At 32.0% G+C, this 72,089-nt stretch overlaps 1 protein-coding gene across 2 annotated transcripts; it reads right to left on the bottom strand.

Moving 5' to 3' along the window:
- Nucleotides 1-14,938: 14,938 nt before the first annotated feature.
- LOC143071073 (vacuole membrane protein 1-like) lies at nt 14,939-67,025 on the bottom strand. 2 transcript variants are annotated; one of them, XM_076245150.1, is made up of 11 exons: nt 66,767-67,025; nt 53,867-53,977; nt 52,350-52,429; nt 49,061-49,148; nt 48,469-48,609; nt 45,715-45,795; nt 44,444-44,560; nt 41,128-41,164; nt 39,218-39,283; nt 26,437-26,572; nt 24,162-24,263 (listed from the first exon to the last, which is right to left on the bottom strand). In XM_076245150.1, exons 1-10 carry the CDS (start codon nt 66,989-66,991, stop codon nt 26,511-26,513), a joined length of 1,008 nt encoding a protein of 335 aa, XP_076101265.1. In that variant the 5' UTR covers nt 66,992-67,025; the 3' UTR covers nt 24,162-24,263; nt 26,437-26,510. The 2 variants fall into 2 exon arrangements, with proteins under 2 accessions (XP_076101266.1, XP_076101265.1); XM_076245151.1 differs by lacking the exons at nt 41,128-41,164; nt 44,444-44,560; nt 45,715-45,795; ... (3 more) ...; nt 53,867-53,977; nt 66,767-67,025 and adding exons at nt 14,939-15,722; nt 19,841-19,953; nt 23,431-23,594; nt 41,072-41,107 and having other exon boundaries at nt 24,067-24,263.
- Between the last annotated feature and the right edge of the window lie 5,064 nt (nt 67,026-72,089).

Here is a 72,089-nt window from a genome sequence, read left to right as displayed (position 1 = left end):
TTTCTACACAATAAAAACCAATCATACCAAGCATATTTCATTAGATAGACCATCTAACATCATAGTACTATTTTTTGTCGCAGTAAAAACCAATTATACCAAGCATGTTTCATTAGATAGACCATCTAACATCATAGTAGTATCTTATGTCGCAATAAAAACCAATTATACCAAGCATGTTTCATTAGATAGACCATCTAACATCATAGTACTATCTTTCTTCACAATAAAAACCAATTATACCAAGCATGTTTCATTAAATAGACCATCTACCATCATAGTACTATCTTTCCACACAATAAAAACCAATTATATCAAGCATGTTTCATTAGATAGACAATCTAACATCATAGTACTATCTTATGTCGCAATAAAAACCAATTATACCAAGCATGTTTCATTAGATAGAACATCTAACATCATAGTACTATCTTTCTACACAATAAAAACCAATTATACCAAGCATGTTTCATAAGATAGACCATCTAACATCATAGTACTATCTTTCTACACAATAAAAACCAATTATACCAAGCATATTTCATTAGATAGACCATCTAACATCATAGTACTATCTTTCTACACAATAAAAACCAATTATACCAAGCATGTTTCATTAGATAGACCATCTAACATCATAGTACTATCTTATGTCGCAATAAAAACCAATTATACCAAGCATGTTTCATTAAATATGCCATCTAACATCATAGTACTATCTTTCTACACACTAAAAACAAATTATACCAAGCATGTTTCATTAGATAGACCATCTAACATCATAGTACTATCTTTCTACACAATAATAACCAATTATACCAAGCATGTTTCATTAGATAGACCATCTAACATCATAGTACTATCTTTCTACACAATAAAAACCAATTATACCAAGCATGTTTCATTAGATAGACTATCTAACATCATAGTACTATCTTATGTCGCAATAAAAACCAATTATACCAAGCATGTTTCATTAGATAGACCATCTAACATCATAGTACTATCTTACTACACAATAAAAACCAATTATACCAAGCATGTTTCATTAGATACACCATCTAACATCATAGTACTATCTTTCTACACAATAAAAACCAATTATACCAAGCATGTTTCATTGGTAGACCATCTAACATCATAGTACTATCTTTCTACACAATAAAAACCAATTATACCAAGCATGTTTCATAAGATAGACCATCTAACATCATAGTACTATCTTTCTACACAATAAAAACCAATTATACCAAGCATATTTCATTAGATAGACCATCTAACATCATAGTACTATCTTTCTACACAATAAAAACCAATTATACCAAGCATGTTTCATTAGATAGACCATCTAACATCATAGTACTATCTTATGTCGCAATAAAAACCAATTATACCAAGCATGTTTCATTAAATATGCCATCTTACATCATAGTACTATCTTTCTACAAACTAAAAACCAATTATACCAAGCATGTTTCATTAGATAGACCATCTAACATCATAGTACTATCTTTCTACACAATAATAACCAATTATACCAAGCATGTTTCATTAGATAGACCATCTAACATCATAGTACTATCTTTCTACACAATAAAAACCAATTATACCAAGCATGTTTCATTAGATAGACTATCTAACATCATAGTACTATCTTATGTCGCAATAAAAACCAATTATACCAAGCATGTTTCATTAGATAGACCATCTAACATCATAGTACTATCTTACTACACAATAAAAACCAATTATACCAAGCATGTTTCATTAGATACACCGTCTAACATCATAGTACTATCTTTCTACACAATAAAAACCAATTATACCAAGCATGTTTCATTAGATAGACCATCTAACATCATAGTACTATCTTTCTACACAATAAAAACCAATTATACCAAGCATGTTTCATTAGATACACCGTCTAACATCATAGTACTATCTTTCTACACAATAAAAACAAATTATACCAAGCATGTTTCATTCGATAGACCATCTAACATCAAAGTACTATCTTTCTACACAAAAAAAAACAATTATACCAAGCATTTTTAAAAAAAATAGACCATCTAACAACATATTACTATCTTTCTACACAATAAAAACCAATTATACCAAGCATGTTTCAAAAGATAGACCATCTAACAACATATTACTATTTTTCTACACAATAAAAACCAACTAAACCAAGCATGTTTCATTAGATAGACCATCTAACATCATAGTACTATCTTTCTACACAATAATAACCAATTATACCAAGCATGTTTCATTAGATAGACCATCTAACATCATAGTACTATCTTTCTACACAATAAAAACCAATTATACCAAGCATGTTTCATTAGATAGACTATCTAACATCAAAGTACTATCTTATGTCGCAATAAAAACCAATTATACCAAGCATGTTTCATTAGATAGACCATCTAACATCATAGTACTATCTTACTACACAATAAAAACCAATTATACCAAGCATGTTTCATTAGATACACCATCTAACATCATAGTACTATCTTTCTACACAATAAAAACCAATTATACCAAGCATGTTTCATTAGATAGACCATCTAACATCATAGTACTATCTTTCTACACAATAAAAACCAATTATACCAAGCATGTTTCATAAGATAGACCATCTAACATCATAGTACTATCTTTCTACACAATAAAAACCAATTATACCAAGCATATTTCATTAGATAGACCATCTAACATCATAGTACTATCTTTCTACACAATAAAAACCAATTATACCAAGCATGTTTCATTAGATAGACCATCTAACATCATAGTACTATCTTATGTCGCAATAAAAACCAATTATACCAAGCATGTTTCATTAAATATGCCATCTAACATCATAGTACTATCTTTCTACAAACTAAAAACCAATTATACCAAGCATGTTTCATTAGATAGACCATCTAACATCATAGTACTATCTTTCTACACAATAATAACCAATTATACCAAGCATGTTTCATTAGATAGACCATCTAACATCATAGTACTATCTTTCTACACAATAAAAACCAATTATACCAAGCATGTTTCATTAGATAGACTATCTAACATCATAGTACTATCTTGTGTCGCAATAAAAACCAATTATACCAAGCATGTTTCATTAGATAGACCATCTAACATCATAGTACTATCTTACTACACAATAAAAACCAATTATACCAAGCATGTTTCATTAGATAGACCATCTAACATCATAGTACTATCTTTCTACACAATAAAAACCAATTATACCAAGCATGTTTCATTAGATAGACCATCTAACATCATAGTACTATCTTTCTACACAATAAAAACCAATTATACCAAGCATGTTTCATTAGATAAACTAACATCATAGTACTATCTTTCTACACAATAAAAAGCAATTATACCAATCAAGTTTCATTAGATAGACCATCTAACATCATAGTACTATCTTTCTACACAATAAAAACCAATTATATCAAGCATGTTTCATTAGATAGACAATCTAACATCATAGTACTATCTTATGTCGCAATAAAAACCAATTATACCAAGCATGTTTCATTAGATAGACCATCTAACATCATAGTACTATCTTTCTACACAATAAAAACCAATTATACCAAGCATTTTTGAAAAAAAATAGACCATCTAACATCATAGTATTTTCTTTCTACACAATAAAAACCAATTATACCAAGTATGTTTCATTAGATAGACCATCTAACATCATAGTACTATCTTTCTACACAATAAAAACCAATTATACCAAGCATGTTTCAAAAGATAGACCATCTAACATCATAGTACTATCTTTCTACACAATAAAAACAAATTATACCAAGCATGTTTGATTAGATAGACCATCTAACATCATAGTACTATCTTTCTACACAATAAAAACCAATTATACCAAGCATGTTTCATAAGATAGACCATCTAACATCATAGAACTATCTTTCTACACAATAAAAACCAATTATACCAAGCATATTTCATTAGATAGACCATCTAACATCATAGTACTATTTTATGTCGCAGTAAAAACCAATTATACCAAGCATGTTTCATTAGATAGACCATCTAACTTCATAGTACTATCTTTTTACAAAATAAAAACCAATTATACCAAGCATGTTTCATTAGATAGACCATCTGACATCATAGTAGTATCTTATGTCGCAATAAAAACCAATTATACCAAGCATGTTTCATTAGATAGACCATCTAACATCATAGTACTATCTTTCTACAAAATAAAAACCAATTATACCAAGCATGTTTCATTAGATAGACCATCTAACATCATATTACTATCTTTCTACACAATAAAAACCAATTATACCAAGCATGTTTCATTAGTGAGACCATCTAACATCATAGTAATATCTTTCTACACAATAAAAACCAATTATACCAAGCATGTTTCATTAGATAGACCATCTAACATCATAGTTCTATCTTTCTTCATAATAAAAACCAATTATACCAAGCATGTTTCATTAAATAGACCATCTACCATCATAGTACTATCTTTCTACACAATAAAAACCAATTATATCAAGCATGTTTCATTAGATAGACAATCTAACATCATAGTACTATCTTATGTCGCAATAAAAACCAATTATACCAAGCATGTTTCATTAGATAGACCATCTAACATCATAGTACTATCTTTCTACACAATAAAAACCAATTATACCAAGCATGTTTCATAAGATAGACCATCTGACATCATAGTACTATCTTTCTACACAATAAAAACCAATTATACCAAGCATATTTCATTAGATAGACCATCTAACATCATAGTACTATCTTTCTACACAATAAAAACCAATTATACTAAGCATGTTTCATTAGATAGACCATCTAACATCATAGTACTATCTTATGTCGCAATAAAAACCAATTATACCAAGCATGTTTCATTAAATATGCCATCTAACATCATAGTACTATCTTTCTACAAACTAAAAACCAATTATACCAAGCATGTTTCATTAGATAGACCATCTAACATCATAGTACTATCTTTCTACACAATAATAACCAATTATACCAATCATGTTTCATTAGATAGACCATCTAACATCATAGTACTATCTTTCTACACAATAAAAACCAATTATACCAAGCATGTTTCATTAGATAGACTATCTAACATCATAGTACTATTTTATGTCGCAATAAAAACCAATTATACCAAGCATGTTTCATTAGATAGACCATCTAACAGCATAGTTCTATCTTACTACACAATAAAAACCAATTATACCAAGCATGTTTCATTAGATAGACCATCTATCATCATAGTACTATCTTTCTACACAATAAAAACCAATTATACCAAGCATGTTTCATTAGATAGACCATCTAACATCATAGTACTATCTTTCTACACAATAAAAACCAATTATACCAAGCATGTTTCAAAAGATAGACCATCTAACATCATAGTACTATCTTTCTACACAATAAAAACCAATTATACCAAGCATGTTTCATTAGATAGACCATCTAACATCATAGTACTATCTTTCTACACAATAAAAACCAATTATACCAAGCATGTTTCATTAGATAGACCATCTAACATCATAGTACTATCTTTTTACAAAATAAAAACCAATTATACCAAGCATGTTTCATTAGATAGACCATCTAACATCATAGTAGTATCTTATGTCGCTATAAAAACCAATTATACCAAGCATGTTTTATTAGATAGACCATCTAACATCATAGTACTATCTTTCTACAAAATAAAAACCAATTATACCAAGCATGTTTCATTAGATAGACCATCTAACATCATATTACTATCTTTCTACATAATAAAAACCAATTATACCAAGCATGTTTCATTAGTGAGACCATCTAACATCATAGTAATATCTTTCTACACAATAAAAACCAATTATACCAAGCATGTTTCATTAGATAGACCATCTAACATCATAGTACTATCTTTCTTCACAATAAAAACCAATTATACCAAGCATGTTTCATTAAATAGACCATCTACCATCATAGTACTATCTTTCTACACAATAAAAACCAATTATATCAAGCATGTTTCATTAGATAGACAATCTAACATCATAGTACTATCTTATGTCGCAATAAAAACCAATTATACCAAGCATGTTTCATTAGATAGACCATCTAACATCATAGTACTATCTTTCTACAAAATAAAAACCAATTATACCAAGCATGTTTCATTAGATAGACCATCTAACATCATAGTACTATCTTTCTACACAATAAAAACCAATTATACCAAGCATGTTTCATTAGATAGACCATCTAACATTATAGTACTATCTTACTACACAATAAAAACCAATTATACCAAGCATGTTTCATTAGATAGACCATCTTACATCATAGTACTATCTTATGTCGCAATAAAAACCAATTATACCAAGCATGTTTCATTAGATAGACCATATAACATCATAGTACTATCTTTTTACACAATACAAACCATCTAACATCATAGTACTATCTTGCTACACAATAAAAACCAATTATACCAAGCATGTTTCATTAGATAGACCATCTTACATCATAGTACTATCTTATGTCGCAATAAAAACCAATTATACCAAGCATGTTTCATTAGATAGACCATATAACATCATAGTACTATCTTTTTACACAATACAAACCAATTATACCAAGCATGTTTCATTAGATAGACCATCTAACATCATAGTACTATCTTTCTACACAATAAAAACCAATTATACCAAGCATGTTTCATTAGATAGACCATCTAACATCATAGTACTATCTTTCTACACAATAAAAACCAATTATACAAAGGATGTTTCAATAGATAGACCATCTAACATCATAGTACTATCTTTCTACACAATAAAAACCAATTATACAAAGGATGTTTCAATAGATAGACCATCTAACATCATAGTACTATCTTTCTACACAATAAAAAACAATTATACCAAGCATTTTAAAAAAAATAGACCATCTAACATCATAGTATTATCTTTCTAAACAATAAAAACCAATTATACCAAGTATGTTTCATTAGATAGACCAACTAACATCATAGTACTATCTTTTTACACAATAAAAACATCATTGTACTATCTTTCTACACAATAAAAAACAATTATACCAAGCATTTTAAAAAAAATAGACCATCTAACATCATAGTATTATCTTTCTACACAATAAAAACCAATTATACCAAGTATGTTTCATTAGATAGACCATCTAACATCATAGTACTATCTTTTTACACAATAAAAACAAATTATACAAAGCATGTTTAATTAGATAGACCATCTAACATCATAGTACTATCTTTCTACACAATAAAAACCAATTATACCAAGCATGTTTCAAACGATAGACCATCTAACATCATAGTACTATCTTTCTACACAATAAAAAACAATTATACCAAGCATGTTTGATTAGATAGACCATGTAACATCATAGTACTATCTTTCTACACAATAAAAACCAATTATACCAAGCATGTTTCATAAGATAGACCATCTAACATCATAGTACTATCTTTCTACACAATAAAAACCCATTATACCAAGCATATTTCATTAGATAGACCATCTAACATCATAGTACTATCTTTCTACACAATAAAACCCAATTATACCAAGCATGTTTCATTAGATAGACATCTAACATCATAGTACTATCTTTTTACAAAATAAAAATCAATTATACCAAGCATGTTTCATTAGATAGACCATCTAACATCATAGTAGTATCTTATGTCCCAATAAAAACCAATTATACCAAGCATGTTTCATTAGATAGACCATCTAACATCATAGTACTATCTTTCTACAAAATAAAAACCAATTATACCAAGCATGTTTCATTAGATAGACCATCTAACATCATATTACTATCTTTCTACACAATAAAAACCAATTATACCAAGCATGTTTCATTAGTGAGACCATCTAACATCATAGTACTATCTTTCTACACAATAAAAACCAATTATACCAAGCATGTTTCATTAGATAGACCATCTAACATCATAGTACTATCTTTTTACACAATAAAAACCAATTAAACCAAGCATGTTTCATTAAATAGACCATCTAACATCATAGTACTATCTTTCTACACAATAAAAACCAATTATACCAAGCATGTTTCATTAGATAGACCATCTAACATCATAGTACTATCTTTCTACACAATAAAAACCAATTATACCAAGCATGTTTCATTAGATAAACCATCTAACATCATAGTACTATCTTTCTACACAATAAAATCCAATTATACCAAGCATGTTTCATTAGATAGACCATCTAACATCATAGTACTATCTTATGTCGCAATAAAAACCAATTATACCAAGCATGTTTCATTAAATAGACCATCTAACATCATAGTACTATCTTTCTACAAACTAAAAACCAATTATACCAAGCATGTTTCATTAGATAGACCATCTAACATCATAGTACTATCTTTCTACACAATAATAACCAATTATACCAAGCATGTTTCATTAGATACACCATCTAACATCATAGTACTATCTTTCTACACAATAAAAACCAATTATACCAAGCATGTTTCATTAAATAGACCATCTAACATTATAGTACTATCTTTTTACACAATAAAAACCAATTATACCAAGCATGTTTCATTAGATAGACCATCTAACATAATAGTACTATCTTTCTACACAATAAAAACCAATTATACCAAGCATGTTTCAAAAGATAGACCAACTAATATCATAGTACTATCTTTCTACACAATAAAAACCAATTATACCAAGTATGTTTCATTAGATAGACCATCTAACATCATAGCACTATCTTTCTACACAATAAAAACCAATTATACCAAGCATGTTTAAATAGATAGACCAACTAACAAATTCAGTAATTTTTTCATTTGTAAAGGGGCATAACTCTAGAAAAGTAATAGTAACACCATCAAAATTTGAATTTCATCTGTATTTTGTTGCAATAAGAATTGTGTATAAGTTTTATAACGTTAGGTTGAGGGAAACTTAAGTTTGAGAAAGAAAACGACGAAAAATTCAGCAATTTTTCAATATGTTAACAAGCATACATTTATTTTTGGCATTGCACAAGTCATGTCTTCTTTGACTGTTCATGACGTTGAAATACTAAATCTCTGGGATCTGTTTTAGTTGATTTTAGTCTCTGATGCATGATTTTTTTTTTAATTAATTGTTTTTGGCTTTTCAGTAACTAAGAGTACTCTCAAATCGTACTTTCTTGTTTATTTGACCTGTTGATACTATTTGTAATGCTCTTTAGTTATTTAATGTTTACTTATTCAGGGATGTAACTGGTCTATATACCAGCTTTGATAAGTGTTTGATAGTACTATACATTTTCTCTAGAAAGGTTAAAGTTATGCCACTAAAATTCAAACTTGATCCGTGTTTTGCGTAATAAGCATTGTGTATAAGTTTCAAACATTTGGTCGAGTCAAACTATAACATCAATAGCTAAGGCTGCGGCATAAAAATGTTGGTTATCCCCATTATTATTCAATCTATTGATAACTTACGTTACTATCCTTATAAATCTATCTATAATCAGCTTGCATGTTAAATAGTCTAGAGCTGTTCCATTGAATTCGTCTTCTTTTTCTGTTTCTTGAGGAAGTTAAATCAACCTGTTCAGTCACTATAAAGTGTTACAATTCATATTTAGACGCAACACATAAATAGTGACCAAAAAGGTACCGCAATCTCAGGATGAACGCTTAAATAAAAAAAAATATGAACACACCTCTTATGTCTCACCCCGCAACATTCTGTATGTATGTTCCTGTCCCTTTGTTTATGTGTTACATATTTGTTTTTTGATAGATTGGACTGTTAGATCTCTCGTTTGAATTGTTTTACAATGTCATTTCGGGGCCTTTTATAGCTGACTATACAGTATGGGCTTTGCTAATTGTTGATGGCCATACTGTGCCCTATAGTTGTTAACTTCTGTGTCATTTGATCTCTTGTGGAGAGTAGTCTCATTGGCAATCATACCACATCTTCTCTTTGACATAAAATATTTTAACCTTCGTTTTAAAAAACACATGTCCAAAACTGGAATATGATTTGATTGCGTTAAAGATCTGAACACAGACAGAACAACTAACATGACTAAATCCATATATTTTTGTTCAAGCATAATTGATTTGAAGTCATACTCTCCTCGTACATACTTGAATTTAACACGAGATGGATTGTATGAATAAATGATATCATTATTTTGAAACTTTCGGATGCACAATTAAATTTCCTAATGGTGCACATGCGCAGAAGCGTAACCAATTTGATTAAGATTAACCCGAATAATCCAGTTGTTTCATTCGGATTATTCCAATTATTAATGTATCAAAGGCAATTATAACAACAATCAGTGAGAATTATTATTATGACCTATTAATGCTCCAAAACAAGCCATTAACTTTTAATTATTTTCATGTGTTTTCGTGAATTTCGAGAATTTATACCATTTAAATATCTGAAAAGGTTTATTTAACTTAAATACCCATAATATTAATATTTTAGTATTATGCGTCCTTGATAAAAGTAAGGAGAACGAACCCAGGGCCTTACTGCTGATTAATGTTGATGTTTGAGTTCTTTTATATACGTTATAATATGAATATACCCAATAATCTAGAAAACTTGCAATAAAAACATAATCAACCTAGTTGTTTTATACTCATCTAAAATAGATATTTTTCAAAGGTCTTTTTTATTTTTTTACCGTACACCTTTTACATTTATTGACATTATAATAACAAGAGTGCACACACTGAAATGTCTCGCCTTCTTTACTAATCATTGATATTATGTTGATAGTCCTAAGTATAAAGCTTTATTACAGCTGTCACATAAACTTAACATTAACCAAGATAGCTAAACAAAGACCAATGAACCATGAAAATGAGGTCAAGGTCAGATGAACCATGACAGGCAGACATGTACAGGTAACAAAGCTTCCATACAACAAATATAGTTGACCTATTACTTATAGTTTAAGAAAAATAGACCAAAACACAAAAACTACATTGTGCAATGAACCGTGCAATTGAGTTCATGGTCAAATAAACCTGCGGGACTGACATATAGATCATAATATATTTCCATACACCAAATATAGCTGACCTTTGGCATATAATACTAGATAAAAAGACCAAAACTTACAAACTTAACTTTGACCACTGAACCATGAAAATGAGGTCAAGGTCAGATGACATCTGCCCGCTAGGCATGTACACCTTACAATCATTCCATACAACAAATATAGTAGACCTATTGCATAAAGTATGAGAAAAACAGACCAAAACACAAAAACTTAACTATAACCACTGAACCATGAAAATGAGGTCAAGGTCAGATGACACCTGCCAGTTGGACATGTACACCTTCCAGTCCTTCCATGCAACAAATATACTAGCCCTATTGCTTATAGAATCTGAGATATGGACTTGACCACCAAAACTTAACCTTGTTCATTGATCCATGAAATGAGGTCGAGGTCAAGTGAAAACTGTCTGACGGGCATGAGGACCTTGCAAGGTACGCACATACCAAATATAGTTATCCTATTACTTATAATAAGAGAGAATTCAACATTACAAAAATTCTGAACTTTTTTTTCAAGTGGTCACTGAACCATGAAAATGAGGTCAAGGACATTGGACATGTGACTGACGGAAACTTCATAACATGAGGCATCTATATACAAAGTATGAAGGCTCCAGGTCTTTCACCTCCTAAAATATAAACCTTTTAAGAAGTTAGCTAACGCCGCCGCCGTAGCCGCCGCCAGATCACTATCCCTATGTCGAGCTTTCTGCAACAAAAGTTGCAGGCTCGACAAAAATCATAAAAATTTATGAATTACAATTAATATATATCTTTATTTTTATTTCTTATATACATGATAAATATATTTTTTATTGGGGCCGGATCGATTTTACATATGGGATGGATCGACATTGGGCCGGATCGACTTGGACCGGATCTACGTGGGGCCAGATCGACCCAAAAGCTTATTCTTGCTGTTACACTTTCCTGTCGCAGAAAGGGATCAAGGCAAGAAATAAAATAGCCTTTCATGACTTCACAAAAATAACATATTTTATATTTTTCCAGCACCAGCAATAATTTTATCCCTCTATACAGGTATAAACACCATATAGAGGGTTTGTTCCCAACCGGATAAATAAAACTTAGATATGATGTCTTCTCCTTGTACATTTTTTGTACTTAGCTACAAAAGGACAGCAGGAGTCTACATGCCAGTTTGTAGAATTTGAAGCGTTTTACGTTTTTGTGGTTTTATCATAGAGTATTGACCCTTTGACTGCCATGGCATTGAAAAACGTTTTACCTTTGACTGCTAAGAATCGGCCTGGTTTCGAACTTTATCAAACAGCGCCATGGCAACCCTGACAACAATTGATAACGTCACGCTATTCTGCATGGTACCTGTATATGATTGCTCGTGTGATGACACCACAGTATGTCTGCTTCGTTCATTTATCACTCTCAAGTGTCGAATGTTTTTACTGTATTTGTGGTTTTTTTATATTTGATCAGTCTTTTAATTGGTGTTAATTGCAATTTATTAGTATTTGTAAAAACTGATAGCCTCATTGACTTTAATGGTATTCAGAAAATCTGTGCCACATGGCCAATATTTTGGCCTTAAAGTTATTTCTCAAAAATGCCACGGCCCATTTTAAATCGTTTGTGTTGTATGAAATAAACCATAATTAGTTATGGTGACAACACCAGTGTTTAGTTTAAAATATTTAACGGTTTTACTTCGATTGACATCAGAAGAAGTGTGACGTCTTTTGCATCACTTTTAAATTCACGACAGGCTCCCGTTCTAGAACAAACTCTATGTGTAATATGCTTTATTAAACTCAAATGTTCAGATTTGTGTATCAAATTCCATTGTCAAACTTTTGAAGAAGAAAAATAAAAACAATAAAAAAACTTTGGGCTTTGGAAAAGTTTTCTGATCTTGTTCTACATGCCTTTAGTTTGTATAATATCAAACATCTTCACAGCAAATAGGTATTTCGTCAATTTCGGTAAATGATAGAGCGAGAATATAAATTTATTTGTGAAAATTGCCACTGTGTAAAATTAAGTTCCTACAATTACAGACAGGCAAATTTTCTTTGTCTTGTTTTACTTTTTAGTTGATGATAAAATTGAAAATGGAAATGGGAAATATGTCAAAGAGACAAGAACCCGACCAAATATGTTAAAGGATGGCTTCTTAAAGTCAAGTGGCAAATAAATATGCATATATTAAGGACGTGAACATGCCACTTCTTTATTTACCAAGACCTAATTCTGATTTTTTGAAAAGAACATTTAAATATTCTGGTCTTATTACCTGGAATAATTTACCAAATAATATTAAAGAAATAGATAACTTAGATACATTTATGACCAACTGTTCAAACTATTTTCTAACTGAACAGAATAAAGATGCATGAAACTAATGTATTTCTTTTTCTTCTTCTACTGAATGCATATGTGCTTATTTAACTGTATTATGTATTTTATATTGTATGTATTTTTGTACGTTTTTTATTTGTATTGATAGTTTTTGAAGATTAACATGTAATTGTTAAATGTGCTACCTTCGTTAAATAAAGAATTTTATTATTATTATGTAAACAATCGCCATATTGCTTTGTGACGTATTGGAATTTCCACAACAATATATATATTTTCGAATAACAGCCACTTTAACTCGCTTTGTAACTACGATGTACACCTTATCTACTTATATATATAAATAACGTCACATAATCTGTATATCTGTGTGGACCTAATCTACCATGTACCTATCTGATCACGTGACATGAATATTAATACACAAATTCTTGTTCAAATGTATAATTCCATAGTATTTAAATAAACACAATTTCTTTTATGGTTGTGAAAATATTGAAGTTTCAAATATTAAACTCATGCAACACACATTATTTATATTTACCACAATTGATATTCTTTACAAAACAAAATCGAATAATACTGCATTCTTTTATACTAAATAAAATATCTGATATATAGATTCACTTACGTTTGCATGCAGTTTATTCACATTCGAGAGATATTTTCCTTTTCGTGTTTCAACACATCATCTCATTGTCAACTCATTGTCAACATTGATGTAAACAATCGCCATATTGCTTTGTGACGTATTGGAATTTCCACAATAATATATATATATATTTCGATTCACAGCCACTTTAACTCGCTTTGTAACTACGATGTACACCTTATCTGCCAATATATTTAAATGACGTCACATAATCTGTATATCTGTGTGCACCTTATCTACTATCGTGCCTATCTTATCACGTGACATGAATATTAATACACAAATTCTTGTTCAGATGTTAGATTCCATAATATTTAATTAAACACAATTTCTTTTATGGTTGTGAAAATATTGAAATTTCAAATATTAAATTCATGCAACACACATTATTTATATTTACCACAATTGATATTCTTTATAAAACAAAATCGAATAATACTGCATTCTTTTATACTAAATAAAATATCTGATATATAGATTCACTTAAGTTTGCATGCATTTTATTCACATTCGAGAGATATTTTCCTTTTCGTGTTTCAACACATCATCTCATTGTCAACTCATTGTCAACATTGATGTAAACAATCGCCATATTGCTTTGTGACGTATTGGAATTTCCACAATAATATATATATATATTTCGATTCACAGCCACTTTAACTCGCTTTGTAACTACGATGTACACCTTATCTACCAATATATTTAAATGACGTCACATAATCTGTATATCTGTGTGCATCTTATCTACTAAATGTATGATAACTTTTTAATTTACAGTAATTTTTGGGCCGAATAAGGGCCTTATTGCTCCTACTCCTTTGATTGGTTAAGTTCCAGTGATGGTTATTTTCTTGTATGCAATCAAATGTTATGTTAAATTTTTTCTATAGTACTGGACAGGATAAAACTTTACTCATGCCAAGTATATCTTTATTTGTAACAAAGATAAATTCTGCACATTTTTTCTAAAAGTGCAAATTTAACAAAGACTATGGGCGAGTTGTTGTCGCTTTGACACCTTCCCCATTTCCTTTTTCAATTTTAATAGGGAAAAATCAATGGTGGTATTACACCTAGAGCAAATCTGACATGTGTGGGTAATCTTCTTTCTATGAAACTACTGAGACACATTTAACCATACTTGACCATAATAATTAATATGTTTTTTCTTTAAAAAATGTATCAGATGACCCCACCTTCCAACCCTCATGGCCCACATGGATAAAAATGGAACATAGGGGTAAAATGCAGATTTTTGTATATATCTCTGAAACTAAACCATTTGGAGCAAATCAGACAGGGGGCAGTTGATGGTTTTCTCAGAGCATGGGTCCTGTGTAATTTCGAGGAGAAGATTTTTTAAAAGTTAACGGACATTTAATATGGACGACAGACAACAAGTGCTGCCCATTGGACCAAGATCGTTTTTAACCCTTAAAGTACACCACTTACCATTTTGTGTACAACATCCCAGGAAATTAATAATGTTTTCATGGCATCCTATTAATTTCATCACTTCCATTTCTTGCATTAAATCTGTCAATTCTCTATCGGTTGCATCCTCTAAAATATTTAAATAATATTGACAATTATTAATGGATAAAACCATTGGTCACATTCAAAGAATACTGTGGATTCATTCATTTTCATGGATTGCTTAAAACTTGCATAATCGTGGATATTTGATTTTGTAATTTTTCCAATCTCTGTATTCAAAGCCTATTCAAAATATGTTATTCAATGAACATTTGAATTCAATGTTCACCTGTACCCACGAAAATTGGTATCAAACTAATGTTAATGAATCAAAAGTAATTTGTCCCAACCCAGGACTATATGTCCCCATTCAAAAACATTGATCAGGAACCCTCCCCTTGCAGTGGCATAGCTTGCATGTATGCTCAGATGCTCAAGCATCCACATCATTTTGACAAAACAAAAATAAAAAAAACAGCAGTTTAACTCGGAAGTATCAAAATGTAACAAGGCTGAGGATATGAGGATAACATCCAGTCATTTTCGAAGCAGTATGCCTGGTCTTTCATTTAGGATAATTTAGTTTGATACATGAATCGCAGAATAGTGTTTCAAGTTAACTTTTCTTCGTATAAATAGTCTATGTCATCAGCTAAGGCAAGCGGAGAGGACTGATACGCAGACCCGTGGACATGTTTCATCTGAAATTGAACCTAGTGGAGGGATGGCTTCTCATTTGACTATAGTAACTAACAACTAAAACACCATATCCTGATATCGTTTCTTGCGACATTGTAAACGACGTGATAAAACAAATCAATTTGTAATAGATCGTGATAAGTCCTAGGCTTATGAATTCCCGTTTCTATTTAGGTTCAAATACTAATTTTATTTTTATTCAGTAAAGAACAAAGATCCAATATTCCCCGCCATGCACATTACATGTCATATTTTATCTATCAAAGGCCAAGGAACAAGGGAATAACTAAAAAAAACTTTTATTTCTTTTTCTTTTTTATTTTTAATATCTAAAAAGAAATAAAAGCTTCACAGCAAATGAAATGGGATTTCCATTACAATTTATATTTCAAAGGGACATTACTAGTTAAAAATATTTGATTACAAATTATTTTCAAAATTGTCAAAGACATTGCTTATGATATGAGTTTCACTTAATCTGACATGAATTGTACACATGAGAGTGCTAACAATACCGGACGATCGGACGCCAGGTATTTTTATGTCTCCTGCATGCGTTTAGCTCAGTAATCAAAAATCCAAGGTTGTAGACTCAAATTCCTGGAAAGAGAAGTCACTTCAGTTCCTATACTCAGAAGTTCCTAAATTATACAGAAGTGCCGCTGTAATGGAGTCCGTTTAAACGGTTTTTGATATGTCAAATAGAAGATTGGGGGGGAAACTTTACATCAAATATTTATGAATTGAATGATGGTAGTTTCAAGAAAACAATAAAATTTGGTTAAAAATATAAATATATGAATTGGTGGGTATTTTGAATTTAAACAAAAATCTAACTAGTGTCGGATTCTGGGGGAGTACATGTGCTTAAATAAAAAATATTTTCTGCACAAAAAGGTCCAAAACATTTTTCGGCTCGCTCGACTCGGCAAAACATCCACATCATTTCAACCCTGGCTACGCCACTGCCTTGGATCCCCAATAGAACAAGCAGAGCTTGAATTGCTCACAAGTTTGTTTTTTTGCTTAAATCTTTCATCAATGACTGTTTTTGCTTTTCAATTTATATTTAATAATAAGAGGCTTACAAATGCCAATACAATGTTCATTGTATCTGTCATATTTTCATTAAAAGCAAATAAATGCATTTTACCCATTTGTTCCATTTTAACCATAGTGTCTTTGTTTCTTGAGGTACAAGGAAATAAAATACAAATTTATACTAAATTCATTTGCGAAGATTTATAAAGTTAAAAAAAAAATAAAACAACTTGTGTAATTTTCCTTAAAGGTCAATAACTCCGTAACGGGTCAATTGACAATTTTTGTCATAAAAAACATTTTTGAAGATGTTACTTTGCTGAACATTTTTTGCTGTTTACAGTTTATCTTTATCTTTAGTTAATTTCATACAAAAACTAAAAAAAATCCTTAAGATAACCAATTTAGTGGCAGGAACCCAACAATGGCAGCCATGTTTGTCGATGGATCAAAACTTCGGATACAATTTATAAGCAAGATACCAGATAATTAAGGAATTTTTTTTTTGTTAAAGTTTGAAATCTTTGGCCCAGTAGTTTCAGAGAAGGTTTTTTGAAATAGTTAACAACAGATGATGATGGACGCCAAGTCATTAGTTATAACATAAGCTCAAATGGTTATAGCTAACAAGAATGTGTCCCCAGTACATGAATAGCCCATCCACACTATCATTTTCTATGTTCAGTGGACCTTGAAAATGGGGGAAAATTTCTAGTTTGGCATAAAAATTACAAAGATTATAAAATAGAAAACATGAACCCTAAGTTTCAAGTTGATTGGACTTCAACTTCATCAAAAACTACCTCTACCAAAAACTTTAACCAATCCTTTAACCTGAAGCGGGACAGACGACGGAAGGACAAACGGACGGAAGAACGAACCAATGGATGGACAGATGAACAAATGGACAGACAAAAGAACGAATGAATGGACGCAAAGAACAGAAAACATAATGCACCAAAATGGGGCATAATAAATGGGACATCAAAATGGGTTTTAATCGATCCTACAAACTATCCATGTTTATGTAATAAGGAGTACTGTCTTTTGGTATGTATAACGAACACATTTACATTTATACCCTGTGTGTTATACATGACTACAAATATTTTCTTATTTTTTTTTCAGGTCCAAAATTGGATCAAAAAATTTCCAATTGAAGTGAAAAGTAAGGATTTTTTTTGCTCAAACCTTGATTGTTTTTTATGTGTTATAATATTAATATTCTTGATTTGTCATGTTTTATTCAAATAAAATACATTTTATATCTTTATTGTTACGTTTTTCGTGTAAATTTGTCAATATGTTTTGCAATCCGGAAATTTGCCAATTGTCTTAATATTGAAGACACAATAAAGCTTTTGTTATTGGTTAAATCAGCCTAGAGTTGTGTTCCTTGTTGTCATAACTTATTGTTTTGTATGTGTTCATCATAAAGAGTTGAAGAAAAGTGTATGAAAATTGAATAAACAACACTCATTTTGAAAAGATAAACCATATAATATATCAGGTGATCACAAGTCATGTTGGTCAGTCATGTGACATAATATTGTAAAGTGATGATTTATTCTATGAGAAGTTTATTTTTATAAATACGTTTTTACTTTGTAACTTTTCAACTTTTAAACAACTGTTTAAAACCTTTCAAGAAATTATGATTGAAAACATGATTATCACATAATTGTAACCTGAACAAATTTAATTAGGAACAAGGTCAACCTGTCACTGATTTGTTTTGACATTCATTAGACCTGGGTTGAAGTCATAAAACTTTGCTCAGTGCTCGGAGCACAAAAATCTTGCTCAAAACATAAAATCCAGCACTTTGATTGGTTTTTATTTGTTTAAGTACAAAAAACTGACTCAAATATTTATTACTTCAAGGCCTGTTGATTGAGGTGGGATAATCCAGATTAACAGCTAGAATCATCAAACAAAAAATAAAAGTATTGAGATTTTAACAATTCATTACAGCACTAATGACATTAATTGATTTGTAATTATTTTATTGTTTGAATCAGAACATTAATTGGATATTTATAATCTTGTCCTTTATACTCAAACAATTCATCCTTTTAACTGTGATTTTCAAAAAATTATCAAAGTTCAAAGCCCATAATTATAGCAAAAATGAGCCAAGCGGAACAAAACTGAAACTTAACAATTCCTAGTTGTGGAATTAGGGAATGACAGAATGATGGAATGACGGAATGACAGAATTACGGAATGACCGAATTACGGACATGGGTAAAACTATATGGCACCGACATCTTTGTTGCGGGCCATATTCGTTGCAGGGCCATAACAATGCAAATTTTTCAATAAAGATAAAAAAGATGGAAAAAATTCAATTCTTATTTCCCAAAATTTTATGCTTGTCTAATAAAAAAAGAAAACCTAAGCATAAATCCAGTTTTCATTAATACTATTTGATTTTTGATCTAAAATATATAAGTAAATTTTACCCTTCAACATCTTGACTGCTATGGCAGTTGTTGGAGCTTTATTTAAACCAACAGTTTCTGCTTTAAAAACTTTACCAAATGCTCCTTCCCCAAGAGGTTCACCAAGTGATAACCTATAACAATAAATAAATTATTTCATCTCATATTCATTTAGATATTGAGATACTGATTGATGTAACCATATATATATATAACTAAATAAAATTCTAATAGTTGTACACATTTTCTTAGATATAAGAAGATATGGTATGAGTGCCAATGAGACAACTCTCTATCCAAATGACAATTTATAAAAGTAAACCATTATATGTCAATGTACGGCCTTAACACAGAGCCTTGGCTCACACTGAACAACAAGCTATAAAGGGCCCCAAAATTACTAGAGTAAAACCATTCAAACGGGAAAACCAACGTTCTAATCTATATAAAACCAGAGGCTCTAAAGAGCCTGTGTCGCTCACTTTTGTCTATGTGAATATTCAAGGACATGACAAAATTGTGTTTTGGTGATAACTAAGATTTATGAAAAATGGTTAAATATTGACTATAAAGGGCAATAACTCCTAAAGGGGTCAACTGACCATTTCGGTTATGTTGACTTATTTGTAAAACTTACTTTGCTGAACATTATTGCTGTTTAGTTTATCTCTATCTATTATAATCATGATAATATTCAAGATAATAACCAAAAACAGCAAAATTCAGGGGTAGCAACCCAACAAAAGGTTGTCCGATTCATCTAAAATTTTTAGGGCAGATAGATCTTGACCTGATAAACAATTTCACTCTATGTCAGATTTGTTCTAAATGCTTTGGTTTTTGAGTTATAAGCCAAAAGCTGCATTTTACCCCTATGTTCTATATTTAGCCCTGGCGGCCATCTTGGTTGGTTGGCCGGGTCACTGGACACAATTTTTAAACTAGATACCCTAATAATGTTTTGGTCATATTTGGTTAAATTTGGCCCAGTAGTTTCAGAGGAGAAGATTTTTATAAAAGTTAACGACGATGGTTGACGGACGCCAAGTGATGAGAAAAGCTCACTTGGACCTTCGGGCCAGGTGAGCTAAAAACAAGAAACGAGAAACACATATAAATTATATAAACAAACTACAACTACTGTACATCAGATTCCTGACTTAGGACAGGTGCAAACATTTGCAGTGATGGATTAAATGTTTTAATGGGTTAAACCATTTATTACTAATGATTTACAATTTTCAGTGTTTTTGAACAATTTTGTACCGAGACACATGTTTTTTTTTTATCTAGGTAATGTGAGAATGTTATATTTGCTCTTTTAAAAAATTACCAGAAAATCAAGTTTCTCACATTGTATTGCATGATCAGGCCTCTACAATAACATTTTTTTCAACTTGTCCAGGAGGACTTTGCATTATAAGTTGATTCAAGGAACAAAAGAAATTTAAAACAATAGAACAGAAGTTAGTTTTATATCTTTTGAAATATTTTTCAAAAATTATGAGTCAAGAAAAACTGAAACTAGTCATGTCACAGAACTTAGGATCTACTTTTTAACAATGCCAAGTCAAATCAGACTTGCATATGAGGCACCGTCTGATAGGCATGTCAATGTAAATTCATTGGATTTGTATCTTGTTTTTATTTTAAAGTCGAATTTTTTGTCAGCTTTTTCCAGTTTTATCCATTTCATACAGTAAGTACAGAGTGAGTCATGGATGATATTACGACACTCATTCCAATTTATAATTGACTGGGGAAGATAATTAGGTCCTTTACTGAGGAATGATTTTAACTCTCCGTCTTGAAATATGTTAAGATCTCCTGTTATAACATGGGAAATTGGTCCATAAATGTATTTGGAATTACTGCAATTACATGAAGTAGGTGTATTTTCACTGATATTAAAATCTTTACACAATTGGCTATAATTTAACACAAATTTCCAGGTAGATTTCTTGTAAATATAACAAATAAGAGGGAGCTCAGTATTATCAAAATATCCAGGAATTTGTTCTTTAACAGAATGGTTGTTAAAAATACCAGCAATATTTACAAAATCAAAACCTTTATTGACATACTTTATTTTAATAAAATGTTTTTTATGATCTTCAGGACGATCAATTTTAGGAAACAGTTTAGAATAACAATATGCCATTATAATTTGAACAATTTCGTACTTAGGACTGCTATATGAAATTGTGTTGCAATCCTCTAAAATTTTATTTAACTTATTAATCGGTAATGAACAGAGCTTTGTTAACAGATAATGTCTGCCGTTGTTTTTTTAAATAGAAATTAGGTCCGAAATATTGGTGTGATTGGTCCGAAATTTTCTTTGATTGTGATTTTTTCTACGACCATGAGAATGTTTTTTTTCGAACAGTTTTAGAAACAATATCCAAAATGTTAACAGTATCGGTTCTTGATATTTTTTAATCTAATTTAATTCAATTATTTTCCGTGATTGTACAAACTTTGAATGAGATTCACCAGGCTGCTTATTTACTTCTTCCAAAGGTTGAACTGCTAAATATTTGATAGGATGACTGTGCTTCTTAAGGTGTTGATAAATGATACTTTTGAATTTATTGGGTTATTTTCTTGAGTGCGTTTAGATAAATATCGACCAGTTTAACCTACGTACTGAATACCGCATCCTGGTTTGTTTCATGTGAGTAAATAAATAAGACTGTTTGTTTTTCAAGTTATATCAGTTTCAAATTTTAAAGAAAATGAGCGACCATCAAGTGTGGACCTTACCGTATTGTTGGTGGAAAGACAGGGACATGTTACTCATTTTTTGGCATGACACTTATCGATAGAAGGGTAACCACGATTTTTATTTTTAAAAATGTTAGCGATGGTAGTATTTTTAGATAGGCGATTTTGAAGATTGAGACGTGTAATTACCCTTTGAACGAGTTAAGTATTTAATATTTTTCCATTTCTAAGCTTCCTATTTGTTTTTTGTTTGTGAATTATATTAGAAAGGAGCAAAGACTGGTGTCCAGAATATGAACCAGCATACAATGAATTAAGTTATGAAAAAATGATAAATCTGTTCAGCTAAAGATGTCAAACGGTATCTGTATTAATTACCCAAAAAAGATAGGGTATATCAGGGTAGCGACTGACGTCTGACTAAATATTCTCGCTCGGACACACACTCCATAATCTAGTATATTATAAGAGCATATAAACCTGTTAAATTAAATTAATATTGATATAGCTTTTACTTGTCTGACCTTTTTATCCTCTAGTACAAGACAATCAGACAAGTGTTATTGTTGAGCCTTAATGATTCCAGTATATATATGAGAAAATGTTAAACCTTGGAAAAAAAGAGTTTTTGGAAAAACTTCTTGTTATATTTCATACTACAGTGGTTACAATATCTATTGAATTCATCTGAAAATTGATACAACCAATCAAATATCAGGTCATTATACAGCTTTTAACCAAAGAAACAATCTGGATGTCAGAAACAGTGAGCAATGCTATTTGTGGGTCGACAGATATAAGTTTAAATGTTGTCATGAGTCAATATATATGTCTTTACAGTATGATAACTTTCATGGAATGGTCAATGTTATGCTTTAACTTACTGTTCCCGTCTAAATTCCCAGTGTTTGTCCAGAGGGAGATCATACTCTGACATCATGGTCAAATCAGATGACAAGCGTCTTCTTGGACCAGGTTCAATTCTGATTGTGGGTAAAACAAATGGTTGTGTACCATCATAAGATTTGTATGGATGGTAATTCTCATTCTGGAATTGATGCAAAACATTCTGATATGAAATTAAAATGTATACCTGTTTCAAATTTGTGTGCAGATCCATGTCATTTTTTTTATTATCATGATTTTGTAATAGAAATAAACATCATAAAAGTTTGAAGAGCACACAGACTATCGCTAATAATAAATGAAGCAAGTCCATATGCAAAGCTGTTATAAATATTCAAATCTAAAATTGACAAAAACTTCCTTAAAACTAAATTAGATTCTGTCTAGATTGAATATCTCTATTTTCATAATCTAAACATTACTGATGAACATTTAATGAATCTCAATTATCTTCCTTTCTTAAGACTTACTTTGTAACTTTTACACCATATAAAGACAACTTCCTCATAAAACTTCATTTCCTAATTATAACCGAATAAGTCAAACATATTCTTTTTTGTGCACTTGTATTTGAACTTATCAGTAATAAAATATGTTTGAATATTGAAACTAGCCTGTGTCATGACAATTACTCTCTTGACATTTCTATATTTGCTGGACTGAACCCTCTTGTAACGTCTATAACATATAAATATCAGGAGTAACAGGAAGAGAACAACTACTGATGCGACACCACCGATAATGTAGATTATTATTTGCTCTTTATCGTTTGTTCCTCCTGACCTAATGTCTACTGCTTCTGCTTGTTCATCTGCAATTAAAGTATTTGTAATTAAAAAGTTTTCAAAAGATGAAATAATATGTTTGAAAGGAAATGGTAAATATGTGTCAGCTCAATAGCTGGCTTATCTACAATATTTATAACCAATTCAATCCTTTTTTCCTCCTCATCAAACTTTTAATTGTTAAAAGTCTTTATTTTAGGAATGATTGTAATATTTTTTTCTGTCTATGAAGGAATAATATCATTAAAAAAAATGTGGTGCACACTGAATAACCCACTACATAAGTTACTCTAAAGTGTGTATCAAATTCAACATTTTTAACGATAAACGCCATGATTATTTTTGGTGTTAAAACTGCTTATTCTCCTTTTTTATAAGTGTTCTATACTTTAAGCACCTGCATAGCCATTTTTACTTGATAGAAATATAAGATAAGGGGGTTTCAAATATTTATTTATTACATATATAAAGTTAAGATAAAGTGATCAGCCATCATATATAGTTGGTAAAAAGTATCTCTGCTTAAGCTACATAATGTCAACTTTGGTAACACTATTGAGCAGTAGCTTTCTGGTAGGTAGCTGTCTCAATATGTTTAATAAAGTCATTAGGGTCACCATAGTCAGCTTGGCAAGAAGTGTAGTAAGCATGATCTTGACCCAATGGCACTGGACTTGTACAATTTAAAATCAGATCTCCAGGCAGAGAAAATATGGCTAGATAATTGGTTGTTTTTAATTTGCTGCTAGGGTATTTGGTAATAACAGAGACATACATGTATAATACATTATATGTCTATGGGATAACATAGTTTGCATTTCATCAAATTATAAAAATTTAGAATTTTCAAAGACAAACATACTTATACTTAGGTATTCCATTGGTTTAGATAGAAAACAAGCCATAAATATCGTATTTGATTTCATTAAGACATTTGTCTTTGAGGCTCAGTACTATAACTGTTCAATGTTTTCAACAGCATCAAATTAAAGTCTTTTTTTTTTACATCTTAATCCATTGTCAGTATTTCACTTTTAATCATCCAGACGTGTGTCTTAAACTAGCTAGTTGATGACCAGGTAATTGCCAATAATTTGTTATTGCTGTATATATAGTCTAATAATAAACACCTTCATTGATTACTCGAAGCTATTTACCTTACGACACAAAAACAAGAAAAAGAAATGGTGACCTTCTGTTTTTACAGACTTTTCCGATATCAATTTCGAGTTTCTCAAGAGTTTTACCCTGTCAGTTTTAATTCTATAAACAAAAATGTTTACTGAAACTTTTTCGATGTTGACATTTTCAAAAGTTGTAGATTTCAAATTTTAATGGGAGGGATGGAAGAGGGTCTGAAAAACAAGAGATTTCGACTCCCATCGGAAGAATCACATGTATGACATACAAAATTTAATTATTACACAATACAAACTAGACTAAGTGAAATCCCTGGCCACACTTCACTCTGAAACTGTTTTATAGCAAAGTCAATGTTGGATTTCTTTGACAGACACAAATGATGCCCCTGCAGATGCAAAGTCTTATTTAAAAATAACTGTCTAACACTTTACCTTAAATATGACAAAGGTAAATTATATTATCACCCAAAAGAGCAAATATAAATAAGAATCAAAATCCTGACCCCATGCACAAAAAATGGAAAAACCACCAACTAAGTGAACACTTCCTAGCATAAAACTGTAGGACAATTATCTGTATGCGAGCTCCCCTTATGCAAGTAACTACTACAAAAAATGATTAAGAGCAAATATTAAACAAAATCAAAACCCTGACCACATGCACACCTTCAATACATGTACAAAGACTACAAACAGACATCAGAGTGAAAACTTCCTAGAATTCAAACTGTAGGAGGAGTTAAGTGGAATAACTGTACACCCATAATGGGAAGGACATACAGAGAGACACTGACAGGGGTAAAATAATATGACATTCAGTTGTGGCGGCATTAAAAGAATTAATTTTTTTAGAAAAAAATGTACATTTCCAATTTTCATGATGCCAAACCTTCTATTTTTATGACAGTCTATAAAAAATTTATTGATAATGATGTAATCGAAAATTGATTATTAAATTCTCCAAACGATTAAATCATTTTTATGTGAATATTTTGCTCTAAGACGTATTATTTCTTGGTGAAAAACAAACATTTCTCATTCTTATCTAAGCCTTTACCTAAAACTGTTAGCCAGGCAGTCTGGTAATATCTACCAAGTGGATTAGAAATCAAGCAACCATACCATCCAGCATTATCTTTTGTTACATTCTTTATTGTCAGTATTTCTGGGTGACTTAAATTCACCATGGATTGCTAAAAAATCAAATAAAACAGCATTAGAGGATGAGTATATAAAACATTGAAAAGCAAAATTTTCAAAAAAGTGAACTAAGACAATAAATTATAAAAAAAGTGAAAAAAGAAGAAAATATTTCAATAAACTAGACAATTAGAATCACATTATTTTCTTAAGTCACTTGAGATTTGTCATGCAGTCAGTTTTTTAAATATACACATGTATATATACTATTGTATAACACTTTTTAACAGCAAGATAAACTTATCAACATACAATAAGAAATTAAATTTAAAGAAACATTCACATCAAGATCATTCAGACACACCATATCTGTAAACATTTCATGACTCAGTGAGACATTTTTCAAGCGACATACATTTTGGTGTGAAAATCCCAATGCAACCTTCTACTTGAGGTATTAATAAGTTGAAGTTATGAAATAACTGTTTCACAAATGATATCGGATATGTTCCTTATGTTGTTACTACAATCCCCTTCCCTTTCATGAATGTGACCTACCAAATTAGACTATTTACCGGACTTGTTATTACATAAGCAACATGACAGGTGCCACATGTGGAGCAGAATCTGCTTACCATTCCGGAGCACCTGAGATGACCCCCAATTTTTGATGGGATTCGTGTTGCTTATTCTTCATTTTCCTATGTTGTGTCATGTGTTCTATTGTTTGTCTTTTTTATTTTTAGCCAGGTGCATGTTGTCAATTTATTTTAGTTGATTTATAAGTTTGACTGTTCCTCTGGTATCTTTCGTCACTCTTTTTTTGAAGTCTAGATTGATTATATAGATATAGATAGAAAAATACTGGTCTTGGCCCGTAATTCCTAAACAGTTTGGACCATCACCACCAAAAAAAAATCTGAATCTTCCTTTTGTGGTTTTAATTTAACCAAAAAGTGTGTGAAGATTTATGGAATAATCATAAATAGTTTCTGAGATACGGCACAACATGTATTTTTAATAAACATGATCACTCTAAAATAAGATAAAGAATCATCACAATAAAGTAAACAGATCTTCAGATTAATATAACTTACCACTGAACCATGAAAATGAGGTCAAGTTCAGATGACACCTGCCAGTTGGACATGTACACCTTACAGTCCTTCCATACACCGAATATACTAGCCATATTGCTTGTAGTATCTGAGATATGGACTTGACCACCAAAACTTAACCTTGTTCACTGATCCATGAAATGAGGTCGAGGTCAAGTGAAAACTGTCTGACAGACATGAGGACCTTTCAAGGTACGTACATATCAAATATAGTTATCCTATTACTTATAATAAGAGAGAATTCAACATTACAAAAAATCTGAACTTCTTTTCAAGTGGTCACTGAACCATGAAAATGAGGTCAAGGACATTGGACATGTGACTGACAGAAACTTCGTAACATGAGGCATCTATATACAAAGTATGAAGCATCCAGGTCTTCCACCTTCTAAAATATAAAGCTTTTAAGAAGTTAGCTAACACCGCCGCCGCCGCCGCCGGATCACTATCCCTATGTCGAGCTTTCTGCAACAAAAGTTGCAGGCTCGACAATTAGCATCCACAGATTTTATCAAAACATTATATGATTAGGCGTTGTTAATTAAAGTCTATTTTTGCTAATGAGAGTAATATTAACATGTGGGGATAAATTGAGTTATATTGTGTTTTAGTATAAATATCGTTGCAAAATTTTGGAAGAGCAGTCACCCTTCGGAAACCCAAACTTGCACTGCTAAAGTCTATTATACTGGACCTGTAGGACTGACGATCAGTCTTCCAGTTGACTTTGTAGTGTTTGGACAAAAATGTATTTTTTGACTCCCCTTTTATTTTTGAGAATATTTTAAGATAGCAGTCAGTGTTCTGGAAGCGTAACCTCACACTACTCGTCATGCTCATGTCATTATACTAGACCTAAAAGATTGTTTTACCAGTCTACTAGTTGACTGTGCAGTGTTGAGACAAAATTTATCTCTGAATCATAATTTAATTTTAGAAAATACTTTTAAGACTTTTATATTTTGATTTTGAGATTAAGTTCATTTTATGATTTAGTAAATTTGGCATTTATTTTATATTTTACATTGTAAGGAGAAAATAGTTTTACTTTGGATTTTTTATTTTGAATTGATACTATGTACTTTAATTGGATTATTATTATTATTTGGAATAATCAATTGTTTAATAATTGATTTATTATCATCATACGTCTAAATTATTATAGTAACTAGATATCATTGAGATGGGAGCCATCTCTGTGGGCCCCGCTGTGAATAATGTGCATTAAAAAATTGTATCTTTACCATAGGACATGGGTTTGTCAACTGAAATCAAAGTTTTTGACCTTGACCTTTGACCTATGAAGTTGTAAATAAATTATGACACACCCTTTGGTGTTGGTTTATAAACATGTCAAGTATAAACTTTGAAATGATAAAGGTTCTCAAGATATAGAGCGGACACGATCTTTACCATAGGACATGGGGTTGTCAACTGAAACCAAAGTTTTTGACCTTGACCTTTGACCTAGGAAGTTGCACATAAATTTTGACACACCCTTTGGTGTTGGTTTATATACATGTCAAGTATAAACTTTGAAATGATAACGGTTCTCAAGATATAGAGCGGACACAATCTTTACCATAGGACATGGGGTTGTCAACTGAAACCAAAGTTTTTGACCTTGAACTATGCCCTAGGCAGTCGTTCATAAATTATGACACGCCCTCTGGTGTTGGTTCATATACATGTCAAGTATAAACTTTGAAATCATAACGGTTCTCAAGATATAGAGTGGACACGATCTTCACCACAGGACACAGGGTTGTCAACTGAAACCAAAGTTTTTTTACCTTGACCTTTGACCTAGGAAGTTGTACATACATCATGACACGCCCTCTGGTGGTGGTTAATAAACATGTAAAGTATAAAGTATGAAATCATAATGGTTCTCTAGATATGGAGCGGACACAAAGTGTTACGGACGGACGGACGGACGGACAGACGGACGGACTGACGGACAGACTGATCACTATAGGGGACCGCCTTTGGCGGGACCCTAATTAAAGTATGAAAACCTAGTGATTTTTAGCCTTATGTTACAGTTCTATGTAATATAGGCATTTTCTAGTAATATTACTGTTTTATGTAATATGGAGACTATATTACACATTTCAGTAATATAACAATATTACAGGTTTTAGTAATATAAGAATTATATTACTATTTTTTGTAATATTACTTTTACTTGTAATATTATATAAAAAAGTAATATTACAGTTTTCAGTAATTGCCTGGACTGTGATAACAGCAAAATAAAATTTCATGTAGACAAGAAAAGATACCAAAGAAGACATCATAAGTCTTAGCTTGTGTCTCATTCCCTTTGATGATTACAAATAAAATATGTTTATATTAAGGGGGCTCTCCAGTATAAATCTTTTTTTTCTTTCTAATATATGATTTCTTTATATTTTTCTATAAACATGATAAATGAACTTTATCATATACTTAATAGAACAAGAGGCTCTCAAGAATGCCTTATTGAACATATTGAACCATGCCAGGCAAACATGTACAGCTAACAATTCTTCAATATTAGAAATACAAGTTCTACCATGTTTACACGTTTCCTTCTAATATAATATGCATACAAGAAGAGCGGCAGGACGTTATTTTTATTACATTATAGTTACAATAAAAGAATTTTAACAATAAAATTGTTATTGTTACATTATTAAATTGTTATTCTTTCGAATTTCTTCATTCATGATTTGGATTTATTCCACTGCTGAGAAGGGGCAAGGGGCTCCAATAACAGCAAAACAGTTAAATGATTTCATTAATAACAGTTAGGCATGGACCATTTAACTTGTAGGGGGACATGGTTTTTTTTCTGGTCAGAATATTTTCTATTTTTTGGAAGTAGCACAACAAATTATTTTTTTGGCAAATTGCAAATTGAAAATTTCGGGACAGGTAGACATTGACCTAATAAATATTTTAACTTCTAGTCTTATTTGCTCTAAATGCTGGAGTTTTTTAGATATAAGCCAAAAACTGCATTTTACCCTGTGTTCTATTTTTAGCCATGATGGCCATGTTTTTAGACAAAATAGAAAATAAAACACAAACTTTATTTTATACACCCTACTGATCATTCAGTTGAAGTTTGGTTGAATTTGGTTGAGTAGTTTTAGAGGAGAAGATTTTTTAAAGTTAGCAAATATGATGAACAAATTGTGAAAAAATTGTCATTAAAGGACAATAACCCCTTAAGGGGTCAATTGACAATTTTGGTCATATTTAACTTATTTGTAGATCTTACTTTGCTTATCATTTTTGCTGTTTACAGTTTATCTTTATCTATAATGATATTTAAGATAATGACCAAAAACTGCAAAATTTCCTTAAAATTACCAATTAAGTGGCAGCAACCCAACAATGGTTTGTTTGATTCGTCTGAAAATTTCAGGGCTGATAGATCTTGACCTAATGAACATTTTTACCCCACGTCAGATTTGCTCTAAATGCTTTCGTTTTTGAGATATAAGCCAAAAACTGCATTTGACCCCTATGTTCTATTTAAAGTAAGGGCGGCCATGTTTTTTGACGGATCAAAAATCGAAGCACACACTTTGTGCAGGATAATCTAAGGAACTATCATGCTAAGTTTCATCCAAATCCATTCAGTAGTTTCAGAGGAGAAGATGTTTGAAAAATTGTTAACGACGACAGACGACGACGACGGACGCCAAGTGATGAGAAAAGCTCACATGGCCTTTTAGGCCAGGTGAGCTAAAAATGAAATAAAAAAATTGGGTCACCGTTCATTTACGCTAACAATCTGCCTCTGAAAGAAGCATAATTTTTTGTTAATGTCCTTATTTACTGTTGAACTAATAGGAGAAAAAGAGGTAATATCGAAATAAAAAAAGAACTAAATTACAGAAATCGCTTAAATTTTACAAGTATTTAGTTTATGTACAGCTTTTTGAAAACAATAATAAACTAGAGGCTCTAAAGAGCCTGTGTCGCTCACCTTGGTCTATGTGCATATTAAACAAATGACACAAATGAATTCATGACAAAATTGTATTTTGGTGATGGTGATGTGTTTGAAGTTCTTACTTTACTGAACGATTTTGCTTCTTACAATTATATCTATAATGAACTTTGCCCATTAGTAACAGAGAACTATATTTGGTAAAAATTTACATAAATTTACCAAATTAATGAAAATTGTTAAAAATTGACTATAAAGGGCAATAACTCCTTAAGGGGTCAATTGACCATTTAGGTCATGTTGACTTATTTGTAGATCTTACTTTGCTGAACATTATTGCTGTTTACAGTTTATCGCTATCTATAATAGTATTCAAGATAACCAAAAACGGCAAAATTTCTTTAAAAATTACCAATTGGAGGGCAGCAACCCAACAACCAGTTGTCCAATTCATCTGAAAAATTCAGGGCAGATAGATATTGACTTGATTAACAATTTAACTTCTTGTCAGATTTGCGCTAGATGCTTTGGTTTCATAGTTATAAGCCAAAAACTGCATTTTACCCCTATGTTCTATTTTTAGCCGTGGCGGCCATCTTGGTTGAATAGCCAGGTCATCGGACACATTTTTCAAACTAGATACCCCAAAGATGATTGTGGCCTAGTAGTTTCAGTGGAGATTTTGTAAAAGATTACTTAGATTTATGAAAAATGGTTAAAGATTGACTATAAAGGGCAATAACTCCTAAAGGGGTCAACTGACCATTTTGGTCATGTTGACTTATTTGTAGATCTTACTTTGCTGAACATTATTGATGTTAACAGTTTATCTCTATTTATAATAATATTCAAGATAATAACCAAAAACAGCAAAATTTCCTCAAAATTACCAATTGAGGGGCAGCAACCCAACAACCGATTGACCGATTCATCTGAAAATTTCAGGGCAGATAGATCTTGACCTGATAAACATTTTTATTCCATGTCAGATTTCCTCAAAATGCTTTGGTTTTTGAGTTATAAGCCAAAAACTGCATTTTACCCCTTTGTTCTATTTTTAGCCGTGGCGGCCATCTTGGTTGGTTGACCAAGTCACGCCACACATTTTTTAAACTAGATACCCCAAAGATGATTGTAGCCAAGTTTGGATTAATTTGGCCCAGTAGTTTCAGAGGAGAAGATTTTTGTAAAAGACTACTTTAATTAACGAAAAATGGTTAAAAATTGACTATAAAGGGCAATAACTCCTAAACGGGTCAACTGACCATTTTGGTCATGTTGACTTATTTGTAGATCTTACTTTGCTGAACATTATTGATGTTAACAGTTTATCTCTATTTATAATAATATTCAAGATAATAACCAAAAACAGCAAAATTTCCTCAAAATTACCAATTCAGGGGCAGCAACCCAACAACCGATTGACCGATTCATCTAAAAATTTCAGGGCAGATAGATCTTGACCTGATAAACATTTTTACCCCATGTCAGATTTGCTCTAAATGCTTTGGTTTTTGAGTTATAAGCCAAAAACTGCATTTTACCCCTATGTTCTATTTTTAGCCGTGGCGGCCATCTTGGTTGGTTGACCGGGTCACGCCACACATTTTTTAAACTAGATACCCCAATGATGATTGTGGCCAAGTTTGGTTTGATTTGGCCCAGTAGTTTCAGAGGAGAAGATTTTTGTAAAAGTTAACGACGACGGACGACGGACGACGACGGACGACGATGACGGACGCCGGACGCAAAGTGATGGGAATAGCTCACTTGGCCCTTCGGGCCAGGTGAGCTAAAAATATAGGTCATCGATGATTTAAAAAAGATATTTCAACTTAAATGCCAAAAAAAATGTATTTTTGCATCAAAGGGAGATAATTTGGAGCTTTTTCAATGCTATAAACATATTAAAAGTCACCTGGGGGCAAACAAAATTGATTTTTTTAGTTGATTTTTGTACCATATCATAAAGCAATAACTCATAGTGTGATGAATAAAATTTGTAATGAAAAAATTCGTAAGGGTTCCGCGGAACCCAGTGTCTCACCTACTTTTGCTGTAAATCGCAGGCTGAACAAAAAAAAGGAAAACAAGAGGCTGTCACAACGACAGCAAACCGGATTTATTAACATTTATTTGTGTCCTAGCAATATCACAAGAACCATTACTGATGAATGGTGAAAGGGAAAATCGTCAATATCAAATTTGACCTCCATTTTGTCATCATTATCAACATATTAAAATTAGAAAAGTTTAGATTGAATGGTTCATGAGTAAATGCAATAAAGTGAATGGAAACGCCATTTTACGATCTTTCAAGAACCATAACTCCTGAACGGTAAAAGTCAAAATCGTCATTATTGAACATGTTGAACTTGACCTCTATTTTGTCATCAGTAACAACATATAAAAATTTCAAAAGCTTTGGTTGAATGGTTCATGAGAAAATGCACGGACATGACTGGAAACACCATTTTTCAATCTTTCAAGAACCATAACTCCTGAACGGTAAAAGTCAAAATCGTCATTTTAAACTTGACCTCCATTTTGTCATCAGTAACAACATATTAAAATTTGGGAAGCTTTGGTAGAACAGTTCATGTGTAAATACACGGACACGACTGGAAACTCCATTTTTCAGTCTTTCAAGAACCATAACTCCTGAACGGTAAAAGTCAAAATCGTCATTATTGAACTTGACCTCTATTTTGTCATCAGTAACAACATCTTAAAATTTGGGAAGCTTTGGTAGAACAGTTCATGTGTAAATGCACAGACACGACTGGAAAAACCATTTTTCAATCTTTCAAGAACCATAACTCCTGAACGGTAAAAGTCAAAATCGCCATTATTAAACTTGACCTCCATTTAGTTGTCAGTAACAACATATTAAAATTAGAAAAGCTTAGATTGAATGGTTCATGAGTAAATGCAATAAAGTGAATGGAAACGCCATTTTACGATCTTTCAAGAACCATAACTCCTGAACGGTAAAAGTCAAAATCGTCATTATTGAACATGTTGAACTTGATCTCTATTTTGTCATCAGTTACAACATATAAAAATTTCAAAAGCTTTGGTTGAATGGTTCATGAGAAAATGCACAGACATGACTGGAAACACCATTTTTCAATCTTTCAAGAACCATAACTCCTGAACGGTAAAAGTCAAAATCGTCATTTTGAACTTGACCTCCATTTTGTCATCAGTAACAACATATTAAAATTTGGGAAGCTTTGGTAGAACAGTTCATGTGTAAATACACGGACACGACTGGAAACTGCATTTTTCAGTCTTTCAAGAACCATAACTCCTGAACGGTAAAAGTCAAAATTGTCATTATTGAACTTGACCTCCATTTTGTCATCAGTAACAACATATTAAAATTTGGGAAGCTTTGGTAGAACAGTTCATGCGTAAATGCACGGACACGACTGGAAAAACCATTTTTCAATCTTTCAAGAACCATAACTCCTGAACGGTAAAAGTCAAAATCGCCATTATTGAACTTGACCTTCATTTAGTTGTCAGTAACAACATATTAAAATTTTAAAAGCTTTGGTTGAACGGTTCATGAGTTAATGCACGGACAACATTTGATTGACGCCCGAAAAATACCGAAAAAATGAATTTAATTTTTTACAAAATTAAGTTCTGGATACTATCTTATGATCATAAACAAGCTTCTTTGCATCGGAACTAAACACATTTATTTCTGAAAAAACAGTTGTTGGCATGACACGGGTTATGTTCTTCTCATATATTTTATGATAGTATGATACTAAACCCCTAACGGGAGGGATTGTACCTGATATTCATATGATGAAGACATAATCTTTCAATCAGTTTAATTGAGGTCTGGAGCTGGCTTGTCAGTTAACTGCTAGTAGTCTGTTGTTATTTATGTATTATTGTCATTTTATTTATTTTCTTTTGTTACATCTTTTGACATCAGACTCGGACTTCTCTTGAACTGAATTTTAATGTGCGTATTGTTATTCTTTTACTTTTCTACATTGGCTAGAGGTATAGGGGGAGGGTTGAGATCTCATAAACATGTTTAACCCCGCCGCAATTTTGCGCCTGTCCCAAGTCAGGAGCCTCTGGCCTTTGTTAGTCTTGTATGATTTTAAATTTTAGTTTCTTGTGTATAATTCGGAGTTTAGTATGACGTCCATTATCACTGTACTATTTTGCATATTTTAGAGGCCAGCTGAAGGACACCTACGGGTGCGGGAATCCTCGCTACATTGAAGACCCATTGGTTGCCTTCGGCTGTTGTTTGCTCTATGGTCGGGTGGTTGTCGCTTTGACATATTCACCATTTCCTTTCTCAATTTTATTCTGTCCAAGTTTGGTACAAACCCAGGATAGTTTAAGAAAGTTAAAGTTAAAAAACTACCTTGATCAAAAACTTTAACCTGAACTTTGCTCTATCATTTTCTATGTTCAGTGGACCATGAAACTTGGGTCAAAACTATAATTTGGCATTAAAATTAGAAAGATCATATCATGGGGAACATGTGTACTAAGCTGAATGGACTTCAAATTCTTCAAAAACTACCTTAACCAAAAACTTAAACCTGAAGCGAACGGACACACAGATGGACGAACTAACGAACGAACGAACGGAGGCACAGACCAGAAAACATAATGCCTCTCTACTATCGTAGGTGGGGCAATCGTAGGTGGGGCATAAAAATGAAATCACATTTAAACTTTTTTTTTACACCAGAAATCAGGGACGTTCTCTGAAAGCAGGAAATATATTTCCTGACTTGTGCTCAACCTGTTCAGACGTCTCAGACTATTTTTACTTAAAAGATTTTATCCTTTAAACAGGAACAGAGGTTAAAGACAAATCCAATCAAGGTGCACTCAGTGGGTTGAAAGATGCTTCAGATTTAAGATCACCCTTGCACACAACACAAATCATGTGGCAAGGCATTATGTTTGTTTTCCTTGATTCCAAATCATATAGAAGCTTCAAAGCAAAAAAGCTTTGATTTAAAACGTTTGATGACTGCAGCATCAGAAAGGTATAAAAAACTAGAGGCTCTAAAGAGCCTGTGTCGCTCACCTTGGTCTTGTGCATATTAAATAATGGACACGGATAAATTCATGACATAATTGTGTTTTGGTGATAGTGATGTGTTTGTAGATCTTACTTTACTGAACATTCTTGTTGCTACAATTATCTCTGTCTATAATGAACTTGGCCCAGTAATTACAGTGGAAAATATTTTCTACAAATTTACAAAAATTTATGAAAAATGTTAAAAATTAACTATAAAGGGCAATAACTCATTAAAGGGTCAATTGACCATTTTGGTCATGCTGACTTATTTGTAAATCTTACTTTGCTGAACATTATTGCTGTTTATAGTTTATCTCTATCTATAATAATATTCAAGATAATAACCAAAAACAGCAAAATTTCCTTAAAATTACCAATTCAGGGGCAGTAACCCAACAACAGGTTGTCCGATTCATCTGAAAATTTCAGGACAGATAGATCTTCACCTTAAAAACACTTAATCTGCATGTCAGATTTGCTCTAAATGCTTTTTTTTTAAACTAGATATCCCAAAGATGATTGTGGCCAAGTTTGGATTAATTTGGCCCAGTAGTTTCAGAGGAGAAGATTTTTGTAAAAGATTACTAAGATTTACGAAAAATGGTTAACAATTGACTATAAAGGTCAATAACTCCTAAAGGGGTCAACTGACCATTTTGGTCATGTTGACTTATTTGTAAATCTTACTTTGCTAAACATTATTGCTGTTTACAGTTTATCTCTATCTATAATAATATTCAAGTTAATAGCCAAAAACAGCAAAAATTCCCTAAAATTACCAGTTCAGGGGCAGCAACCCAATAACGGGTTGTCGGATTCATCTGAAAATTTGAGGGCAGATAGATCTTGACCTGATAAACAATTTTACCCCATGTCAGATTTGCTCTAAATGCTTTGGTTTTTGAGTTATAAGCCAAAAACTGCATTTTACCCCTATGTTCTATTTTTAGCCATGGCGGCCATCTTGGTTGGTTGGCCAGGTCACGCCACACATTTTTTAAACTAGATACCCCAATGATGATTGTGGCCAAGTTTGGTTTAATTTGGCTCAGTAGTTTCAGAGGAGAAGATTTTTGTAAAAGTTAACGACGACGGACGACAGACGACGGACGACGACGACGGACGCCGGACGCCAAGTGACGGGAAAAGCTCACTTGGCCCTTTGGGCCAGGTGAGCTAAAAACGGCAAAATTTCTTTAAAATGACCAATTCTGAGGCAGCGACCCAACAACGGGTTGTCTGATTCATCTTAAAATTTAAGAACAGATAGATCTTCACCTGATAAACAAATTTACCCTTTGTCAGATTTGCTCTAAATGCTTTGGTTTCAGAGATATGAGCCAAAATCTACATTTTACCCCTATGTTCTATTTTTAGCCATGGTGGCCATCTTGGATGGTTGGCCGGGTCACCGGACACAATTTTTAAACTAGATACCCTAATGATGATTGTAACCAAGTTTGGTTGAAATTAGCCCAGTAGTTTCAGAGGAGAAGATTTTTGTAAAAGTTAACGACGGACGACGACGACGACGACGACGGACGACGGACGCCGGACAACGGACGCCGGACGCCAAGTGATGAGAAAAGCTCACTTGGCCCTTTGGGCCAGGTGAGCTAAAAAACCAACGCATCGGAAAGATATCACTAAAAACCAACATAGAAAAAAAAAATTTGGACAAGAATGGCCAATAAAATTTTTCGTGTTGCAGTGATTTTACAGAGTTAGTCGTGGAAAGGGAAACAAACAATAATTAATTTTTGGCCTACATAGCTAGTTGACACACAATGAATGTTGTGTTAGAACTTAAAAAAATTAAATTGGACATTTACCTGCTATGGTCCAATATACAAAATCTAAATACATGATTTGATTCAGCATATTTTAAAAAGAACCCCAACAATTCAATTTTTGATGAAATCAAAGAAAGTTCAATTTTGGAACCTCTAGAACTCAATGTGGACCAATTTGATAAAGGGGCCCAGGCATCACAAATCTAAATAAACGATTAGAATCGGCATATCAAAGAACCCCAATAATTCAATTTTTGATGAAATCAAACAAAGTTTAATTTTGGACCCTTTTGGCCCCTCATTCCTAAACTGTTGGAACCAAAACTCTAAAAATCAATCCCAATCTTCCTTTTGTGGTCATAGATTTCTATTTACTTATACATACTAAAGTTATTATCCCGAAATCATTGGTCTTGGATGACGCTCAACAAGGCAGATGACAACAACGTATAACAAATATCAACTAAATTTTTTTTAATTATTTTTGCGGTTGTATCAAACGGACATATAAACCCATAACGTTAAAAGTGAATGTACCCAAATTCATGCTTCATTAAAAATTTGTGTGAATAAGCATTGTGTATACATTTTTTATATTATTTGGTTGATGCAAACTTCAGTTAGAGAATGGAAACAGAAAATTCAGCATTGTTTCCATAATTGTAAAGAAATATTTAACTTAAATGGAAATTAAGACCTCATTTAACACAAAATTAAAAATAAAAGGTTGAAAAATAAAAGGCAAAGCTACAATATTTACAAACCTTTCGGCTCACTAATGCCATGAATTGATAGCCATACCACAGTGGTAACATCCTGTGTTATCTGATCTAGAAAAGAAAAAAAATACAAAAATAAATATGTAGTAAATATATATACTGTCTTAAGTGTTGAGGTACAATATCCAATAAAGAAAAATAAATTTAACATTAAGCATGTTAAGACGAAGTTGCAAGTGTTGAATTAATATTTCTGAATGCAGTTGTTTGCCAGCCCAGAATTGCATCAATTGAGGGCAGTATGTTTATTATACTAAGTGCTTGCAGAAATTAATCCTAACTACATAAGCCAAGGTTGTTTATAATTATTAGGATTTTAAATAGCATGAAACATAACCAGTGCTTAACAATTGTAAAGTATTGTGTAACTTATATTCAGAACTGTTAACGTTGGATTATGTTGCTTGATGAATTTGGTGATTAGATTTTGTCAGTTGTCATGGTTGTTGTAGGATTTTTCTTGGATTTCAGTATTTCTGTTATTCTACTTTTTTTGTTATGTATAACAGCACTTACAAACAGATTTTAATCATTTTAATTAGCCAAACATCATGTAGTCGCCAGAAATATGGTCATTGTATCGAAGCACATGTGAATGGTTCCAGTATGAAAAGAAGATAATTACACTTTTGCGAGATATGAACAAAGAAATGTTTAGCAACATTTTGAAAGCATATATTTCATGCTATTTTCATTGCATGAAGTTTTAGAAGAACAATAATGTATACAAAATCATACATGTACATGTATTATTGGGGAAAAAAATTAAAAGCAAAGGAAGGGTGCTTTGGCTGTTGTCTTTCATCCTAAGGTCATGGTCAAATGGTGAGTACCCTGATTTAACATAAGTGAATTTCTTTGTTAGTGTGAGTAACCCTGCAAAGACGCCATTGGCATTGCAACAATTAATAAAAGTATATTTCAGGTGTAAGTAGGATGACAAAAGTATCTCTTATATTTGGAACTTGTAGCTTAACAGTGGAAAAGGTGTTTTCTAGAATTGATGCCACAGTAAACCAATCTTATTTCTCGGATTTAAACAAATGAGTAAAGGTTCTGTGCTACAAGAAAAAAAAGTATCATAAGTATAATGTGTACATACATTTTGAAGTTATTTTGCATTTTTTACAAAAAATATTTACATGGTAATAATGAGAAGTTCTGTTAATATTCACATGCAAATTTCAAAAACGCACACATGACATAGAGGGAATAAAAAGCCATATCTAGTTGTTACAATGGTCAACAAATATGGTCATAATTTAACTTAGGACTCAATAAAAACCAACGCATCCCAGCTGGAGAAAACTCTGCAAATTTTGTTTGTTTTTGGATTTGCAAATTTTAAATTCTTCTTCTTGTCTTTATCATGTTTATGTGTTTACAGATTTTTTTACATCATTTATTAATCTCCCACATTCATGACATTTGAATCAAATGATTGATGATTTGAAACAATCACATGGTCACAGTGTGCCCATATATAACGCATCCAAAGACGATTGTGTAAGATTTATTTTAATTCATTCAGAAGTTATATTATAACTTGCTTATTTATAAAAATCTGACATTTTTTTTTTTAATATTGCAATGTATTGTAATGAAAGAAAAAACAGTGTATCGTAATTTTCTGTCGATAAACACATCTACATATTTTGTTCTTGTTATCTACAGAGTTTTATAAAATTCTGTTGAGTGGTTTCAGAGGAGTTGGGATGACTAGAACAGGACTGATGGACAAAGTCAAAAACATTATACCCTACAGAACTTTGATCCATGGGTTATAATTAATGTACATGAAATAAAAATCTCAGACATAAGAGATTTTATTTTACTTACACACAATTTTCCATTAGGATCCCCCATGATGCAAACTCTCACATGTCAGTTCTTACCATGCTGACCAAACCAATCACTCTGTTTTTCTCGATACTGTAACAAAAAAGAAAGATACATGTATAACAAAGGTATATGTTCCATACTCCAAGGTATATCTAAAAGTAAATGTCCATAAAAACTGTCAATACAAAATCCCACTATCATATCACTATTAGGTAAAAATACCATTTTTTTTTTAATCATTGTTAATGTTCCATTTTCTGTTCATCGTTCCAGAGTTTTATTTTTTTTACACTATCTACATGTATAGTATATAAATACAAATGGTGTTGTGATGTAAACAAATGACACCATAATGACATTTATGTGGTGAAAACAGATACTTTTGCAGTATAAGCTATTTATTTGTCTAGCAAATATGAATAATTGCATACAATTCACATTTTGTATCATAATCCTTCATGCTTAACAAATAAATTATATACATGTACGTAATCTGGCATATTTGACTGTAAACACTGAATTTGACTGAGAATGTGTATGTATGCATTGAAAGAAGTGAGCTCCTTCTTCATGTGTCATAGATGCCAACCCCCTTTTGTCACAATCAGTAACAAACTATCAAATTTTCCGTATTTTTAAAAAGTTTTCAGTAATCTTTCATAAACGTGCATTTACCAATAAAAATTACTGACTTAGTGGTTGCAAAGTGATGTACACTAAAATTTGTCATTTAACATGTTGTCTGTAGTATGTATTCCATTCATTAATTGTTCAGATGTTCTCGACTCAAACATTTTTGTTTTGTCAAGTTGAAGTAGAGAAAGGGGGAAGGCTACTTAATAAAATGCAAGTTTGCCTCTTCGGAAGTCAGTTAGTTACCCAACAATAGGTTGATAACTCCCGAGAAACCAGAAGCATTACATTGGCGTTTCCTAAATACTGGACCAGGACGGAAAAGTAATGATATAAATCCGCGTTTTACAAAATTGAACGTCGATGATTGGGAATCCGTAACTATTCGACTTTGACCGTAATAGCGTAGTTTTTATCGCAAAATCGGAAAAACTACGGAAAAATCGTAATGGTTGGCATCTATGATGTGTTCATCAGAAAAACCAGATGCTCCGCAGGGCGTAGCTTTATACGACCGCAGAGGTTGAACCCTGAACGGTTGGGGCAAGTATGGACACAACATTCAAGCTGGATTCAGCTCTAAATTTGGATTGTGATTAAATAGTTGACACATCATAGGTTTCTGACACAGAATGAATGTGTTCTAATGAACTTAAAATTTTTGTTTTCTCTTAGAGCAATTCACTATGCTGTTGAATATTAAACCTCTCAAAAAAATGTTTGAAGAAATTTTCTTTTTTATTTATGAAATTTCAAATGAGAAAAATTGAACCCAATTTTTTTAATCACATCCCCCTTTCCCTTATTCCAAAACTAATCTCAATTAAAATTTCTAATGGAGTTTGCAACAATAACTACTCATTTAAATACATCATAAAATATTAAGATGTAAAAAAACTGCTTGTTATCACTGAATGGTAAAGATTATTTTAATTTATCAGTTGGTAGTAAAAAGTGAATATACATTGTATATTGTATATAACAAAGATTTAAGTTGATTCTGGACAAAGAAAGATAACTCCAATTAAAAAAAATCTTGCTATTGCACAATATTTTGCAATTAGATATTTCTTGCTTACTATTCTGGACAAAGAAAGATAACTCTAATTAAAAAAAAATTTGCTATTTCACAATATTGTGCAATTAGATATTTCTTGCCATTGCCCAATACTGTGCAATTGAAAAGACTTGCTATTGCACAATACTTAATATAATAATTTTAGATCCTGATTTGGACCAACTTGAAAACTGGGCCCATAATAAAAAATCTAAGTACATTTTTGGATTCAGCATATCAAAGAACCCCAAGATTTCAATTTTTGTTAAAATCAGACTAAGTTTAATTTTGGACCCTTTGGACTTTAGTGTAGACCAATTTGAAAACAGGACCAAAAATGAAGAATCTACATACACAGTTAGATTTGGTATATCAAAGAACCCCATTTATTCAATTTTTGATGAAATCAAACAAAGTTTAATTTTGGACCCCGATTTGGACCAACTTGAAAACTGGGCCAATAATCAAGAATCTAAGTACATTTTTAGATTCAGCATATCAAAGAACCTAACTGATTCATTTTTTGTCAAAATCAAACTAAGTTTAATTTTGGACCCTTTGGACCTTAATGTAGACCAATTTGAAAACGGGACCAAAAGTTAAGAATCTACATACACAGTCATGACAGTTAGATTCGGCATATCAAAGAACCCCAATTATTCAATTTGGATGAAATCAAACAAAGTTTAATTTTGGACCCTTTGGGCCCCTTATTCTGTTGGGACCAAAACTCCCAAAATCAATACCAACCTTCCTTTTATGGTCATAAACCTTGTGTTTAAATTTCATAGATTTCTATTTACTTATACTAACGTTATGGTGCGAAAACCAAGAAAAATGCTTATTTGGGTCCCTTTTTGGCCCCTAATTCCTAAACTGTTGGGACCTAAACTCCCAAAATCAATACCAACCTTCCTTTTGTAGTCATTAACATTGTGTTTAAATTTCATTGATTTCTATTTACTTAAACTAAAGTTATTGTGTGAAAACCAAGAATAATGCTTATTTGGGCCCTTTTTTGGCCCCTAATTCCTAAACTGTTGAAACCAAAACTCCCAAAATCAATCCCAACCGTTCTTTTGTGGTCATAAACCTTGTGTCAAAATTTCATAGATTTCTATTAACTTAAACTAAAGTTATAGTGCGAAAACCAAGAAAATGCTTATTTGGGCCCTTTTTGGCCCCTAATTCCTAAAATGTTGGGACCAAAACTCCCAAAATCAATACCAACCTTCCTTTTGTGGTCATAAACCTTGTGTTAAAATTTCATAGATTTCCATTCACTTTTACTAAAGTTAGAGTGCGAAAACTAAAAGTATTCGGATGACGACGACGATCCCCTAAGGAGTTATTGCCCTTCATAGTCAATTTTTAACAATTTTCTTAAAATTTGAAGATTTTCAATAACATTTTCCACAGAAAGTACTGTTATAGATAGAGATAATTGTAAGCAGCAAGAATGTTTAGTAAAGTAAGATCTACAAACACATCACCATCACCAAAACACAATTTTGTCATGAATCCATCTGTGTCCATTGTTTAATATTCACATAGACCAAGGTGAGCGACACAGGCTCTTTAGAGCCTCTAGTTCTATAGTACACTGCAAATGTGTATGAATTACAATAAATGAGTATTCATTATGATATAGCTACCCAACAACATAACATAGAACTTACCTGTATATGCATTTTAATAACAGCTTTTCCTATTAATGTTGCACCAAAAAATGTCCAAAATGGAATGAGAAAATGACCACATGTTATTCCTGCCAAATCAAACAGAGGGTTTGGTATCTGTAAAAAAAAGTAAAATTTATAATCAAAACAATCAAAATTGAATTTATACAAATTCAGAGGCAATCCAGTTTCACAATGAAGTAAGCTTAAATAAAATCTATGCTTTTTCAATGTTTAAAAGATTACAATACCAATTTCTAAAATTAGCCTATATTCAATATTTTATCAATAGATATGAACCAACATCTGAGCATCTGCAACTCATATATTTAACTGACAGACTTCTTATACAGATTTAAAAATAGAATTAAAGAACAAAGAGGCACAGATTAAAATAAAGCATGTTTTTTTGTCTGATAATGGACAAATTGACCATGTTTATAGAAAAAATGTTTTGTCGTTTGGAAAAGTTTTTCCAGAAGTGATGTTTTTAAGATTAATACACTGCATACTGTAAACCAACTTATTTTCGCGGATACTTTATTTCGCGTTTATCTCCAGCTAGTCTACTTCACGGCGATTTAATTTCGCGATTTTTTAGTTAACTTGATATAGTTTAATAAGGAAAGATCCAAGTTATACATATTCGCGACGATTTAATTTCGCGTTATTTTTCTTCCCCCAAGAGTCGCGAAAATTAATCGGTCGCGAAATTAAGTTGGTTTACAGTATTCAGAATTTCAGACACAAATTCAAAGTACCATTTATTAAGATTAAACCTTACATAGAAACCCCAGTAATGTTTATCTAGCTTAGTACTTACCGATTGATTGATTGATTGATTGTTGGTTGCTTAACGTCCAGTGGCAAATATTTCATGCATATTCAGGACGAGAACAAGTTCACAATAAATACAATAGGTAGGTCTTGTCACAATAGAGGCCATCTGGGATGATGGTCGGGGAAATTTGGACTGCCACTGGAAAATGAGGGTTTATTGGATAGGGAAAGAAATTTTGCCTTGCAACAGGCCACCTACGGACCCCTCAAAGAGTTGTTGCAAGGGTTCTTTACGTGCAAAGAGCGTGGCACTCTCTCTACACGAGACATCGGATTTAACGTCCCCATTCTGACCGGACTTGACTGCGAACTTGATATATCCCGCACAGCCAAACGGACACCCCACTTCAGCAAGCGTTTTACTGCCAGTCGAGAGAAGACCAAGTGACCATATTTCTATTCCCCAGTCACCCTTGGGGGTCAGTACATACCGATGCACAGGCTAAGATACCAAAGAATCCAACTTTCTGTACAAGGTTATGTACAGCTAATTTAGATTTTTCCATAAATCCCTGAAAATAAAAAATAAAACAATAGACAAGAATATATTAAAAATTCTTTTCCAATTATCATGCTTGAGATAACAGAAATTTCAAATCCTTCTTGTTTGTTTACTATTTAAATGCATTTGGACACATTTAATTCTACTTTTTAACCATTGTTAACTCTAGATCTACTTGAAATATGAACTGATTTAAAATAATGGATAAATTTTTTGTTGCTAATTTGCTTCTAGCTATATTTTCCTCGTTTTAGGTCATATGCTCTTATTTTTTTTTTTTTTTATAAGTTTTGGATTTTCAAATATTTCCACCTAAAGCATTGCTGAAGAGTCATTTCTTGTCAAAATGCACATCTGGTGCAGAAAAATTGGTACCTTTAATGTTATTAATTACAGTAATAACTAACAAACACAGTGAACAAAGCTAACAAAGTCATACCCTCTAAGCACTGTAAAAAGTGTGACAAATCAAGCCAACATAACAAAGAAGCAAAGTCGTGAGTTTTGTTAAGACGTAGCATATGGTTATTTATGCGCTCAATATCATTATGCAAGAAAAATTCTTTAATTTTTTTAAATGAAATCCATTTCAATGCTGGTTCAGAAACAAGATGCCTAAAAACTTCTGAAGATATAGTAGTCCAAATATGAGACATGAGAATGAACAGACAAACAGACCAACAAGTTAAACATACAATTACTATATACAGCTGTTAGTGAATTTTAAAATGGATATCCCCAAAACCATAAATAATATTATCTTCACTCGGACAGTAAGAACAAGATAACGTTTCTTTGTTTACACCGTCAAGTAGTGTTCAACAACTGTATCTATATAGATTCCTACACTGCATCAAGTGTATTACGATATTTCTCCACTCGAGACAGTTAAATTTTATTATTTAAAGCACGAGGCTTAAAATTTAACTGTCTCAAGTGGAGAAATATCGTAATACACAAGTTATAGTGTCGGAATCTGTTTCTCTAATGATTTTTATCCTTCTTTTTCAAAGATTTTCAGAAACTTGTGTTCTTTATATGCGACGTCATCAGGCATTGCCGCCTTTTTTCATGGCGTCACAATAGGACAATTCAGAAGAAAAAAAAAACATTTAGATGTCATAATCAAATTTCGACTAATCATTTGCCGAGAACAGATTTTTCACTAGCGAGGAGAAATATTTTTCTCACACCGGTCAGGAAATGTGAAAATAGCACAAAAATTAGAGAAAGTATCATCAATGTCTGTGCATAGATGTTAAAGAGGAGTTACACTTACAAGAGACAATTACCATAAAAAGCTCAGTATGATAAGTCCCCATTCCCTTTTTGCAACAGGAATTCAGAAAAACCTTTTTGTCACTCAGTGAAATTCTTCAACTTTCAAGATCATGGTCGTTTAAAATGTTTATAGTTCAAAATGTTGAAAAGGATTCTAGAACACTGTTATGACTGTACAGATGCTAAATAAACACAAAATAAAAAAATAAAAAATATTGGAAAGTTTTTGTGTAAATTGTAAACAATTTCATTGTAAGTATGTAAAACATGTAGAAACCTGATCCATAATAAATATTGGGGAAAAAATACAACTTGATATTAGGTGTTAGCTTTTAGTAAATTACTGTTAAATTTATTCATGGCTTGAACGTGTGATGACCGTAGCAAAATTATCCGCCAGCAGCTGTCTGAAACACCAAATCCAATAAATAACTTCTTACGTAAAAATGTAGTTTATACATCATTATGCAATGCTATGAATAGAAATAAGAAATGTCTAATGAATTATATTACATTTTGATATTTATTAGTAAATATTTTTAATTGAATATTAGTATGGAACAGATAATCATTAAAGAATTTGAAAAGAAATAAAGGTGCCCTCTACTCTTTCAGAACATTTCGCAAAGTAAGCAAACATCACAAAATTCTTGCCTTAAGTACTTCAAAATTTGCACTGCTGCCCAGCAATTTGAGATTTGCAGTAAGACTATTGATTTTGCAAGCCCGAGTACGGTGCCACATATTGTAATATTGAAGTAGGTTCAATTATCTCCCCTATCATAATACGACCAAGATTATATTCCTTCATGTACATTGTCAGGTAGAGTTCTACAACTGTGTAAAGTGACCAACAGACAGATAGGTAGTCTGATTCCTAGATTTAAACCTCAAAAGCTTAGGTTGTTGGAAGGGGAGTTTAAAAAAGATAGAATGCCACTTACATTTTAAATCGTGTCAATGGTTTCACAAAAGTTGACACAAAATGCACAAAGGACAAAAGTAAAAATTATAAAATAGACAGAACAAGAATGTGTCCAAAGTACACAGATGCCCCACTCGTACTATCCTTTTCCATGTTCGATGGACTGTGAAATTGGGTAATAATCTAATTTGGCATTAAAATTAGAAAGATTATATTATAAGCAACAAGTGTACTAAGTTTCAAGTTGATTGGACTTCAGCTTCATCAAAAACTACCTTGACCAAAAACTTTAACCTGAATGGATGCACAGACGAACGGACAGACGAACGGAGCCACAGACCAGAAAACATAATGCCCCTCTACTTTCGTAGGTGGGGCATAAAAAACAGAGTGATTACTAGAAGGCACCCACAAAAACATGAAAGGCCAAAAATAACAGTACACACTCTCACTCGGACCATAACCTGTGAGACTTACTAATTCTTCAGGATGCTCTTTTTTCTCATGAATGAGTTCTTCTATTTCTTCAAACTCATCGTCATCAAGATCTGCCCCTGACAGCCTGGCTGCCCTTGCCATAAAATAGGGCGGCAATTCTCCAAGTGCTGTCCCAGCACCCTGAAACATAAAGATATATTTTTTTAATCTCTCACTCTATAATATAAATTATCCAATAATTAGTACTTCTTGTATGGTGTGGTATAAAAAATATTCTTGCATTTTTGTGCCTGTCCCAAGTCAGGAGCCTCTGGCCTGTGTTAGTCTTGTATGATTTTTAATTTTAGTTCATTTATATATTTCGGGTTTAACATCCATTATCACTGAGCTAGTACACATTTTTGTTTAGAGGCCAGCTAAAGCATGCCATGGGTGCGGGATTTTTCTCTTTGTGTTGATGACCCATTGGTGGTCTTTGGTGAATATTGCTCTCTGGTTGGGTTGTTGTCTCTTTAACACATTCCCTATATCCATTCTCAATTTTATCTAAATATATATGATGAGTTTATTTATTTGCTATGATAGTTTAGGAGACAATATCATTTTCATAAAGGTTGAATATATGACATACCCACATAATAGCTTCAAGTCTGACTTTATTCATTATAGTCCATAATGATACTGTGCTGCCATCTGTAACACCTTCCGGACAAACAATTCTAAAAATACAAGATTACTTAAATTTAATCTAGTGTATGAAATAAGGGATCTATATACATTTATTCATATATGACATTATTTGTTAACACAGTTTAAAAATTAAATCTGTTCATCAATATATTTTATAAATTACATAAAATAGGCCGTTAGTTTTCCTCGTTTGAATTGTTTTACATTGTCATTTCGGGCCTTTGCAGTATGGGCATTGCTCATTGTTGAAGGCCGTACGGTGACCTATAGTTGTTAATTTCTGTATCATTTTGGTTTCTTGAGGAGAGTAGTCTTATTGTCAATCATACCACATCTTCTTTTTTATAATAAATATTTAAGAAACTATATGTCATACAAATAATAGGGAAAGAAACACAAGCAAATTAAAGAAAAATGCTATTTCAACATAAGAAATTTATTAAAAAAAATCCAGAAAATTATAAAATTCAGAATTGATTCCTATCATTCACAAAATAAAACAATTCAAACAGGAAAATTAATCTTCAAAATATTACTGAACACAAAACTTTGTTTTTGATGAAGTAGAAAAGTATCAAATGAAAAATAACTTTCCAACTACTTAAAGATACTGTTTATATTGGAAGGTTAAAAATTTAGGAAGATTAACACAATCATACTATTCCGTGAAATTTAAGAGTAAGCAAGTCTTTCAGAAACTTTAAATCAAAATTTTATAAAGCATTCACTGAATCCATTGATACATGTATCTTACTAAATTAAGAAATATGGGAAGTATTAGCAAACAAGAATGTGTCAATAGTACACGGAAACCCTATTAACACTATCATTTTCTATGTTCAGTGGACTGTGAAATTGGGGACAGAACTCTAATTTGGCATTAACATAAAAAAAGATCATATCATAGGGAACATGCTATAAGTTTCAAGTTGATTGGACTTCAACTTCATCAAAAACTACCTTGAACATAAACTTTAACCTGAAGCAGGATAGACAGACAAATAAACGACGCACAGACCTAAAAAGGTACTGCCCCTAGGTGGGGTATAAAAATTTTAAACACAACATTTTTAAATTAAAGAACCTTAGTGAGCGCGCTCACATACCCCACGTCCCCACATTGTCATTGGAGAAATAAAATAAGTATGAGAAAAAAAAATTGTATAAAAAAGAAAATTGAATCATAATTTCCTGTCGATATACACATCTACATAGTATGTCCTTATTATCTGAAAAGGTTTCATGAAATTCTGTTGTGTGGTTTGAGAGGAGTTGCGATGACAAAAGGTTGCAGTAGTATATTGGGCAAATAAGTTCAAAGGGGCATAACTCCTGGGAAAAAAATTGAATCGTAATTTCCTGTTGATATGCACATCTAAGTAGTATGTCCTTATTATCTGAAAAGGTTTCATGAAATTCTGTTGTGCGGTTTCAGAGGAGTTGAGATGAAAAACTGTTGCAGTAGTACATTAAAGTAAATAAGTTCAAAGGGGCGTAACTCCTGGGGAAAAAAATGAATCCTAATTTCCTGCCGATATGCACATCTACGTAGTATGTCCTTATTATCTGAAAAGGTTTCATGAAATTCTGTTGTGTGGTTTGAGAGGAGTTGCGATGACAAAAGCTTGCAGTAGTATATTGATCAAATAATTTCAAAGGGGCGTAACTCCTGGAAAAAAAATTGAATCGTAATTTCCTGTCGATATGCACATCTACGTAGTATGTCCTTATTATCTACAAAGTTTCATGAAATTTTGTTGTGTGGTTTCAGAGGAGTTGAGATGACAAACTGTTGCAGTAGTACATTAAAGTAAATAAGTTCAAAGGGGCGTAACTCCTGGAAAAAAAATGAATCGTAATTTCCTGTCGATATGCACAACTACATAGTATGTCCTTATTATCTAAAAAGGTTTCGTGAAATTCTGTTGTGTGGTTTGAGAGGAGTTGCGATGACAAACTGTTGCAGTGGTACATTAAAGTAAATAAGTTCAAAGGGGCATAACTCCTAGAAAAAAAATTGAATCGCAATTTCCCGTCGATATGCACAACTACATAGTATGTCCTTATTATCTGAAAAGGTTTCATGAAATTCTGTTGTGTGGTTTGAGAGGAGTTGCGATGACAAAAGCTTGCAGTAGTATATTGATCAACTAATTTCAAAGGGGCGTAACTCCTAGAAAAAAAATTGAATCGTAATTTACTGTCGATATGCACATCTACGTAGTATGTCCTTATTATCTACAAAGTTTCATGAAATTTTGTTGTGTGGTTTCAGAGGAGTTGAGATGACAAACTGTTGCAGTAGTACATTAAAGTAAATAAGTTCAAAGGGGCGTAACTCCTGGAAAAAAATGAATCGTAATTTCCTGTCGATATGCACAACTATATAGTATGTCCTTATTATCTAAAAAGATTTCGTGAAATTCTGTTGTGTGGTTTGAGAGGAGTTGCGATGACAAACTGTTGCAGTGGTACATTAAAGTAAATAAGTTCAAAGGGGCATAACTCCTAGAAAAAAAATTGAATCGCAATTTCCCGTCGATATGCACAACTACATAGTATGTCCTTATTATCTGAAAAGGTTTCATGAAATTCTGTTGTGTGGTTTGAGAGGAGTTGCGATGACAAAAGCTTGCAGTAGTATATTGATCAAATAATTTCAAAGGGGCGTAACTCCTAGAAAAAAAATTGAATCGTAATTTACTGTCGATATGCACATCTACGTAGTATGTCCTTATTATCTACAAAGTTTCATGAAATTTTGTTGTGCGGTTTCAGAGGAGTTGCGATGACAAACTGTTGCAGTAGTACATTAAAGTAAATAAGTTCAAAGGGGCGTAACTCCTAGAATAAAAATTGAATCGCAATTTCCCGTCAATATGCACAACTACATAGTATGTCCTTATTATCTGAAAAGGTTTCGTGAAATTCTGTTGTGTGGTTTGAGAGGAGTTGCGATGACAAACTGTTGCAGTAGTACATTAAAGTAAATAAGTTCAAAGGGGCGTAACTCCTAGAATAAAAATTGAATCGCAATTTCCCGTCAATATGCACAACTACATAGTATGTCCTTATTATCTGAAAAGGTTTCGTGAAATTCTGTTGTGTGGTTTGAGAGGAGTTGCGATGACAAGAAACAGGACTGACTGACGGACGGACGGATGGACGGGTCAAAAACATTATACCCTCCGCAACTTCGTTGCGTGGGATATAATAAACTTTATACATACTCTGTTGGATATGGTGGTTCTGGAAAGTTTGTAGATTTACATTCATAAGCTGCTAACGTTACTGCTGCAATATGTGGTCCCTGAAATAATACAAATTAAAGAACCTTAGTGAGCACGCTCACATACCCCAAGTCCCCACATTGTCATTGGAGAAATTAAATAAGTACAAGAAAAAAAAAAATGGTATAAGAAAAAATATTGAATAATAATTTCCTGTCAATATACACATCTACATAGTATGTCCTTATTATCTACAAAATTCCATGAAATTCTGTTGTGTGTTTTCAGAGGAGTTGATATGACAAACTGTTGCAGAAGTACATTGAAGCAAATAAGTTCAAAGGGGCGTAACTCCTAGAAATAAAATTGAATCGTAATTTCCCGTCGATATGCACAACTACATAGTATGTCCTTATTATCTGAAAAGGTTTCATGAAATTCTGTTGTGTAGTTTCAGAGGAGTTGCGATGACAAACTGTTGCAGTAGTACATTAAAGTAAATAAGTTCAAAGGGGCGTAACTCCTAGAAAAAAAATTGAATCGCAATTTCCCGTCGATATGCACAACTACATAGTATGTCCTTATTATCTGAAAAGGTTTCGTGAAATTCTGTTGTGTGGTTTCAGAGGAGTTGCGATGACAAACTGTTGTAGTAGTACATTAAAGTAAATAAGTTCAAAGGGGCGTAATTCCTAGAAAAAAAATTAAATCGCAATTTCCCGTCGATATGCACAACTACATAGTATGTCCTTATTATCTGAAAAGGTTTCGTGAAATTCTGTTGTGTGGTTTGAGAGGAGTTGCGATGACAAGAAACAGGACTGACGGACGGACTGACGGACGGACTGACGGAAGGACGGGTCGAAAACATTATACCCTCCGCAACTTCTTTGCGTGGGGTATAATAACATTTAACATGGGATATTGTGTATATGGAGTTGTAGAGGATGGCATCTAAATTCCTGTAAAAATAAACTCTGAATCTAGAATTTCTGAAAAACACAAAGTAATCTTTTTAACAGACTTAGAGATAAGACAAAATATACAAGTTTACAAAACACAACAGAACTGCATGTAATCCTGGTCAATCACAAGATACTCAAAAAATGTTTGTAATCATGTGTTTCATGACAGACTAATGTTAATACACCTAGATAAAGTGCTCACCAGATATAATAGAAATGTATGTAATCCTGTCCCCAGACCTACAGATGATAGTACACCAAGATATACTCACCAGATATAATAGAAATGTATGTTATCCTGTCCCCAGACCTACAGATGATAGTACACCAAGATATACTCACCAGATATAATAGAAATGTATGTAATCCTGTCCCCAGACCTACAGATGATAGTACACCAAGATATACTCACCAGATATAATAGAAATGTATGTAATCCTGTCCCCAGACCTACAGATGATAGTACACCAAGATATACTCACCAGATATAATAGAAATGTATGTAATCCTGTCCCCAGACCTACAGATGATAGTACACCAAGATATACTCACCAGATATAATAGAAATGTATGTAATCCTGTCCCCAGACCTACAGATGATAGTACACCAAGACCTAACCAATATGCACACCATAATACATATTTCTCTATTTTTGCAACATACTGAAAAATGAGGACATAATATCATGGGTTATAAATTCTTATTGATTTCTTCTTAATAAATCTAATATTTCTTTTAACCCTTTCACCGATTGCTGCCCAGACAGAAGCTACTCTGAGACGATGGCTTCCCTGGCTACTATTGCTCAAGTGGGAGATCTTCATAATTAATGTCAATAAAAACTTGTTTGTAGTTATTTGTGTATTTATTTCATTCACTAACACCATGTTCACAGTTTTATTCATGTTTTGATCATTTTTTCCTCATAAAATATTCAAATTTTCAAATTTTTGGCATTATATCTAGGTGAAATTCTCAAAATTCTGCTATTTGACCCCAAATCGTAATTTTTTAACCCAAAACGGCAAACTTTTGAAAAATTTTATGAGGCTGTACTAATTCCTCACACTGAACGATGTCCATCCCAAGTGTTTTGTACATAAAACGACATTTTATGTCAAACAAGGTGCTCCGCAGGGCGCAGCTTTATACGACCGCAGAGGTCGAACCCTGAACAGTTGGGGCAAGTATGGACAAAACATTCAAGCGTGATACAGCTCTGAATTTGGATTGTGATCAAATTTTTGACATTATATGTTTTTTTTTTTACACAAAACAAATGTCAAGATTTTACAAATCAATTAAATAGTTGACACAGCATAGGTTTCTGACACAGAATGAATGTGGTCTAATGAACTTAAAAGGTTTTTTTTGCCTTTGAGCAATTCACTATGCTGTTGAATATTAATCCTCTCAAAAAAATGTTTGAAGAAATTTTCTTTTTATCTATGAAATCTGAAATGAGAAAAATTTAAACCCCCCCCCCCCCCCCTTTTTTTCACATCCCCGTTTCCCTTTTTCCAAAACTGATATCAATTCAAATTTCTAATGGAGTTTGCAACAATAACTACTCTTTTAAATACATCATAAGATATTAAAATGTAAAATAAAGTGCTTGTTATCACTGAATGGTAAAGATTGGTTGGTAGTAAAAGTGAATATACATTGTTTATTGTATAAAACAATAAAAAAAACTTCATCAGCAACATTTTATATTGGCAAATTTCCAATGAAGTTATTTACATAAAGTTATTGGCAAATAAAAATAGAAAATGACATCATAGTCATGTCTGGCAAATGTCCAACATACATTATCTAAAAACTTTTTTGGATAAGATAAGGAAAAAAAGCTTCATCAACAACATTTTATATTGGCAAATTTCCAATGAAGTTATTTACATAAAGTTATTGGCAAACCAGGTGCTCCGCAGGGCGCAGCTTTATACGACCGCAGAGGTCGAACCCTGAACAGTTGGGGCAAGTATGGACAAAACATTCAAGCATGATACAGCTCTGAATTTGGATTGTGATCAAATTTTTGACATTACATGTTTTTTTTTTACACAAAACAAATGCCAAGATTTTACAAATCAATTAAAGATTTCTTCTTCAAACTTTTTAAATCTAAAATTAAATAGTTGACACAGCATAGGTTTCTGACACAGAATGAATGTGGTCTAATGAACTTAAAAGGTTTTTTTTGCCTTTGAGCAATTCACTATGCTGTTGAATATTAATCCTCTCAAAAAATGTTTGAAGAAATTTTCTTTTTATTTATGAAATCTGAAATGAGAAAAATTTAACCCCCCCCCCTTTTTTTTCACATCCCCGTTTCCCTTTTTCAAAACTGATATCAATTCAAATTTCTAATGGAGTTTGCAACAATAACTACTCATTTAAATACATCATAAAATATTAAGATGTAAAAAAACTGCTTGTTATCACTGAATGGTAAAGATTATTTAAATTTATCAGTTGGTAGTAAAAAGTGTATATACATTGTATATTGTATATAACAAAGATTTAAGTTGATTCTGGACAAAGAAAGATAACTCCAATTAAAAAAAAATCTTGCTATTGCACAATATTGTGCAATAGGATATTTCTTGCTTACTATTCTGGACAAAGAAAGATAACTCTAATTAAAAAAAAATTTGCTATTTCACAATATTGTGCAATTAGATATTTCTTGCCATTGCACAATACTGTGCAATTGAAAAGACTTGCTATTGCACAATACTTAATATAATAATTTTAGATCCTGATTTGGACCAACTAGAAAACTGGGCCCATAATCAAAAATCTAAGTACATGTTTAGATTCAGCATATCAAAGAGGCCCAAGAATTCAATTTTTGTTAAAATCAAACTTAGTTTAATTTTGGACCCTTTGGACTTTAATGTAGAATTTGAAATTTGAAAACAGGACAAAAAATGAAGAATCTACATACACAGTTAGATTTGGCATATCAAAGAACCCCAAGGATTCAATTTTTGATGAAATCAAACAAAGTTTAATTTTGGACCCTTTGGACCTTAATGTAGACCAATTTGAAAACTGGACCAAAAAACTTCAATAATCAAGAATCTAAGTACATTTTTAGATTCAACATATCAAAGAACCCAACCGATTCATTTTTTGTCAAAATCAAACTAAGTTTAATTTTGGACCCTTTGGACCTTAATGTAGACCAATTTGAAAACGGGACCAAAAGTTGAGAATCTACATATACAGTTAGATTCGGCATATCAAAGAACCCCAATTATTCAATTTTGATGAAATCAAACAAAGTTTAATTTTGGACCCTTTGGGCCCCTTTTTCCTAAACTGTTGGGACCAAAACTCCCAAAATCAATACCAACCTTCCTTTTATGGTCATAAGCCTTGTGTTTAAATTTCATAGATTTGTATTTACTTATACTAACGTTATGGTGCGAAAACCAAGAAAAATGCTTATTTGGGTCCCTTTTTGGCCCCTAATTCCTAAACTGTTGGGTCCTAAACTCCCAAAATCAATACCAACCTTCCTTTTGTGGTCATAAACATTGTGTTTAAATTTCATAGATTTCTATTTACTTAACCTAAGGTTATTGTGCAAAAACCAAGAAAAATGCTTATTTGGGCCCTTTATTGGCCCCTTATTCCTAAACTATTGAAACCAAAACTCCCAAAATCAATCCCAATCTTTCTTTTGTGGTCATAAACCTTGTGTCAAAATTTCATAGATTTCTATTAACTTAAACTAAAGTTATGGTGCGAAAACCAAGAAAATGCTTATTTGGGCCCTTTTTGGCCCCTAATTCCTTAAATGTTGTGACCAAAACTCCCAAAATCAATACCAACCTTCCTTTTATGGTCATAAACCTTGTGTTAAAATTTCATAGATTTCTATTCACTTTTACTACAGTTAGAGTGCGAAAACTAAAAGTATTCGGACGCCGGACGACGACGACGACGACGACTACGACGACGACGACGCCAACGTGATAGCAATATACGACGAAAATTTTTTCAAAATTTGCGGTCGTATAATAAAAATAGAAAATGACATCATAGTCAAGTCTGGTAAATTTCCAACATATATTATCAACTACTATTCTATACAAAGAAAGATAACTCCAATTGAAAATTAATTGCTATTGCACAATATTGCGCAATTAGATATTTCTTGCTATTGTGCAATACTGTGCAATTGAAAAGGAGAAGGGGCTATAAGGGGCAAAATTGGCCTCAATTTCGAGAATTTTTCAAATTCTACTTATTCGTATGTGTATGGCTTTCTTTTTCCGTTACACATATTCATTTTATGAAAAAAATGTTTTTTTGTAGTTATGACGTCATAATGCCGTGTTTTGACAACACTTCACGTGCATATTTGTTGGCTTTTCACAATTTTTTACTCATTTTCACTAACTTTTTTTACGAAAAAAGTACCAGCGCATTCTTGCCCCAACGAAATATTTAATCAGAGCAATAATATCAACATAAAGCATCTTATGTTGAAATATTTCAGTGGGGCAAAGCTGCGCTCATACTGAATTTTAATTAAAAACTTGCTCAAAACCGGCATCAAAGTTCCAAAATTTTTCGTCCGTTTTTCATACATACCGTTATCGGAATAAGGTTGACCAGGAACAGTTGTATTTGTTTAACATATTATTAGTCAATGGTTGATAATACAACAGTTTCATTATAGAAAGTAAATTATAAAGTGTTTTTCTTCATATTAAAGTACATAACATAGCCTCTCAAGTACAGCCTAGCCCTTGTCGTCTTATATTTATTGTAAGTGATTATGGAACTGACACACAGAATTTTACTTGTTTCTGTTGTTAAGAAGCTTTTTATAGCGGAATAGAAATCAGTGTATCATTCGTTAAATACTTGATATAAACAGACAGAATTAAAAAAACTTTCAATATTTAAACTTAACACGTAAAAAATTCCACAGCACAGCAGGGGAGTGTTTTTTTTTTGTTCTTTGGTTGTGAGCCAGAAAAGGTCCATTTCTGTTGTTTTTTTTTTTGTTTTTTTTTTTTTTTGCATTGGGAAGATCTTCTGGCTCTCTTCTACCTCTTCCCTTGAAATAGGTGGTTTAGACAGCAGAGGCACAAAACAAAAAATGGCGTTGTTTTGTCGAAATGACAATAATAAATAGAGAGCCTCCCCGTGCTTAAGGTTTATGCTCTTATATTATACTAGATTATGAGCCTTCGGCTGTTGTCTGCTCTATGGTCGGGTTGTTATCGCTTTGACACATTCCCCATTTCCTTTCTCAATGTTATTATGAATGTAGATATATTAGAATGTGAGCTGTGTTATACATGTTTTTATGGTACGACAGCCTTAGTAGGACATCTCTGTAGGATGATAAGCTAGATGAATATAAGAACTACACGGACAATAACAGTTAAGGGCCAACTATTTAATATTCTAGGGAAGGAATTTTAAATTTATTGTTGTTAAACTCTACTTTCATCACTCATGATTTGGCTAGTGGTTAGTTGAAATCATTAGATGAGGAATGAAGAAGGAAAGAGGGTATTATTGATCATTTTAATATGTCGCTAAACATGCCTTTTTTCAACTCTTAGCAGGCAACCATATTTATATACGAAATACTCCTGTCCCCACCCCAACCGAAGTTATTAAATATCAGATGGTTTTCTCTTATTTAACACAACTTTAAATTGATGCTAATTTTTAACGCACAGTGACACATATTTCATGCAATTGCATATTCAGGAAAAACGAGATTAAACATCAGATATATATAATATAAAAACTAAGAGATGTGTTATTATTGATAATATGGCAACTATCCACCGGAGTTCAAGTAAGCAATTACAGGCAACCGTAAGGCCTTCAATAATGACAAAATCCGATACTGTTAAGCCGTGAAGTCCATGAAAAGTGTGAAACAATTTAAACGAATAAACTAACGGTTTAATTATACATAACAAATCAATTTAAAAAATATCTAAAATGAGTTGAGACATGAACCAACGACAACCACTAAACTGCAGGCTGCTGACTTGGGACAGGTTCATAAAGAATATGGCAGGGGTTGATATTAAAATGAAGATGTGGTATGATTGCCAATGAGACAATTTCTCACAAGAGACTAAATGACGCAGAAATTAACAGCCATATATCACCATACGCTCTTCAACATAAGCATAATAAAATTGAGAAAGGACATGGGGAATGTGTCAAAGAGACAACATTTCACATATTCAGCTATAAAAGGCCCCGAAATCACTAGAAGAAAACGAACAGCCTAATTAATGTACAAAATAATGAACGAAAAACAAGTAAGTAACACAGCAACAAACAATAACCACTGACTTACAAGCTCCTGACTTGGGACAAGCATATAGTTTTTTACATACATAATTTGGCGGGGATAAACATGTAAGCCGCTGATCCCAACCATCCCCTAACCTAGTACAGTGGTTTAACAGCACAACAGCATGTTTGTGAGCGCTCAACCCTCCCCGAAGCTGAAACAGTAGCGTAGCAGTACAATATAAAAACAACCGGCACAAATCAGTTGCAATTAGATTAACTCAAAATATCGGTACAGACAAACACAAAATAAAACCAGCAAACTAGAATTAAGACAATAGAGTATTGAACTAAGAGTATTTGCAATTACTGGTAATGTGTTCAAAACTAATTGCAACAAGTACTGAGATAAATCTTGTTCTCCCAGAATGAAGTATCAATCAGTACACAACCAACTGGTCCTTTTTCGTTGTCTATAGTCCCTAGTGTAAACAGTGTATAACTTACATGTTTTATTTGATACACTTTCCCAATTTATTTCTTGATATCAAATGCATGAAATATTAAGAAGGGGGGGGGGTATTTACATGTTAAAAAAAATTGGGTGCTGAATCTTTATGTTATTAGTAGTGATTTGGTCCAGTTCAAAAAGGTCAAATTTTATCACGCCTGAAGCTGTCAAACTGAATTTTACACCTCCTTAACACAGAATTGTCAATATTTTGAGTTAGAGCTGGTAGAAGTTTCTATAATTTTGATATTATTTGTCCCACTGGTAGAACACTACACTGTAAAAATCTTTTTGAGAAAGAGCAGCTGCGATTTTTTAAATTTGAATTTATTGTCTAAAAGAAATGCACTACGAAATAACTGTGTTCTCGGGCCAACTGATTTATTTATTAAGAAACGTCTGGTATACCTTATATACTTACATATAGATCCATATACAATGAAGGTTGTAGAAAAATGGTAGATCCGAAGGTTTTGACCATCAAAATTGTGCATTAGAAATAATATTTAGGACCAGAAGATGTTCTTCATGGAGCACCATAGAAAAACGATATTTAGAACTTCCAGATATCTTAGCTTTATTAGTGTTTCCTGCAGCTTTTAAAAAGGGCAGGGTAATTGTTAGCTCAGAGGGCACATTAAGCGCGATAGACAACAATTTTAGAGCACTTACTTAACATAAACAGGCAATTTCTATAAAATGGATTCATTTAAAAAATACTAGTTTAATGACCTCTTAATAGTTATTGTTCAAAATATATACATGTAACAGACTTCTTTCTGGGTCTATCATATTCTTGATGTGGGACCACATTGAAAAAAAATGTTGGTTTGCCAAAGCCAGAGTTCCATAAAAAAGATCAGGGTGATAGGTTGGGTTTTTTTTTTTTAAATATGAATGGACTATTTAAAATGATTAACTTAAAGAATTTGTCTGGTCATTTTTAGTAACCAAAATTTAGTAAATTACAAAAAAAAAAAAACTTTACAAATTAACCCCTTCCCCTCTACACCCTTTTCCAAATCAAATTAATATAGATACACCAAGTTTATTACTTTCATGGCACTACCATATCAGCTGTTTATTTTAAATGTCTATAAATAGCCAGAAATAGTTGTCTGTTACTTAGGTGTTTTCCCCAAGTATTTTTCCCGCCTAAAATGATCATGTGACATGTTTGTAAACAAAAGACAACATTTCATCAAGGAATTCATTTATTTTCTGGATTATTCTGCTTTTAATAATTTAGTTTGGATTTTTATTCATTTCATTTAAGGTAGATCTACAGTCAAGCATTTGTATTTAAAAATAGTTTGCAAAGAATTTTTACTTTTCACTTTGACAAATGTCTCATGATCGCCGTTCAAACAATGTATATTATGTAAATTAGAAATCTATCAGCTGTCAAAAATATTGATCTAAGCAATCGATGTTTTGAAATCGTTTTCCGGTTTAGTTTCTTGTCAAAACAATGTCATATCATTAATCTTCTAGGCAAAACGATGTTTCTGGGACTTGGGGGATACAATCAGGACGCGTGATTAGTATCTGTATTCACTATTCAGTCTATTGCAGTTTGCTAATCAGCTGATTACGAAATCGATTACAAAATGGCGTCCTAGTGAACTTTTGTTTACGTTTGAAGGGAAATAACTCGAGCGGTATTCATAAAATATGTCTTTCAGTACCGTAAAGGCATGGCGTCAGGAATTTCGACAAAACTAGGGCAGGGCGCCAAATTTTTTCCCCAAAAAGGGCAGGGCGTCGAGAAATCGCGGCAGGGCGCCATTACACGCCAAAACCACCTGTAGGAAACACTATTTATACAAAAAAAATCCAGTTCGGTTTCTTTTTAAAAAAATGTATAGACTGAGATGTACTTTTTGATCAGTCATATTGACAAACATTGACGATTTTTCGTGCACTTTAAGATAAATCGTAAAAATCAAATAGTGGGAGATTAAGCCTGGTTTGTTTAGAAAAATTGAGACATAGGAAAGCACTTTAAAGAAAATTGTAACGAACAGAGCACACTTTTACAGTCATGCATGTCTACGGGACGTATCTTAATATTCTAAAAAAAAAAAGGTCATCGAAAACTTGATTTATGTCATCCAACATAACAAAAATCTGCTAAATTCGACGTCAAAATTAATTTTTATTTTACTCTTCACCAGAAGACATTCTGGAGATGTGCAGAAGAGACCAATAAAACACGCCCCAGACGAAAAAACTCAGTTTCCATTTTGCACTATTAACGTCTGTTTGGTAAAACAAAAATAATTTACACCACGACATAATCAACAAAGATGAAATGGCCATATCATTGATATAAACAATTTAGTTGAATAAGAAGTAAAGAAATGAAAAAAAAAATTTGTTCCTACGGTAATATTTTCCGTTTATGAATCAAAATGATCAATATGAGTTATTACCTTCAAATAGTTGTGTCAATGTGGTTCAAATCGCCTACACGCTGCGCATTGGGCATGATGGTGTACGTTCGAGTCCCATCAAATCCAATTGTTTTTTCATCGTTTCGTAATTTTTTACATTTGTCGTTTTAAATCACATTATCATGATATTGTAAAGACACCTTTTAAAACAACAAAAAATAAAAAATGTGCTAACAATATTTCAGTTTTATTAAGGTTGAGCCGGTAATTGTGTCTTTGATTATATATGTATACTAGTGCGTAATATGTCCCACCTTAATGTGTTTTTATCAGCCGAGTACATTAAAGTACACACAAACTCATTTTTGGTTATTCAAGTTAAAAGAAAAATAAATAAGACTGTTAGTTTTCTCGTTGGAATTGTTTTACATTGGCATATCGGGGCCTTTTACAGCTGACTATGCAGTATGGGCTTTGCTCATTGTTGAAGGCTGTTTGGTGACCTATAGTTGTTAATGTCTGTGTTATTTTGGTCCCTTGTGGACAGTTATCTAAATGTCAATCATACCACATCTTCTTTTTTATACAAACAATAACTGTAGATTTTCTCTGGTGAAAAATTTCTATAATTTGGTCATACATGTACATAGAACGAATGTTAACTTGTTGTTACCAACTATTTTACTGATATTAAATAGCTAAACTTTATATCAATTTTGTTCTTCATTGTATTAATACAATGGTTCACTAGTAATTATGTATGCACGTTGACTATTTAAGGTGTAATCTATTGTAAAATGTACACAATACATAAAAAAGGATAAAATACGTAAAAATCTGATATTTAAGCTTAGTCGGCCTACTATTTTTACGACGTCCTAACAAGAAAACCGCAAGAGATAACTATATACTTTTTGGTGTTTTATAAGCTCCATATCATAGAGATCAATTGAAAGAAATACCAATAGATTTTGAAGTGGGGCCAATTTTGCCCCTTATAGCCCCTTCTCCTTTCTTGCTATTGCACAATACTTGATATGGAATCCTGATTTAGACCAACTTGAAAACTGGGCCCATAATCAAAAATCAAAGTACATATTTAGATAAAGCATATCAAATAAGCCCAAGAATTTAATTTATGTTAAAATCAAACTTAGTTTAATTTTGGACCCTTTGGACGTTAATGTAAACCAATTTGAAAACGGACCAAAAATTAAGAATCTACATACACAGTTAGATTTGGCATATCAAAGAACCCCAATTATTCAATTTTTGATGAAATCAAACAAAGTTTAATTTTGGACCCCGATTAGGACCAACTTGAAAACTGGGCCAATAATAAAAAATCTAAGTACATTTTTAGATTCAGCATATCAAAGAACCCCAAGGATTCAATTTTTGTTAAAATCAAACTAAGTTTAATTTTGGACCCTTTGGACCTTAATGTAGACCAATTTGAAAACGGGACCAAAAATTAAGAATCTACATACACAGTTAGATTCGGCATATCAAAGAACCCCAATTATTCAATTTTTGATAAAATCAAACAAAGTTTAAATCTGGACCCTTTGGGCCCTTTATTCCTAAACTGTTGGGACCAAAACTCCCAAAATCAATACCAACCTTCCTTTTACGGTCATAAACCTTGTGTTTAAATTTCATAGATTTCTATTTACTTATACTAAAGTTATGGTGCGAAAACCAAAAAAAATGCTTATTTGGGTCCCTTTTTGGACCCTAATTCCTAAACTGTTTGGACCTAAACTCCCAAAATCAATACCAACCTTCCTTTTGTGGTCATAAACATTGTGTTTAAATTTCATTGATTTCTATTTACTTAAACTAAAGTTATAGTGCGAAAACCAAGAAAATGCTTATTTGGGCCCTTTTTGGCCCCTAATTCCTAAAATGTTGGGACTAAAACTCCTAAAATCAATCCCAACCTTCCTTTTGTGGTCATAAACCTTGTGTTAAAATTTCATAGATTTCTATTCACTTTTACTAAAGTTAGAGTGCGAAAACTAAAAGTATTCGGACGACGACGACGACGACGCCAACGTGATAGCAATATACGACGAAAAATTTGAAAAATTTTGCGGTCGTATAAAAATGTAATATTTAAAAACTAAATACCGGTAACTAAGTTTCCTTAAATTAAAAAATACAGTGTAAAGAATAAATTGCAAATCTTTCTCCAATTTTTCAGATTTGGGCAAAAAGAAACACCAAATAATTGATTATTTACTGTGATTGTACAATTCAAGATGGCAGTTTACCCCTGAACTACCTTAAATCATCTATAGAGAACCATTTTTTTTTAAATAACTACAAAGTATTCCATCTTAAGTTAATGAGATGTGTTATATTTGTCAATGAGTCAGTTGTGGATACAAATTGTAATGAAGTAAATATAACCAACTATACATGTATGGCACTGTGTAGTTATATTGATTTACCAGAAACAAGATTTAGGAAAATAATTATCAGATCCCGACACAACACAAATTTGAGCGAAAGCAACCAATGGAAACAATAAAGTAAACATCCAGTTTTATAGAATAATAGGTATCATTAAAATTGTGCTGAATTTTCAAAAACTTTTAAAATTCATATCTACTATTAAACCTTCATTTGTCAGCAAAAGGGTTAAACAATATTAATTTAAGTGGGTCAAATGGGTATATCTGAATCATTATAATTTACTTATCTACTTGGATTTACAAAATTTATAATTAATTCAAAAAGTAAATTTGGTACATATTTGGCTATTTATATAAAGGCATCAGCCAAACAAGATTGACAGTAAATTAAAGGATGTAACAGGGTAAACCTAAATTAGGCATCAGCACAACAAGCATAATTAAATAGGCATGAATGAAAAGGGACACATGTTAACCCTCAATGAGGCATCAAACTAACAACAACGACAACAACAGTAATACAACTTATTTTAAGGGCATATGATACAGTTATGATTCCATGATAAATGTTTTATGAAAATTTGGATACAAACTAGTTTTCACCTAAGCAATTTAAATATGTCAGATAAAAATATACCTTAATGTGCTGCAGAAGGGGGGGGGGGGGGGAAATCTCTTAAAAAACAGATAAACAATATGGGCTTTTTGTTAAACAGTTCTTTGGAAAAAATAATTCAGTGTACTTTACACTATATTTATGAATTCTAAAAAAATGAATGTGGACTTTTCATTTAAATTAATACAATTTACTCTTCAAACCTAATCAAACTGAATTAATATGCCATTGTAAAAAAGGGTGGGGGGGGGCCCTTCTACTCATTTCCAAGTTAAATAACTCTCAATCATAAAAAAAACCAGTTGAAATGCATCTTTTCCCAATATGTCACAGTTTTAAGTGTCCCATAAATAACATTGTACGTTACTAAGTTACCTCCCCTGTAACTGTATCATATGCCCTTCATATAGACATGCAGTATCATCTGTAGACATGGGTGTATAAAAAATTACAATCTTTTACAAGGTCTTAAAAATATTGTAGATTATCAACTTTAATAGGTTTTAATAAAAAAACCTTTGGTGAGTGAAAATTTGTCTAGTTCTATTTGTTTGTTTTATATCGTTTGAAAATGTTGATGTTGATGACAAAGCCAGGACAAGCAAATGCTTTCTCCGGAATATGCATGAAACAATAACCATTGAAAAGTTAACATACTAGACTGTACTTGACGCAGGAATTACTCTTAAGTAGGCTAGGTCGAAATTATACATAGTGTGAGAACTGGTCAGTGCTTTTAATAATTTTGAAGAAATCTATTGAAAATTGTTAAAAAATATATTAATATTATAATACATAAATTCATGCATCTACAATGTACCTAAGTAAACCCACCACCCAGAAGAAAAATTAATCTTTTGCTTTAAATTAATTGTTTAAGTACCAAGAACCATTATTTTGAGTTGCATAGTATTTTGGATTGAAAAATTTTATAGATATCAAATTAATATTTAGTAAAATATTTAAAGTACCCATGGACCAATTTTTAGTAAATTTATTTTTATTAGATATAGGAAGATTTGGTATGCGGGCCAATGAGACAACTCTCCATCCAAATAACAAGTTATAAAAGTAAACCATTATAGGTCAAGGTACGGCCTTCAACACAGAGCATTGGCTCACACCGAACAACAAGCTATAAAGTGCCCCAAAATTACTAGTGTAAAACCATTCAAAAAGGGAAATTAACGGTCTTATTTTTATAAGTTCTCTTTACTCACTATTTCTAGAAGAAATGGTGCAATATAATCTGTAAAGAAGTTTTGCAGTTTCACCAGCATTCTGTTAAAAAATTCTTCATCAAAATTGACTTCTACATGTTCTATTCCATGTTTGGTGTAGAATACCAAATCACACTTTTTCATCTCCATAATTCCCATTTGTCCTTGCACTTGACAATAATACTGTGAAGAAAAATCAATATAACCATCAGAATTAGTTTTCATGTGTAATACAGATTTAGCAGATTTATTTCTTAGTGAAAACAGACACTTAATTTCAATAACTTTACTCTCATGGCATTTACATGTGATCACTCCATCTGGACTACAACCTATACATGGATACTTCGGATTTACCACCAAACCAGTTTCAGTTATACATTTATTCCTTTTCAAACCATGAGCTGTTTGGTATAGGTTCCTGGCTTTTGATTCCTTGCGTCTACCCCAGTCTAAGGCCAATTCTTGGAATTTATTCTTTACAGAAAGTGATTCACTACCTATAATTCGGCTGCAAATATGATCTGGGTCCTCATTATTCATTATAGCCTGAAAGTTAGAAGCAGTAATTAAACCTTTCCTCATAGTGAACCATAAGTTGTTGCTACTCTGGCCCTGAGTTGCTCTTGATATCAGCTTAACATCATCTGAACTGAATGATAGGCTAGCCATAAATTTATCAACTATGTCCTCTTCATTATCAATTAAACATACATACTTATCTTTAAAATACTTAGCCTTAGTAGGAATTGTTAAGTCCTGTATTGCCTCTGAATAGTCCATCTTTGCCACATCTACTGGTTCATGGGGTAGAAATTCTAGTGCTCTAGCCTCTGGATTTATCTATTCAAAAACCAAGTTGAATTATAAACAAAAGTATTAATTATATGTTTTTCAAGAAAAAATATCAATTTTGAATTTAAGAATTTGAAGAAAAATATTAACTGTATATATATGGACAATGGAAAAAGATATTAAGTATATTTTTTTAATTATGTGAATTTGGCATTTTAATGACTTCAATATTTGTGTTCACTATATGATGCATTTTCTTAAAAGTAAATTGTGAAAATTTGAAAAAGAAAATTAAGTATGAAAAAATTACACAATGTTTTAATAAGGGCTTTTTTCAGGGTTGGTATTTGTTGATATATTTTTGTTTTTGTTTACAATTTTTACTTTTACCTTTACTGGCTTTGTGGTGTTTTGTTAAAGCCAGGAGCAGAACTTATTTTTTTTATATATGAACTCAGTAACTTTCTTAAAAAACATTTATATTAGTTTTGAAATTAATGAAATGATTGCAAAATCCTATTAATGATTATATACTTGAACAAAATTCAAAGCATAAATTTCACAAGGTAAATTGTCACCATTTTCTGTAGTATTTTTTTTTTTAATAAGAATTAATGTTGTTTAAATTCATAAATTAAAAAGGTGACACTTGGTGCATATATATAATATATATGCTGCAGACTGAAGTGCAAAAATTTAAAATAATAATTGATATTGCATTGAACATTTAAGAAAGAACACTAATGCCATAATAAATAAATTTAAGCTTTCATTGTTAACAAAAAAAAAATTATAATAGGAGTAATATTTAAGTATTAAAGTATGGTTTATTGTTTAAAAAAGGTCTTGCACAAAAGTAATTATTTTGATATTTTTTTTGCTTTTTATATTTTTGAAAATGTAATTGTTACTGTCCAATTTTATCAATCCTTAAACTTTTCATGAATGGTTGATGTATGTTATAACTATGCACCAAGTGTAAGCACCTTGATACCTATTTTCAATGGACACGAGTTCTGCTCAAGACTTCATTTTGAGGTTTTAAAATTACATAGGAAAAAGATATCTGTACAATATGATTTCAAACCTCAAGAGGAGTCGCTAGAGGGCGCTGTACTTTAAGTATATTGTATCCACCAATAAAACCGGTGGGCGTGTTGTTAAATTATTTAAGAAATAACTGTTTTGTATTTGAAGCTTTCAGGACGTCCATCGGTAGTTTTACTGTAGCAAATTTAGTTTACCTGGCGATGCATAGCAGAGACAGGTAAATGGGTATTTGAGACAGTAAAAGTACCTATGGATGCCGCAAAGCTTCAATTACAATACAGTTATCGCTACTCTAAGGCAAAACAAGTTCATAATTAAATTTCAATGCATAAGAATTGTTGTTATACCTGTGCTAATTTACTTGCAAACTGTTTTATCTTCTCGTCTTCTGCAGCTCTGTCAACCATCTGTCTAGGATCAAAACTGGAAACCACATGGTCTGCTGATGATACACATGCTTCCATCCTCCTAATTTGGAATATTAAACATTTAAATGTATTTATTGGACAGGCATTAAATATTGGCATTGTATGTGCCCGGTATTTAGGATTTCCAAGTTTTTCAGTAGCAACAAGAAACTTCCAGAAGCGACAAGATGAATATTTAATGAGGAGTCTATTTTCAGAGAAGAAAAATGAAAACAAAGTTCTTAATTATTATTGTTATTAAAATAACTTATTCCTAATAAATATAATAAAAAAAATGAATTAAAATGGTTATTTTTAGATTAGAGGCCAGTCTGGATCCTTGTGTAACATATATATTTATTACATTGGTTGCAATGAATTACATTGATTTCTCAGTTAAATAAAAACCGAAAAATTTCACATGTGAAATAACAGTTGTTATTATTTCACTCTCTGACATCATACAACAATAGGCGATGAACACAAATTGTGAATGCGTAGAAAAAAATATAGTTCTTAACATGTTTTGCATTAATTTCTGTAAAAAAATGCCATTTGCCAATGTAATGAAAAGAATAACTAATTAAAGACATCAAATATAAAAAAATATTCAACTCGTTGTGCGCATTCATGAATTAATGTGTTGTTCGGTCACTTGTTGAATATTTTTCTCCATTTGAATTCTTTGGTTAGTTATTCTATAAATACATGTATATACATATACTAATACTGTAATATATGAGTGAAATCTAGAATATTTTTTTATTAATGTTTGAATTTTACCAGTGCTAAAGATGAACATGATTAAGTTAAAAACCTTGGTTTGATAATTTTCATTCGTTCCACTTCTACTGGCTCATCGTGTTCCCTCTTTCGTTTCTTCCACTGGCAAGGACCATCAGTAACAGACTTCTTCTCAAATGCCTCCAACTCATATAAGCATGCTGCAACATGACGACAAGCTCCATCAGCACTGCAATTAAATTGTATTAAAGAAAGTTAGCACATGCATACATATATTATAATCATTATAGATTTTTTAAGGTTAACTAAACATTGGCATTTTTTATTGAAAGTCATCAAATTACATCAGCAGAATTTTTAAATTCCAACTGCCTAATACAAGACACAGAAGCTTGAAAACCAACCTTGAGTTTTGACTTTAAATCCACCTATACTTAAGGCTGTTATACAAATGTTCTTACAAAATAGTTTAACCCCACCACTTGGTTTCTGTGCATGTCCCAAGTCAGGAATATTTAATAAAATGGTCATTGTTTGTTGAAATATTTCATATTTGGTTTTCCTTCATTTTTTTTAAAAATAAATCAGACCATGAGCTGTATTCTATGGATTGTTTTACATGTGTCATTTCAAAAAATTTATAGCTGACTTCCCTTAGTTTTTTTCTAGATGTTGAAGATTGTATCTATAGTAAGATGATGATTTTGCTGTCAATTTGTCACTTGTGGAGAGTTTTATCAATGGCAATCATACCACATCTTCTTATTTTCATATAACAATAGAAAATACAGTGGGTCAAGAATTTGACAAATATAATAATTTTATATTTACCCTCCTGGACATTCACAGTAAGCTGCTTTAACATCACCTAGAGTCTTGTCTACAACAAACCAGCACTGGTAGGTCATCTTCCCAGTCAACGTCTTTGCCCTCTGTGTTGGTCTCACCTTTCCAATAAAAACACAAACTGAGCTGTTAACCTTAAGATAGTTGACTTTCAGTTCCTGGACATGTCCATCATAAAACAAGCGGTAGTCCTCTGCACTCTTATAAGCTTTCAATTTCCTCTTATCATAATCTGAACGTTGCAACAACAAATAATTGAAGATGTCGTACAAGGAAAAGTCAGGTATACCAGAAAAATCTTCATCATATCTGAAAAAAATAAAAGTTTAACAAATCAACACTACATAATGCATTGCTGGTAAGAAATTAATGGATTTTTCTAGTAAAACAAGAATATGTCCTAAGTACACGGATGCCCCACTCGCACTATCATTTTCCATGTTCAATGGACCATGAAATGGGGTAAAAAATCTAAATTTGCCATTTAAATTAGAAAATCATACCAAATAGGGAACATGTGTACTAAGTTTAACCTGAAACTCCCACTTTCATTTTCTTTGTTCAGTGGACCGTGAAATTTGTTTATCCGTACATTTTTGTTCCATGAGTTGAGTTTTTTGGCAAAGTGTCTCAACCCCCCCCCCCCCTTTTCTTTTATTTATAAATCATTTTTATCCATACTGTCTTGAATGCCTTTTTTTAAATTTCACCATTGTCTTGTCAAATGGAATCTCCCTTTATAGTATTGTTTCAGATTGACAGGAATAATCATATTTTTAAAAAGGTGCCATAATATGAGTTTTAGAAATAATTTCATTAATAGGCAGCAACCATTTCATTTTCGGGAGGGGGGGGGGGCTATGGTTTTTTTTTTCATCTTCGGCCAAAGACAATTTATTTTTTTGGCAGCAAGGCGAAAACAATTTTTTTCTTTCAATTTTAGCATTACATTAAGTGGCAGTTGAGGGTGAAACACACAATTTTTTTTCTCAGGGTCAAAAACAATTTTTTTTTCTCCATAGACTGGAAACAAACTTTTTTTCCAAAAAAATCCATAGCCCCCCCCCCCCCCGAAAATCAAATGGTTGCTGCCTTACTGCTAGATAGAAAAATATATTTTAGTAATTTGCTTCAGACACAAAGAAAAAGAAGCATGACCCTCATTTTGACTCCTTTTACTTTAGGAATCCCATTACTTGAGGGTTATGGTTTGATTATGGTTAGGGATAAAACTGTAGGTTTTCAAGTTAATGGACTAACATGCAATATGTACAGTTGGGTACTATTAATGTAAGAGTGAGGGTTTTAAGATTGGAGTAGAAGACTGGTGAGCACTATGCTGTATATGGTTGGGGTATGGCCTAGTCCAAATAATTGTGACTTCTGGCAACGCTTTTTAAATGTTTTTCTTGGACAGTCCAAAAAAAAATTAGAACAGCCTTACCAGACATCATAATAATTTGGACTGCCAAAAAAAACAT

Source organism: Mytilus galloprovincialis, chromosome 4, assembly GCF_965363235.1.
Source record: "Mytilus galloprovincialis chromosome 4, xbMytGall1.hap1.1, whole genome shotgun sequence".
Taxonomy (NCBI): Eukaryota; Metazoa; Mollusca; class Bivalvia; order Mytilida; family Mytilidae; genus Mytilus; species Mytilus galloprovincialis.
The sequence above is the reverse complement of the archived record's forward strand: the minus strand, read 5'-3'. Positions and strand labels throughout refer to the sequence as shown.

What these genes read in the sequence shown, in the direction of transcription:
- LOC143071073 (XM_076245150.1), bottom strand. Translation starts at nt 66,991, where the DNA reads ATGAAAACTAATTCTGATGGTTATATTGATTTTTCTTCACAGTATTAT. An exon ending in GTATCTTAGCCTGTGCATCG is followed by an intron (nt 44,561 to 45,714) that starts GTATGTACTGAC and finishes TTTTTTTTACAG; the next exon opens with ATACCAAACCCTCTGTTTGA. An exon ending in TTATTAAAATGCATATACAG is followed by an intron (nt 41,165 to 44,443) that starts GTAAGTTCTATG and finishes TTTTTGTTACAG; the next exon opens with TATCGAGAAAAACAGAGTGA.